Source organism: Zingiber officinale, chromosome 3B (genome assembly GCF_018446385.1).
Source record: "Zingiber officinale cultivar Zhangliang chromosome 3B, Zo_v1.1, whole genome shotgun sequence".
NCBI classification, from domain to species: Eukaryota; Viridiplantae; Streptophyta; class Magnoliopsida; order Zingiberales; family Zingiberaceae; genus Zingiber; species Zingiber officinale.
In genome coordinates, this window is record NC_055991.1 from 46,197,920 (window position 1) to 46,262,156 (window position 64,237).

Consider the following 64,237-nt stretch of genomic DNA (forward strand, 5'->3'; position numbering starts at 1 on the left):
TATCACGTCTCGATCCTACATATGCTATGATACCATGTTTGCAAGACTGATCTATTTTTTCCATTTTTGCCTGTTTGGTTTACCGAACCTTCATTCGGTCGACTGATAAAATTGCTTGATTAGTCAACTAAACCTCTTGTTTAGTCGACCGAACCCTTGTTCAAATGAAGATCTTTGAGTTGTGAATGTGAGGTCGTTGACATAGCCTGATTCCGAGTTGAGTCAAAAGTTATAACCCTTTAAAGTTCAAGGGGTCATATGATCCTACAACACAGAGTTAGATAATAGATATTGATCCTACAAAATAGAGTTAGATAATAGATATTAAATATGCATGAGTATGACAGTTAGGACTGCCTTGATCTCAACTTAGAAACTTCTGTTAGTTTATTCAATTGGATCAGTGACGTAGGATTTGCCCCTTCTAGAACATGATCTCCCCGCCACTCCACTCCAGTTGCTTATCTCAACTTACCTATAAAAAATTGGGTCCTCCAGACTATTTAGACTTTACTGCCAAGAAACTACTAGGACTTTCTTGGTTTTAGTAAACAGCTTGCACACTTAGTCACCCCATCAGATAACAACATGACTTAACCTGAATATTTGACAACATCAAAACTCAGGTTTAATTTTGGTGTGCTTTGCACCAACAAAAGGATGTTGGGCTTCTTGGCCCCCCGCCACGAGCGCTTCCCGATTTACTTTGGTGGCCAGTGGAAAAATTCCATGGGGCAGGACCGGTCACCTCTAGGGCTAGTCAATGAGGCTAACTAGGTTTATCATTTTCACGGTTCGATCACCAACTATGGCGAATTTGTATAAATTTTTCCTCCAACTTTGGCACGCAACCAAAGGATGCCGAGTTTCTTAGTCGCCGGCCATGAGCACCTCCCGATTTACCCTGGTGGTCCGTGGAAAAATTTCGTGAGGCCAATCCCGTCACCCTAAGCTCGACGTTACCTAGTCTGGTTAATCATTTTGCCCCGGGGCTATGGTGCAACGGCAGGGCATCTAGGTTGTCACCTAGGTACCAGCGGTTTGATCCCCAACTATGGCGAATTTATAAGAATTTTTACTCCAAATGGGGCGCACAACCAAAGGATGCTGGGCTTCTGGGCCACTCGCCACAAGTGCTTCCTGATTTATCCTGGTTGCTAGTGAAAAAATTTTGTGGAGCCGGTCCGATCACCCCAGGGCTAGTTTAGTTTATCATAGTCCTCGGGGCTAGGTGCAATAGCAGGCATTCAGGTTGTCACCCAAGTACCCATGATTTAATCTCAAGTTATGATGAATTTATAAGAATTTTTTCTACAAATAAAATGCACAATCAAAAAATACTAGACTTCTCTTCATAGCTGTGTTCATAATAGAGGTAGATTTTGGAGTACAAAAGATAAGAAAACAAAAAAAAAAAGCAAAAAACAATAAAATAAAACTAGACAGATTCTTGTGGATATCTTTATGCTCAAGTAGTTTGATATTTCTACCCTTCATTTAAATGGAGATGATTAATTTGATCCTACAGAAATTTTTTTCTAACCGCCAGGCCATGAGAGACTGCATCACTAGACATTGTTATATAGAAATTGCTCACCTTGGACAAGTCTCCACGGTATGTGTAAATATATATAATTGAAAAAAAAGTCTCCCAGATTATTTATTTATATCAGCTTCAAATCAAACATCGATAGTATTGTTTCACCCAAGGATCAGTTGATTGATTTCACCATCAGTAGTCGATTGTTGCATCAAATCGATAGCGTATCCAAACATTAACTTGCTTTAATCTCATTGAAAATGCTTACTTTAATCTATAAATAGACCACCATAATTATTCATACTGAAAATATATAAAACCATCAACTTGTCATATATAAAGTCTCCAAGGTTATATATATAAATTTGCTATCCTGTTTGAACTATTGGGATGGTTGGACGACTGGGCCACCGAATCACTCATTATATCAGATTTACCTAGTAGGTGAATTGGAAAAAGTCATCTACCTCTAAAATTAGTCAGGCCGAAGGTCTGATATTTGGATTATTAAAAAAATTGATTGTAAGATATTTTTTATAATCAAATTAAATTTCGCTTGTTTGTAGCTATTGGATTCATCATCGACCCCGACGGATCTCTACTGAACCTGTGTGATCGATCCTTGTGAATCACATAATTAAGTGGTTGTTGATGGGATCATCGTAGCAAAAGGGAGTCAATTGGATTGGCGAAAAAAAAATTATGAAACATGCACAAAGATATATATACGTGTTAACTCGTCTCATGCAATGCAAACATTCATTGGCAAAAATAAAAAAGACAAATCATTAAAAAAATCTCTTTTTCATTTATATTAAAATAGCTAGCCTCACATCCCGTCTCTTTTTTTTTTAATACTCTTATTCAACCCTGTTATGGTAACTATAATATTATAATTATTATATAGTTATAGTAATTCAGGATCATAGTTTTTACAAATTGAAATCGTCGATTCAATAGTTCCTGATAGGTTAACTCTTAACATTAATCATCTAAAACGATTACAATTCACGGTTCGTCATGGTTCAAAATTATTATTAACTTAAAAAATATCTAAAATTTATAAATTTATTAAAAAAAATATATAAAGAAGCACTTGTATGACTTAAGTTATCTATGTATCTCCTATGATTTTACAAGTATACTGATCATGAATCATCATCAATAAGAATAGTTTAAAAAAAAACTCTCCTCCTTTCTTCTAATTATCAAAAACATTGATCTAACTGTTATAATTAATTATACTCTTTTCCTCTAGATTTTAAATCAAACTAGTATAAATAAATTATTACAAATTTGAAAGAATTTATTTTTTTACTCCCTTACTTTTCTTTCAACTATTAATTAGTTATTAAATAATTAGCTAACACATAAAAATATCAATTTGTTATAGCCTAATTGGTTAGGTTACTAGGTTTTCCCTTAAAAGACCAAGGTTTAAATCTCGGAACATCCTTTTTTTTAATAAATTTCCATTAAAAAATGAACCGACGGTTAAACATCAGTTAGGCGATTTTATTAGGATGGTTATGATTCCGGCCTAACCCCCTACTAGGTCGGTTACAATTCCAACTATTAATTAGTATTATCAAAGATAAATTATTCATATTGCAGTATACTCCAATAACACTGAATAAGTTTTTTTTTAAAACAAAAATGAATAAAAACATAATAGGACATTGTTTTAATAATAAATAAATAAAAGAAATAGACTTTCATTGATTTCATCAAAAAAAAACGTTTTTTTTGTTTGCTGCCGAACTTCATCTTAGGATGAAGATGCAATTGTCACCAGGAAAGAGCAAGAAGAGCATTGCTAGTTAGTGATTTTTTAAAAAAAGACATCAAGAGGTTATCAACCGTTTAGAAGTTTCCAAACTCTTGTAAAATAAATTTTAAAATTTTAATTTAATTAAACATGACTCTTTAAAAAAAAAAAAAATACACCCCAATGACATAGAAATATTCATACTATAACCGACTCCACCTAAATAAAACTTGATTGTTGTTAACAAGTAAAAAATATATCATTCAAATGATGTTGAATAAAATCATAAAACCATGTTATTCCAAACTGTAGCTATTTTTTATAAGTCCATATGTATAAATTTAATAATAAACATAAATTGTTATTAAAATTAGTAAAAATTTAAAATCCTTTCTATATTCAATTATTAACTATTTTTAGCATAAATATCATTTCATCCCATCAAAGTTGTGGAATCGACTTTGCTACAAAATATGCAGGACCGCACTTGATTCACTTCCCCATTCTTTAAATTCTTCCAATTCAATGAACTAGTGCCCCATAACAGAAAGTGCTCACATGTTTCTTCTCACATATTACTAGTTGGCTGTCTTTAGAGGTTAAAATTGGGACGCATACATTATCACATATGAATATAGTGAATACAACTTGGATGGCAATGTACTCGTCAAGTATCATATTATATGTAAATTCAAAATTAAAGAATCTTGCAAATTATTTCTTGTCCAATCGGGGATGAAAACTAATCAGACAAATTTGAATTTTCATTGAATTATTGAACACGCCGTAAAAAAAATTTTGAAAAAAAAAACATCTCAATATCATTATGACTAATACAAACCTGGCAGTCAAAATCATAATGTTAAGGAGTTGGAAACGCACAAAAGTTATCAAGATCAAATCCAAGCCCCATCTTAAGGTCAAAAGGAAGCATTGCGAAGCATCGCAACTAAATAACAGCATCCATTGTAACAATTCCAAAATATGGTTGCGAGTTGAAGTTTTAAATTTGGACAGGGGGGTGGTGCCACAGGCAGCAAATGCACCGGTTTCACATACCCACACTAATCTGGGATGGCATTGTGAGGAGACCAGGTGAAGAATGTCATCAACTCCCAAATACTGTCAACTAAAGGAGCTGAAGGACTAGTTTAAATTAGACGAATTGATCAACCTCCAAGTTCAAGGCACTGGGTGCCGCCGCCTGCAGTGCCAATTTCAAAAGATTACTACTGGATATAAAATTAGAGATGGTAAATACTTAAATTAATGCTCATGATAAAAAAAAAAAAATTGAAGAATGGGTAGTGAATCATGTGTACATGGATTAAAACGAACAGAACAGCAAGGCATTTGACGAGCAGAAAAATAAAATATGTAACTGACAATGTCATGAGCTGCTCAAGGCAAAATGTATAAATGGGTAAGGGCTGGTAGCTTTGATGCCCTAGGTGCCCACAGTTTGGCAAAAATTTAAATAATATAATACCTTCAACCTTGTACAATAGAATCTCCCAAAGGCACCACAATTTTCTTGTGCCATATAACAAGAGTTTTAAATAAATGCTGCAATTGGAAAACTCTTAGGACATGTCTACTTGAGGAGAGGAGAGAAAAGGACAGAGAGCTGAGGGAGAGAGAAGGGGAAGGGAGAGGAGAGACATTTCCTTTGTTTTCTTACTTGAAAAGAGGAAAGAAAGAAAAAATAAAAAAGAACAGCAAATTACATCTTAATTGTCATTTTCAAGGCAGTGTTAAACTAGTTTTTTCGTAACTTTCCATTTTCCATGTCTTTTTTTGTCTACTTATAGATGGAAACAACAGAGGATAAAAAGATCTTCAGATTGCTCCCTCTTTCCCATTACTTTTTCTTATTTTACCTAAGTAGACGGGAATATAATATAACTACTTTCCCCATCTTTTTCTTCTACTTTCGCTGCCTTCTTCTTAAGTAGACATGGCCTAAATGGAATGCAATATCAAATGAATTCTTACTATCACAACCCGCTTAGATCAGAGAACTAAGCTATTAAGTTATCAACTTTGCCTAAAATGATTAAACTCGAGTTAATAGTAGTTAACTCATCTAAGCTTGTAAAGCTTTTCCAATACTTCGTAAATCAATAAATGGGACTAAGTTGGGGGTGTTACACTTACCATATGATAACAAAAAATTGTTAAAGCATAGATAAGAATAGACCAGAACTAGGCACTTACTGGTACTAGCATGTATATAAATACCATGTCAATAGTAAAAAGATCTACCATAGCAACAAAAAAAAAGTTACCTCTTGGGCCGGACACGATCCTCTTCATAATCCATCATCCCTCCAGGTTCAGAAAAGATCTCTTCGTGGCCTCGTAAGTCCAAGTCGGCCTGCTTAAAGAGTTTGACTTCTGCCACCAAGTAAGATACATCGACGAACATTGCCATATTTCAAATACAATATAGTTTTTTTTAATTTATAATTTTTTATTTTATTATTTTTATTATAGTATAACTGAGCTAGATGAAACAGGTGATACTAGGCAATGCAAATGAAAATTATATATGTTCAATCTAGTTAGTTTGAACATTTACTAAATAATATATAACTATGAATACGTGGGAAAACATTTTTGAATTTATTGTTGAATCATCAAGCTTACCTTGAGGGATTTCTTCACCTCCTCTACCTTGTCCATAATTTCCTTCTTATGTATCTTGTTTGCCTCACTCATTGTGTCAGCCCACTTGATTTTCTCTTGGATCAAGTGGAGCAAACTGTCTGAAGTGCCCAACCTGTAGAATTTGTCAACTGAGTTATGTGTGCTACTGAAAAAATTGGTCAAAATAATCTATAGGCTCATATAGCAGGAAAAAAAAAGTTCCTGCAAAAAGCACAACTAATGTAGGATGTTAACTGAAAACTCTAGATATTCACAAAAAAAAAAAAAAAGTCAACCTGTAAAATGAAATTCTGAATCTAAATGCTACAGTCTGTTAGTGAACTTCAGAATTCAAACCATCTGTAAGTCAAAAGACAATCACAAAGGATGTCATAATGAATTTTACATGTATGATTTGCACTTTCATAAGGAAATACCTACTAATCTCACATAAATTTGTAGTGATCTAAACAAATATAATTTTGCAAGCAAGGAAAAATTGTCCCATAAGGTCATAATCATGGGCTATCCATTTTCATGGTGTCATCCTTCAGGTGGTAAAGGGTGTGGAGTTGAGAGAGGAGATGTTGATACACGATGGACAGCAGTGGCTATTGATCCCAGCAGAATAGTCATTTGTGTTGTCGATCATTCTTATATGTTTCAATGAGTTTATAGAGGTGAAAACATTTCTTTGAAGAACTGCAAGCTGCAATTTTGCATAAGTTGTTGCATTTGTCTGGAATGTTATTTGAAATGCGGAAAATGTGTAAAATAATATTTTGTGCAAGCCAGTCTATTAGGGTCTGTGAAGCTGGATGTGGGTGAACAGCAAGGAGAGAAGCAGAATGCTGTTGCAGCAGGCCAATGAGGGGGAATTTTGAGAAAAATGTAGGCTAATATTGAAAGTTCTTAGCATGCATTAAATCTAGAGAATTTGATGTAGGTTGAGGGGGTTTACATCTATGTTGGGGGAAAAAAAAGGGTTTTTTGCAGTGTGTTGCTGTAGAGGATCAACTATATTCTTTGTTGTTGGGAATTAGGGGACTTTTAAGAGATTCCTTTGGCCTTGTAGAACAGTGGAGTTAAGGAAAAGATGTAGCCTATGGTAAAAATCAGAAGTGAGCAGAACCATTAGGATTAGGATGTTGATCTTGGACATGTTAAAGAGGAAGTTGTTGTTCTTCATTTACTTGTTCAACATTGTAGTTATTATCCAATCATCATTTGTTGATAAAATAAATGTAATTAATCTATCATATGTAACAAAATTCATTAGCTTCTGCTAAAGTGTATATTGATCATTAGTTCAAGCATTGTTACCCCTGATGCCTGACAATGTACATGCAGAAAATGCATGAGATGGAGTTACATGTATTTCTAAATTCATGCTAATTAAATTTGTTGTATTATCATTGCGGAATTGCATAATACAAACAAGTGAATTGCATGTGTGAGGTTGAATTCATACATGTGCTGGTTGGACTTGGTTGTAGCTACAAATGTTGATAAAGGTGAGGAAGAAGTATTGAAAGGGGCAGAAGACAAGGCAAAAGAAGATGAAAGCGAAGGAGAAGACCCCACACTACCTAGGCCAGAGATCAAATCAGCAAAATTGATTCAACGATTCAACTGGTTGAACCAGTTGATCCAACAAATAGCATTATATACATAATTTTGAATCTTTACATGTATCAATTTTTTCTTATATATTGAATAAATATACTAAAATTATGATAAATTGTTTTAGTATGTAAAATACATACATGAAAAAGAATATAAAATGACAACTTAGATATAATAAATAAAATTTATTGTAAACTTAAAAACGATAACATATATATATATATATAATTCAAGATTTACCACTCCAAGGCCCCTAATAAGCAGTTAATAAACTTACTCAAAAAAAAAGGCTTTTTGTGAGCCTCAACGCCATGAACTGCAGTTTCACATGAGCAATCAAATAAGCATACCAACAAGTGATTTGGAATTAAATTCTAAAAATTTGGGTTTCACCATTTATTCTGGTTTTTATAGGATTTAGTTACTCTCAGATTTTTAGGCCAAACTGGGTCAGACTGGCCTCCGGTTCCCAGTTTTAACTGGTTGAACAACCAGTGCAGTCTGATTATGTAAACACTGGTAGCTGGAAGACAACCAGACCTTCCTCCATGGATGTCACTTAGGGTTCCATAATCTTGTTGATCTTTCAACCTCATCAAAGCTATTTGATGCTGTTGAACCTTGCTTGTCCACTTCCAATTTGGTGGTCATTTTGACAGTGTTATGCCTCTACAAAAGAGTGTTTTAATTGTTTTGGGAGATTAAAAAGCAGGTTATTAGTCCATGTTTGAAAGATAAAAAAAACCATGTTGTCTATAATGTCAAATTATCATCAAGAGGTGTGGGCATCGACTACATAGACTTTCACTCCGTAGAACTTTATGCAACAAATCAATTAAATCACTATTTATAACATTAATAAATTTTATTTTTAATTTTCTTTTAACTCTTACACATTTAACTGTAATTGATTCAACTAGTACAACTTTATCTATTGTCGCCTTTAAACAAGTTCATATGATCCATTTTTCTCATTTTATAATCTGTTGAAGCTTGCCCAAAATTTTCCTTAATAGTAGTGTTTTTTAATTTATATCTCCTAGTAACCCTCCACCCACATTTATCTCAGAATGTTCACCTCTGTTATATTATTTTTTTTGCATTTTCTAATTATTGCCCATGACGAACCAGTCATGGTTAGTCCCAATCCCAAATAAAGGAGGGTTGTGTTAGGTTATCAGCCCGCGTTAAAACTATGACAAATGTTTAATGAATGAATTCATTAAACTATTGTGTTAATGCTAGGTTGTTCCCCGGAAGGAATGCATTACAAGGCAGGGTCCGACTGTAACGTCTTAACAAGGACCGCTACATCTCCAGAACTCAGGTGTAGTGCCAAATATGCAAGAGTTTGTGTTGCAGGGTCCGACTGTAACGTATTGGCAAAGACCGCTACATCTTTATGAGAACTTGGGTGTAATGTTAAATAGGCAAGAATTCTCACACCATAAGTTGGATAAGAACAAAAATGATAGAAAAACTAATAGTATAAGATTTGGAACATGGAATATAAGAACCCTCGTAAATCAATAGAGGTAGTGGATACGATGAATATGAGAAGAATTAATATTTTGTATGTACAAGTGACAACATGGGTAGACGAGAAGACAAAGATGATAGAGAACTCGGATTTAAGTTATGGTACACAAGAAAAAGTAAAACAAGAAATGGAGTGGCAAGAAATGAAGTTGCATTATTGTAGATAGTTCGTTAAAGTAGTTAGAAAATGAGATAGAATTATAACCCTTAATATAATAGTGGGGAAATAAACTATGAACACAATTAGCGAATATACACCGTAAGTAGGATTAGATAAAGCTACCTAATCATGATTTTGGGACGACTTAGATGGAGTATTACAAAACATTTTGCCAAATGAAATGATTTTAATAAGAGGTGATCTAAATGGACATGTCGGAGTGAAAAATAAGAAATATAAGAGGGTACATGGGGTTATGGGTTTGAAACGAGAAATGAAGAAGGAAAAACTATATTAGATTTTGCGATAGCATATGATCTTATATTAGCTAATACATTTTTAAGAAAAGAGAAGAACACTTAGTCACGTTCAAAAGTGGGAATAATAAATCGCAAATTGACTTTCTTATAGTTAGAAAAAAACATAGAAAGATTTGTAAAGATTGCAAGATCATCCATGGAGAAAGCTTAACTACCCAACATAGGTTAGTAGTATTAGATATACGTCTCAAACATAGTATCAATAGAAAGAAAATATATACGATTCCTAGAATTAAGTGGTGGAAGTTAAAGAATGGGAAGCAAAATATATTTAAGGAGAAGGTAGGAGTACAAGTATTATGTGAAATAAATGGTGACTCTAATACATGGGATAAGATGGAATCAAAGTTGAAAATAATAGCTAAGAGTATACTCGGTGAGTCAAAAAAACATGCACCACTAAATAAAGAATCTTGGTGGTGGATTGAGAAAGTACAAGAGAAAATGAAAGCAAAATGAATAGTTTATAAGGAATTATATATTTATACGAGAAAAAATTTTAAAAATATATAATAGTAAAGAAAGAGACTAAGAAAGTAGTGAATGAAGCAAATAATAAAACTTTTGAATGATTATATCAAAAATTGGATACAAAAGAAGAGAAAAGAGACATTTATAAAATAGCTAAAGTGAGAGAAAGGAATATAAGAGATCTTATCCAAATAAAATGTATTAAAGATAAATATAATAGGATACTAGTAAACGATGGAGAAATAAAAGAGCGGTGGAAGAGATATTTTCATCTTCTTTCTAATGAAGGTTTAGGTGACCAACTTAACTTAGATAATTTAAATAGGTCAAATGAGTATAGAAATTTAAATTTTTATAGTAAAATTCAAACTTCAGAAATAGAACAAACTTTAAATGAGATGCACAATGAAAAAGTCGTTGGACCAAATGATATTCCGATAGAGGTATGGAAGTGCCTAGGGAAATAAGATATTGAATGGCTTGCAATTATTTAACATGATATTGAAAAAAAAAATATGTGATCAATAAAGATTAAGTACTCTAGTTCTCTTATATAAGAACAAGAAAGGCAAAAAAATGCGCAAACTATAGGGGTATTAAACTAATGAGTCATACCATGAAACTTTGGGAAAAAGTAATAGAAAAATAATTAAGGAGGCCACAGAGACCAAAAATCAATTTGGGTTCACAATAAAAACTATACATCTTAAAATATTAAAAGTAAAAATAAGATCTATACATGGTATTCATTGACTTAGAAAAAATTTATGATAGTCTTATATGAAAAAATCTAGAAAAGAGAGGTGTTAACGTAACATATATTAAACTAATTAAGGATATGTACGAGGATGTAATGACTAGAGTAAAAACTTTAGGTGGAGTAACGAAAGCATTTCCAATAAAGATAGGATTACATCAAAGATCAGCTCTAAATCTCTATCTTTTTTACACCAATTATGGACAAACTCACTACACACATTCAAGACACAGTACCGTAGTGCATATGTTGTTTGCAAATGATATTGTCTTGGTAGATGAAACGCGTGAAGCAGTAAATGCTAAACTAGAATTTAGGCGGAAGACACTAGAAAGAAAATGTTTTAGACTTAGTAAAATAAAGACAAAATATATGAAATTTAAGTTTAGCAATATTAGACATAATGAAACAATTGTTAAGATAGGAGATAACGAGTTGCCCAAAACCGAGAGGTTTAAATATTTAAGATTATTTTTGCAAAGCGATGGAGGGATTGAAAGAGATGTCTTACATAGAATACAAACAGGATATTTAAAATGGAGAAGAGCGTCGGTTGTTTTATGTGACCATAAAGTACCTCTAAAACTTAAAAGAAAGTTCTACAAAATCACAGTTAGACCTGTTATATTATATAGAGTTGAATGTTGGGTTATGACTTGAGCACATGAGCAGAACATGCGAATTGCAGATATGAAAATGTTAAGGTGGATGTGTGGACATATGAGGGTGGATAGCATAAAAAACGAGAGCATTAGAGAAAGTCGGAGTTGCATCTGTTGAGAGAAAACTCCGAGAGACATGTTTAAGATGGTATGGGCATGTACTTAGGCGATCAATAAATGCTCCAATTAGGCGATATGAAACTAAGACGCACACGTATATCAAACGAGTAAGATAAAGACCAAAAAAGACTTGGTTACCAACAATAAAATAAAATAAAATTTATTTAAGTATATATGATGATATAGTAGAAGATAGAGTTCAATGGCGTAAAATGATTCATATAGCCGACCTCACCTAATGGGATATGACTTAGTTGTTGTTGTATTTTCTAATTATCCAATACTCTGACTCATAAAGTGTGGGGTAATGAACCAAAATCGTATAAGTATTCTATTTTAATTTATGAAGCACACACAGTGATTACACTCTAAAAGCTTCATTCCATTTCAAACTTCTCTTTATCCTATTCAAGATATCATCATTAGTATCTCTTTGTTGTAACATATCCAAAATATCTAGAACTCATACTTAAAAAAATTCATATTAATTCATCTTAGGAGTGGATGAACCAGGTCGAACTCAGTGTCTTCCACATCTGTAGTGGATGAACCAACTAGATATATTGATAAAAAAAAAAAGGCAGCCCGGTGCACGAAGTTCCCGCCATGCGGGGTCCCAAGGAAGGATCCATTGTACGCAGCCTTACCTTACTTTTTGCAAGAGGTTGTTTCCAGAATTCGAACCCGTGACCTTTTGGTCACATGGCAACAACTTTACCGTTGCGCCAAGTCTCCCCTTCCAACTAGATATACTGATGCAAAATAGAAATAGAAATTTGTTTTTTGTCTTGGTTTGTGATGATTAATTTTAGTATGATCTTCACTTTAGGAGAGTAAATTTCTTGGTCATTGTTTAATTTTGGGGATGTTAATAAGTTTTGCTATGTTTTGATTTAAATGGTAAAATAATTTTGGTAGGAGTCTAATTATATTGATGTATATTCTAATTTGCATTTGGTTATCTACCTAGTTTGTTTGGGTTGAGATCTATAAAAGAGGTGTATCGTTTATTATTTTCCTAGTATGTTTAGGTTGAGGTGGTATAAATTTTCTATGTGGATCATTCAATTTAATAAATATTCCTCTGAGTTTTTGGTCATTTATCCCTCTATGTTAAATAGTTATCTCTTGTGCCAAGTTAACTTGATCTCAATTCTCAGTTAAGTCTAGGTTCCATTTTAGCATTGCAACATCAAAACATCAAATACATGATAGCAAATGGGATTTGACAATTTGAACTATTAGGTATACATAGGGTCGAATAAGTTCCCTAGTAAATGTTTTAATAATCAATGAGTTAATCTAAGCTTGTGTTTTCTATAGTGGAAAGAAGGGGAGGGGGTCGAATTGATCGAGATCAAGAAAAGGTGGGACCTAACTTTCCATAGTTTCCTATGGGAGAGAGTGGGAAGAAAAAAATTTCTCCACCATTCCTCAAATCTCTTCCACCCATATCAGCCAGAAATGATTGAAGGTATGCCTCGCTGGTACGCCTGACCCCCATGCAAAGGGCCCTCCATGATTTACCTCTCTTCCAGTTCGCATGGGGTGAGACTCCCGGAGTGAGAGTTATCACCTTTTGATGCAGAAATGATTAAAGACAGCTTGCAACAGAGTAAGTACTAAATAAATAAAAAAATAACTCGTTACTATCAAACTATTTTCTTACTGTCAAGAAGAAGAAGAAGAATACATGAATCAAATTCAAGTGTTGTCACGGTAGTGAAATAGTTTCCTTAGTATCAAGGAGAAATCTTTAATAAGAGCATGAAAGGTCACATAGGAAATATGACTATCACGTATGAATATCCCAGTCATTGCCAGTATGACAAAGCAAATAGCATTTTTCCCATAGTCAAAAAATGTATTGTCAAAAAAAACAGAAATTAACAATATATATAATAAATCAAGAAAATTACCAGCTACTTAATGTATGAATCATGTTGTCAAGTTGTTCAGGTCTAAGGTCCCTTCCAGCAGCAAATTGCACCTGTAACACAAGTTTAAAATATTTTGGAAAAAAACTGAGGAAATTGTCTTGGGAAAAAAATCAGTGAAGGAAATGTGTCCAACCTCAAAGCATCGTCGCAGCTGATCAAGTTTTCCCCGAGCAATACCCTGCACCAATCACAACAAAACTAGCATGAGCATATCAATCAACATTAGCATCTTCTAAAGCCTGAATTAACCACAGGGAGTTATGTGTCACCCTCCAACATTCTTGGTAGGTTCCATGAATGGTAAGTTAAAAGTTGTAAGGTTGACCGACATAAATAGCAGTCTCAAGACAAAACGCATGAAGATTTAAACAAATGCCCACAGGATGGTCTAGACTAAAATAAGTAGAAAGTTGGGGAGCATTTTCTCTTAGTAATTAAGAAGGAAAAAAAAGTATGAGGTGTATGTATTTTTATTCAGTCAGCATATTCTGCAAAACTTACCGCATACATGCATTCATTTATAAGGAAGTCTTCTAGCTCCCTCACATTTGAAACATCTAGTTCTTCCATGAGTTGGTCATAAGGTAATACCTGACAAAAACCAAAATAGATCAACAAGTTTATACTGCAATGTGGATATACTAATTGAGGATAACATTGTAATCAAATGTCTGAAGCATAGTTATTTAAGGCATAAGTCGCCCAAAAGCGTATAGGTGTCATGGGGCCTGAGGTGCACAGTGCAAAGTGAGGCGCATGCCTTATCAAAGTAAGATGTTCTGGGTATAAATTTTTATAATTCAAACATATATAAAGAATTTTTGTCAAAATATTTCGCTAATAAAATTATAGACCATAAAATATTAAACAATAATATAAATATAAAATTCACTTGCAAATAAATATAGTATACCCGCAATTCAAATTTTTTAAAAAAACTTCAAATATTTAAATCATCTAAATCTTCATCATCTTCCTTAATCATATTATTATCATTAGCACCAAATGTTTCATATTTGTATAGCTAAATCTTCATTGATTTCTTCAAGATCAATTTCTTCCTCTTTTTCATCGATAAGATTTCTCTCCAACTCCCAAAGCTCGTGCAACTTCACTCCAAATCAAATTGTCGTAATCAAATACTAAATCATTTCCTTCATCAATGTTATCATTCAATCCCCTCATCAACACATTCATTGCTATCGCATATCTCATCCAAAGAAATAGGATCGACAGTGCCACGCATATCATATCAACATCTCAAAATCTTATTATACTTAATAAAATCTAAATCATTTAGTCTTTTTTGCTTTAGCATGTTTTTTCTTTTGGAATGAAGCTTCACACAAAATAAAAAATTATTTTATTTTTATTTTTTATAATAAATTTATTTAACATTTCCTTAAATATTTATACTTACATGTTCAAAAGCACTCTAGTTTCATTCACAAGCATAGAAATAAGTGTCATATGCATGCTACATAATTAATTAAAAGGGTAATTAAAGATATGGACTAGGCTTTAAAAAGTCTTTTTTGGACATAATTTGCATCCGTATGTCTCACTCCAATGAAGTGAGAAAAACCGTGCCTCAAGCACGCCTGTCACCTCTCATAAAGGGCACGCTTAAGGCGCACAGGCGCAATAGGCTCACCTAGCTATGCCTTGCACCTAGGCATAGCCAGATGAGCACCTTTAATAACTATGGCCTAAAGAAATAACATAGTACAAAGGCATGTCTCTAAACCTAGAATGATCAATGTCTTATTCAAATACATGAGAAAAATTGATAAAAGGACTCGAGAATTAAAAAATGTTTAGTCATGAAGCCTTAGAAGCATATAGCACTTGTTACCATGGTTTCAAGTGTCGATTGATATCAGCCATCAATTTGATCATAAATTAATACTAATACCAATACAATGTTAGCAAAGGTAAATTCCATTATACCATCAGTACCACCACAATTTCAATGGTACTTATCAAGATAGGCCTATAACAACTTGTCCAAGCTAGTTTTGTACGATGAGAAGATTCTCTCATGTCCTTCAATTCTACTTGTCAATTGTGGAGGAATAAAAAAACATGATAAAGAGAGAGAAACAAAAAGGGGGAGAACAAACAATAATAAAGAAGAAGGGTGAGTCAATGTCGAAAAAATAAATAAATAAGCATATCTTATACTTGTGTCGCCCTTATTTCCAATTGTACTACTTCAAGTCCTAACTCCTAGTGGTTAACCACAATATACTAGTATGGACATGGAAAACCAGTTAACTAGATGTTCTCGGAAATTATGTAGCTGACCTCACTACATTGCTTGTAATATTTTTAACTTGTTGCTATAAAATTTTAATTTAATTGACTTTTAATTTTAAATACTAGAGATTTATATTTAGACATGAACAAGCTAAATGAAAAGAGAATCATAGAATTAAATCTCATTTAAATTGATGTTGACAAGCTACAAAGCATGTTGACATGTTGAGTGTCAGCGTAATATAATGTTAAAAGCATATCATTCGACCAAGAATCGAAACTACAACAAGATTATACTTCAAACCTTGCTTATCACAACTTAAAATCATTAATGAGAAGGTACAACTCATTAATCAAAGTTATTATTCATTTGCATACCCAATTGAACTCAAAAATTGCTAGAATATACTTAGAGACTTCAAAAAGCAATCACAAGCAGCATGTGACCTGTGAAGGAAACACAGCAAAACATGCAGTACAAACTACAGATGCATGTGCAAATGATAATGTTGTTAAGAAAAATTCAAATCAAATTATATTCATAAACCTGTAGTATAAATACAGAATCCATAATGATTTGTCTACAAATAAGATCAATTTGCTATAAAATTGAGAGTACATGCATAGATTTGTTAAAAATCAGAATTACTAGATTCATTAAAACCTCAAAAATTTGCACTAGATGTATCAATTAACCCCTAGTTAAAAGGGGAAAAAACAAATAGTAGAAAGCAGAGATGCCACCCACAAAGAACTTGTAAGATGAACTAAAGGTGCACTTATGATCATCATATCAAATGGAAGTCGTTGCTCCACTAGAATATATCAAGACAAAAAGATGGTGAATATATATCCACCTTTTCTGTCTCAGCCAAAGTCAATACAGTGAGTTGCTTCAGCTTACGGATTTGATCAGGTAATAGAGTCGGAAGGCAACCAACATTACCTGTAATGATGTCAAGTTAACCAATTTAAGGGCCATTTATATGTTATAAATCAGAGTTATTACAAAAAAAGAAGTATCATTATTGTTTAATCATGTTCACATGTAGAAGAAGACATTCCATTAGAGAGCATATACCATAAGAATGATAACTAGAGGCATACCAGTATAAAGTTCATTTTTTCATTTCAAATGATTAAATGATTCAGGTGTTACAACCAATCTATAAGACTTATTTACACTAACAGTACAGTTGATATGAGGCGGTAGCTTAAACAACTTATATTATTATCACCTAGCATAAAGAAAACTAGAGAAACAACAGTAGATATACTTCTTTTTTTTTGGGGTTTCATTCCAAATTATTAAGTGATCCATGTATCATGGTGGTACAACCAATCAATAACTTATTCTTACTGATGGTACAGTTGATGTGAGGCAGTAGTTTAAACCCCTGAATAAAACCATACTCATGCAATTTATTAATTAGAGATCGAATACATGAATTTTCTTCATTAGGGAGCATTTTATTAACCAGATAGCCAGTGCATAAATAGATAGGATAAACAAGCACAACGAACAATCATAGATCAGAGTAACTACTGTAAGGAATTTATTATTGTTGAATTTTACTGAAAGTTAGCCAGCCTATTTAGAATTAAATCAGGATTTTCCTAAATCTGGATTTTATCCTATAATATGGATTTTCCTATATTGGATAATCTGGAGTTTATCTTATAATCTGAATTTTCCTAATAGGATAATCTGGATTTTTCTGTATTGGATAATCTGAATTTTATCCTATAATCTAGATTTTCCTATATTGGATAATCTAGATTTTATCCTATTCTGGATTTTCCTATATGGGATGCCTTAAGTTTAGGATGATAACTAATGGTAATATCCTTCCTTGTTTTAGGAATTTGTTAGTATGTTCAGCCATGTAAATCATGTATATATTAGGATATATTATTCTCCAATTGAAATAATGATCTTCCTCAAAAATTCTTTATGATATCAAAGTAAGGATCTTTGAAAAACCCTAGCTTCCATTCCTAACCGTCCCCCGTGGTCAAGTACAGCATGGCAACCAAAAAATTCTGCTTTACCTCTTAAAGTATCTTCTCATTCCAATCAAATATCTGCTCTCCCAAATTTTGGGAATTCTAAAACTCTAAAAATACCTCTTCTCATCACCAACATGGTAACATGCATGCACAAGCTAGTAACTCACGTTTTGCATTCTCGATGTGGGGTAAACGTTCAAAACATTGGATTATTGACTAGGGCTGCGGGACCATATGACGGGAGATGAGTCCCTCTTTCATGATAATCAATCATGTCACACCAATCTTACCGTGTGCATTGTTGATGGTTTTCTATTCAAGGTGGCTGGGACTGGATCTATTCAACTCTCACCCAAAATTACTCTCAAAGCCGTACTTCATGTCCCTAAACTTGAGAGCAACTTAATGTCCATTAGTAAGTTGACTCATGATCACAATTGTTCTACTAAATTTCTTCCAAATATGTCTGTTTTTTAGGAATTGGGTTCGAAGAAGAGAATTGGCAGTGTTGACATGTGCTCTGGACTTTATCTCTCCAAGACACCTCAACCTGGAAAACCCTAGTGGTGAGTAGTGATTTTTCAAAGGCTAAATCAGTTTCTTATTCCAGTCCTAAGTGTCTTTAATTCAAATATCAATACAGATAGTGAAGTTATGTTATTGCGCTATCAATTAGGTCATTCAAACTTTATGTATCTTGAAAGGTTGTCCCTCACTTATTCATCAATAAAAGTTCAAAATTATATAAAGTGAGATTTGTCGAGTTGCTAAACACACACATTCTATCTATCCAAATGTGCCCTACTGTCCATCAAAACCATTTGCATTGATTCATAGTGATATTTAGGGACCCTCTCAAATAAAAAAATATTTATGGGGCTTGGTGGTTTGTGACATTTGTGGATGATCATACCGGACTCACTTAGGTTTTCCCTATGAAAGAAAAGTCAGAGGTTGATAGAATATTCAAAGCATTGAATTACATGGTCCAAACACAATTCAATACCAAAATTCAATTTCTGAAGTCGGACAATACCAGGGAGTATTTCAATTCGATTCTAGGTGAATACTTGTCTATGTTGGTGCAAGGAGCACCATAATCGAACCTATGTTTTGATATTGTCAAATGTTCAACTTAAGCCTTATTGTTATCTGATGAATTGATCAAGTGTGCAGGAATCTCAATTTGGAAAGTCCTAGTAGATCAACTAGACCCGATACTATGCAAGGGAAATCTCAGCAAATAATAGAATCAGATAGGAAGTCCAGATGGGTCAAGTGGACCTGACATCTGGCAAGCAGATTCGATAGGTCTAGACCCGATATTGAGTCAAGTGGAAGCCCTAACAGCCGATCCGATGCTAAGCAGTTAAGCTCAAATAGGTCTAGAAGACCCGATGTTTGGCACGTAAGTTAAGATAAACTACTGGAAGTAGTAAAGTGAGGTCGTGTCACATTAGAGGCAAACCTTAGGTATTGATCCAGCTACAGAAACCGACAGAGATTTCTAAGTTGAAATCAAAACAATCATTACTGTCTTATTCATGCATACTATATTAACACTAATCTTACTGTGCAGATTTATATTCTAACTCTGTTTTGCAGGATAATTATTACTAATACTGTTTTTGCAGAAAATGAGGTTTCGTCGACGGAACAAATGTGTTCAGTCGACGGATCAAAGAAACATCAGAATAGTAAAATTTGAATCAGAATAGAATAGAAAAGGAAAAAAGTTGTTCAGTCGACAGATAAAGCCTTATCAGTCGACTGAACACCGTGATCTCCGAGATTGGGCGGATCAAATCTTAGCAAACAAGGAAAGCAAGGTTCAATTGACGGAAAGATCTTGATTCATCCAGCGAGATTTCCAAGATCGAACAGATCAAATCACCACAAAAAGGAAGGAACAGTGGATCCGTCGACGAATAAATGCAACAGTCGATGAATAAGTTAAGTCGACGAAACGAACCCTATAAAAAATAGCCCTCAAGCTCCGAGCTAGATACATCCTCCTGCTTTCAATTTACTATTGCGCTCATTCTCTGCTCGTGCAAGCTGCAACTACTACGATGCCGAGAGGCTTCCGACAACCTGCACTACTTCTTAGATTTATCATTGTCGGTATACTTTACTTTTACTTGCACATTGTACTCTCATTTATAATATCAATTTATCATTTAATGGATTGCCCAACGAAAGCGATCGACGATCGCAGGCCTTAGAGTAGGAGTTGGCTGGGCTCCAAACCAAGTAAAAAAGATACGTGTTTTTTATTTTTATTTTTTACTTTATTCCGCTGCTTACTCTAAGTCTTTACAAAAGATAAGAAATTTTTTTAAAGCCACTAGATCCCCCCCCTCGTTCTTTCACGATCCAACAATTAGTATCAGCGCAGCATTGCTCTGAAAAGACTTAACAGTCTTTCTAGCGATTTTTCTCTTCTTTAGACTAATTTTTTATTTGTTATTATTTTTTTCCCCGCACTACTAGTCCCAAGACGAAGTCTTGGAAATCTTGTTCAATATTTTTTTTATAGTAGAATGGTAAACTCTCACCAAGAAGGTTACAACACCGTTCGTTCACCCCTCTTCAATGTAGAAGATTTTAGCTATGAGAATGGAATACTTTTTGAAGTCCGACATCGACATGTGATTTAGCATTAAAAGGGATACAAACCACCAAACTAAAACGGAGAACCACTAGATCCAGAAGATTGGGATCAAAAAATGAAGAAGAATATTCAGATTGACTTCAAAGCAACGAACACCCTTCAGTATGGTTTAACAAAGGAAGAGCTAAACAGAGTCAACCTCTTCGAAAATGCCAAAGAACTATGGGATCGACTAGTGAAGCTACATGAAGGAACCGACGACTCAAAGGTAACGAAAAGAGATCTTTTAAATCAATTGTTCAATATTAAAATGTTACACAGAGAAACCACAACTCAACTACACGCAAGAATAAAAGACATAATTAACGAACTCCACCTCATCGGCCACCATTTAGAAAACCAAGACATGATAAGGTATACGCTAAACTCCTTCCCTCGAAACGCACGACATCCATGGTAGATGCTTATAAAGTTTCGAAAGATCTTTCTATTATAAAGTTAAATGAATTATTTTATGAATTAGAATCGAATGAGCAAACTAACACTAGCCAGATCAAGAAGAATATAGCCTTGTATGCAGATCCAAACAAGATCAAGGAGGCTAAGTCCAAATCAAAGCCAAAACAAAACAAGAACCTGAGAGCGAGTTAGATTCGGATTCAAACAAGGAAAAAGAAATAGTAAACATGATAAGAAGAATGTTTACTAAAAAGAAGTTGAACAGAAAGAATCCGAAAAAAGTACAAAGCATTTCAACCATATCAAAATCGGATATAATCTACTACGGATGCAATAAGAAGGGTCACTACAAGCACTAGTACCCCCAAACTAAAGGAGAAGACCAAGTTTGCAAGAAGAAGGAAAGCACTCAAGGCAGCGAATCTTCATCGGAGGAGTCGGATATAGAAGAACCAAAGCAATCAAGTCATCTTGCACTTATAGCAATGAACGAAGGATACAAGTCCGAATACGAATCCGCGTCCGAGTCCAATCACAGATCCATATCCGTATCCGTTTCAGAATCACCAAAAGAGAAATTTATTTTCAGAATTATAAATGTAAAAAGTTATTAAATGTTTATTTCAGAAATTGACTAAATCCGAGGCTCAGAATGATTTGCTACTTAAGAAAGTCAACGGAGCAACTCAACTTGAATCCTGAACTGTCCATGTTAAGAGGGAACTTCAACTCAAGTTGCAAAACTTGAAGAAGAAAATTCGAACTTGAAAGGTCAAGTAGAAGGACTCAAGAAAACGTTGGAAAAGTTCAACTTAGGCTCCAAATTTGAATATAATGCTTAGATCTCAACGAGCTATGTACAACAAATCTGGACTTGAGAATGAAGTCAACTCAAACAACAAATTCTATATGTCTCTGTTAAGTTAAAATGTTAGAAACCTAGTCCAAGCATGGATTCCAAAAGCTATTCTAACAAAGCAATTAGAACCAAACCAATACTATGTATCAAAAAATAATATTTTTTACTTAAAACATAAAATCAATATTTCAGGGAGATAGCAAATTAGTTGTCACCTCAATAACTTAACCTATCTGTCTGGGTATTTAGGACCAGCAATATTAGGAAAAATTTGAACTTAGTTCCAAAAGAGACCGGATGATAGAAGGTCAGGGAAACCAAGTCAAAAGCATGTCTAGGAGAATCATACGTGTTCAACTGGTGCATTCAGCTTTGTGAAACTAAGCTACCCCTATCTAATCTAACTAGTTTAATCAAGACTTAGTCTTAAGTTCTTTGGGCAAGATTATTTTGAGAAGTATTCAGAAAATGATCCTAATACTCAAGAAGGTCATATACCTTGTCACTGACTAAAAACTTATTCTTAAGAAGTTGGTTGACCTAATGCTAAGTCGAAGTCAACATCAGTTAAAATTATTCCTTAAAAATTAATTAAAACTAATTAAATGTAAATTAAACAAAACTTAAATTAAAATTAAATTAAACTAAAACTTTAATTAAAATAAGATAAACTTATACTAATTAATCAAAGCAAATAATTAATTATTTCAAAATATGCAATTAATTTTAACTTATTAAAAAGTAAAAGAATAATTAATTATTTTAATTTAACCTTAAAGTTATCTTTCATCAAACCTAATAATTAATTCTAAACCTAATAAAATTATAACCAACTACTTAATTATCAACTTAACTTTATAATGTGAAAATATAATTAAATCAAATCAATTTCTTAATTAAATTAAAACAATTAACAATAAATTAATCCTTAATTAATTAACTCTAAGAAATTTTAATTCTAAACATAATTAATCCAAAAATATCAAATAATAATTCAAAATTAATTCATCAATTAATTACTTTAGTTAAAATTGAATTCCTAACTTAATTCAAAATTAAAATAAATTTAAGTTAAAATGATGACCTTTTTATTAAAATAAGTAATAACTAACAATTATATTAATGAAAATCAAATCAATCTAATCTAATCCGAAACTAACTTTAACTAATTAAACTAAAATCCAAATCTGAAAAATAATTAATTAAATTCAAAAAAATAAAATTATATTTAAATTAATTCATAATTATTAAAACAATTATTCTAATTAATTTGAAATTAATTAATTAGTTTAATTTAACCTTAAAGTTATCTTTCATCAAACCTAATAATTAATTCTAAACCTAATAAAATTATAACCAACTACTTAATTATCAACTTAACTTTATAATGTGAAAATATAATTAAATCAAATCAATTTTTTAATTAAATTAAAACAATTAACAATAAATTAATCCTTAATTAATTCACTCTAAGAAATTTTAATTCTAAACTTAATTAATCCAAAAATATCAAATAATAATTCAAAATTAATTCATCAATTAATTACTTTAGTTAAAATTGAATTCCTAACTTAATTCAAAATTAAAATAAATTTAAGTTAAAATGATGACCTTTTTATTAAAATAAGTAATAACTAACAATTATATTAATGAAAATCAAATCAATCTAATCTAATCCGAAACTAACTTTAACTAATTAAACTAAAATCCAAATCTGAAAAATAATTAATTAAATTCAAAAAAATAAAATTATATTTAAATTAATTCATAATTATTAAAACAATTATTCTAATTAATTTGAAATTAATTAATTAATTAATTATCTTAATTAATTCTAAATTAATTAAACCCAAAGCCAATAATTAATAATCAATTATCTTAATTAATTAAGCAACTTAATCCAATTTAATTAAAATAAGATAAACTTAAACTAATTAATCAAAGCAAATAATTAATTATTTCAAAATATGCAATTAATTTTAACTTATTAAAAAGTAAAAGAATAATTAATTAGTTTAATTTAACCTTAAAGTTATCTTTCATCAAACCTAATAATTAATTCTAAACCTAATAAAATTATAACCAACTACTTAATTATCAACTTAACTTTATAATGTGAAAATATAATTAAATCAAATCAATTTTTTAATTAAATTAAAACAATTAACAATAAATTAATCCTTAATTAATTCACTCTAAGAAATTTTAATTCTAAACTTAATTAATCCAAAAATATCAAATAATAATTCAAAATTAATTCATCAATTAATTACTTTAGTTAAAATTGAATTCCTAACTTAATTCAAAATTAAAATAAATTTAAGTTAAAATGATGACCTTTTTATTAAAATAAGTAATAACTAACAATTATATTAATGAAAATCAAATCAATCTAATCTAATCCGAAACTAACTTTAACTAATTAAACTAAAATCCAAATCTGAAAAATAATTAATTAAATTCAAAAAAATAAAATTATATTTAAATTAATTCATAATTATTAAAACAATTATTCTAATTAATTTGAAATTAATTAATTAATTAATTATCTTAATTAATTCTAAATTAATTAAACCCAAAGCCAATAATTAATAATCAATTATCTTAATTAATTAAGCAACTTAATCCAATATCAATAATTAATCCAAAATTAAATTAAACTTAAATTAAAATTAAAAATTTTAACTTAAACTTAAATTAAAATTTAACTTATAACTCAAACTCAAACTCAATTAACACATAAACTTAAATTAAATGAAATTTAAATTAAATTAAAACTAATTAACTTAAAATTAAGATTAAAATTAAACTTAAATTAAATTTAAGTTTGAAATAAAATTTATCCATCAAACCAAAACTTTGGTCAGACTCCTCCTTTATATGTAGAAACTCTTGCATCAATGGATACTAAACACTGGATGCTTCAAACATATGACTGGAGATAGACAAAAATTCATGAACATAAAGTTCAAAAATCTAGGATGAGTTGCTCGGTAATAGTAGTAAACTTAGTAATTAGAACAGTTGATATTCAGTTAAAATCAAATTTATTAATTAGAAAAGTTTTACTTGTTGAAAATTTTAACTTTAACTTGCTTAGCATTAGTCAACTATATGATCTAATTTTGTAGTTAAGTTTTTATCTTCTATATGCTTTTTAAATCATTCTGAATATTCAAACATAACCCTAAAAGGATTTAGACAAAGCAATATTTATTCAATAAATTTACCTAGGACTTCATTTAAATGTCGTTTGACACAACAAAAAGAAACGTGGTTATGGCATAAGAGATTAGCACACATTCATATAAGAAACATACCAAAAATAAATAAACTTGAATTAGTAAAAGGATTACCTAAACTAGGAGTCATAGATAACAAAATTTGCAATGTATGCCAATAAGAAAAACAAACCAAGTCAACACACAAATCAACTGACCAAAGACGAACTAATACAATACTTGAACTATTACATCTAGACCTGTTTGACTCTTATGATGTCAAATCAATAAATGGAATTATGTATTGCCTAATTATAATCGACGACTATTCCAAATATATTTGGGTAAAAATTTAAACCATAAAAGTGAAACCTTTGAAATATTTAACAATTTTTATAAGCAAATAGAAAATGACCTAAAAATTAAGAAAATTAAAAGTGGCAATGATGGAGAATTTAAAATTTATAATTTTATAAATTTTTGTCTTGAAAATGGATACCACCATGAGTCCTCTTGTCCTAAAACACTCCAACAAAATAGAATAGTAGAAAGAAAAAATAGAACTTTACCAAAGGCAACTAGGTCAATGTTAAATGAATATAATTTACCTAAAAACTTTTGGATTGAAGTCATCAATAAAGCATGTTATATTCAAAATAGGGTAATAATTAACAAAAAAAATAAATTAAGACACCTTATGAAATCTATTTTAATAAGAAATCAAATATAAAATACTTAAGAGTATTTGGTTGTCAAGTACATATTTTAAATACCAAGGACTATTTAGAAATTTTACATTAAAAACTCAACAGGGTATATTTTTGAATTATTCATCATATAGTAGAGCTTACAGGGTCTATAACAAAGTAACACAAAAAATTAAAGAATCAACCAATATCATATTTGATGAAAACTCTCACAAAAATCAAGATCAACATAATATTGAGAAAATAACTTAATTAAACAAAAATAATACAACTCAACAAGATGAAGATACATTAATTCAACAACAAGAAGAAAGTCAAAATATTCAAGAAATAGAACCAAATCCTAGAACATTACATATAAATACATATCATCTAATAGAACAAATCATAGGTGACCCTGAATCAAGAGTTCAAACTTGATCAACATTCAGAAATCTAAGTCAGATAGCCTAAATCTCTAAAATTAAACTTAAAACTATAGATGAAGCATTGTCTGAGCCTGACTGGGTGATTGCAATGCAAGAATAGTTAGCTGAATTTGAAAGAAATAAGGTTTGGGAATTAATACCTCCACCTAAAAACAAATCAATAATAGATATAAAATGGATTTTTCGAAATAAATTAGACGACAAAGATGTAATTATCAGAAACAAAGCACGTTTAGTAACTAAAGGGTTTAGTCAAGTCAAAGGACTAGATTATGCAACATATAAAATATTCAAACTATATCAAATGGATGTAAAATCTATATTTTTAAATGGGTTAATTAAAGAAGAATAAGTTAACCACCAAATTTTGAAGAATTAGAAAATCCAAATCATGTCTACAAACTAAAAAAGGCATTGTATGGGTTAAAACAAGCTCTTAGAGTTTGGTATGAAAGATTATTTTCAAAAGGTTTTAAAGAAGGTCAGATTGACCTAACATTGTTTATAAAAATTCTTGATTCAGACATATTCATAGACCAAATATATGTAAATGATATAGTGTTTGGGTCAACTAATGCTAAATTTTTAAAAGAATTTATAACCTTAATGAAAAATGAATTTAAAATGAGTTTAATAGGGGAATTAAAATTTCTTCTTAGGGTTAAAAATAAAACAAACTAGAGAAGGAAACTATATACACCAAACTAAATATACAAAAGAACTACTTAAGAAATTTGGAATGAAAAATGCAAAAGAATTTAAAACTCCAATGACAACAAACATAATATTAGATAATGATCAAAATGGTAAGGCCATAGATCTAAAGTATTATAGAAGTATGATAGGTAGTTTAAGTAGACTCGATATATTATTTGCAATAAGCATTGCGCTAGATACCAAACTCGCGCTAAAGAATCTCACTTAACACATGTTAAAAGAATTTTTAGGTATCTAAAAAGAACAATTAATGTAGGAATATGGTATCCTAGAACTGTAAGTTTTGAATTAGTTGGTTATTCTAACTCAGATTATGTCATATGTAAACTAGATAGACAAAGTACAAGTAGAGGTTGTCAATTACTAGGATCCTCATTAGTAAGCTGGTTTAGTAGAAAACAACATGGTGTTGCACTATCAACTACTGAAGTCGAATACATAGCTATGGGAGAATGTGTTGTCCAACTATTATGGATATCCCATACCTTAAAAGATTTTATATTAGACTATAAAAATGTTAAAACATTTATTGATAATATCAATAAATCTTACTAAAAATCTAATATATCACTCTAAAATAAAACATATAGAAGTTAAACATTATTTTGTTAGGGATCATATTACAAAAGAAAATATTGAACTTAACTACATTGAATTTAAGTCAAACTTAGCAAACATATTTACCAAGACTTTACCTGAATTAGAATTGAATAAGGCGACAATTAGGTATGTGCTTTGTAGAATAAGTATTTATTTTTGTGTTTTTTTTTGTAACTAATAGTTTTCAAAAACTTATTTTTATTTTATATCCATGATTTACAAAAATTTAGGTTTTCCAATATCAAGATGGAATTAGCCTAGGCAATACCGTAGTGATCCAATAGCTTTAGGAAGCCAACATCTCACAAACACACTAGGATCCCTTGTTTGTGTATTGTAAAACATAGAACGGTGGGAGATGCTTAGGCGTTAGCCTAGATTTCATATGGTTTTATCAATGCATTGATATAAATCTGGACTTTAAACATACATTGATCAAATTGGGTGTTCTTGCTTAGTAAAAACTAATTGGAATCCAAACACTCAATTTGACTAACTTTAGTTAAATAAGCTGATATCTTATGATAAATAGCTAAAAGCTAAAGTTGGATATTTCAAAATAAGGATTTTTTTTTCTAGTTGTTTCATCTATACATACTTGGACTTTAGGATATTTTTAATTTAAGGGGAGCATTAACATCGATCTTGGAAGAATTTTTTTTTCAAAATCTATTTCAAAATTTTTCTTTAGAAATTTCAAAACATATTTTCAAAATTTTCCTTAGAAATTTCAAAACTTATTAGAAATTTCAAAATCTACTTTCCTTAAAAACTTCAAAAGTTAGAAATTTCAAAATTTTCTTTTATTTTTGAAATTTATCATACACTTATTTTCTAAGGAAATTTGTGAACATATTTATCTTATACAATATTCAAAATTTATTTTTGGTTCAAAATTTCTACTAAGAAAATCCTTAGAAAACTTTTCAAAATTTAACACTTATCGTTATGAGTTTTTCAAAACTTATTTCAAAATTTTTTCTTTGATAATTTTTAAAATAATTTTTAGATTTTTTTTAGGCTTTCAAAGATCTTTTTAAAATGAATTTCAATATTGTTTTTCAAATACTTATATCTTAGATATTTTTCAAATCTTAGTACCATCTTCAGTGTTTTCAAATTTTATCAAAACTCTAATCTTAATTGATGCTTGTGTTGTAACCCTAATTTTTGATGTATATCAAAGGGGAGAGAGGTTAAATTTAGGGAGAGCTTATCCAAAGGGGGAGAAAGTTAACTATCATGTTTTAACTTATTTAAACCAAGTTGTCAAACATCAAAAAGAGGGAGATTGTTGGTACAGGGAACACCATAATCGAACCTATGTTTTGATATTGTCAAAGATTCAAGTTAAGTTTTATTGTTATCGGATGAATTAATCAAGTGTGCAGGAAGCTCAACTTGAAAAGTCCTAGTAGATCAGCTGGACCCGATACTAGGCACGGAAAGTCTCAGCAGATCGTGGAACCAGGCAAGAAGCCCAGATGAGTCAAGTGGACCTGACATTTGGCAAGCAGACTCGATAGGTCTGGAAGACCCGATATCGAGCCAAATAGAAGCTCTGACAGCTGATCCGATGCTGAGCGATTAAGTCCAAACAAGTCTGGAAGACCTGATATTTAGCAAGTAAGTTTAGGTAAACTACGGGAAGTGGTGAAGTGAGGTTGTGTCCCATTAGGGGCAAACATTAGGTACTGATCCAACTAAAGAAATCGACAAATGTTTCTAAGTTGAGATCAAGACAGTCACATTCATGCATACTATATTCACTAATCTTGCTCTACAGATTTATGTTCTAACTCTGTTTTGCAGGGTAATTATTACTAACACTGTCTTTGCAGAAAATGAGGTTCGAAGAACCATCAGAACAGTGAAATTCGAAACAGAACAGAAAAGGGAACAAATTGTTCAGTCGACGGACAAAGCCCTATCAACTGAACACCTTGATCTCAGGTATTGGGCAAATCATATCTGAGCAAACGGGGGGAAAGCAAGGTTTAGTCGACGGAAAGATCTTGATCCGTCGACAAAACAGCGAGATTTCCAAAATTGAACAGATCGGATAAAAAGGAAGATCCGTCAACCAATAGATGGATCAGTCGATGAATAGGTTAAGTTGACGGAATAAGCCCTATAAAAAATAGCCCTCGAGCTCCGAGCCAGATACAACGCGCTATTCTCTGCTCGTGCAAGCTGCAACTACTACGGCGCCGAGAGGCTTTCGACAACCTACGCTACTTCTTAGATTCATCGTTGTCGATATGCACATTGTACTCTCATTTGTAATATCAGTTTATCATTTAGTAGATTGCCCAATGAAAGTGATCGACTCCAAACCAAGTAAAAAAGAAACGTGTTCTTTATTTTTATTTTTACTTTATTCTGCTACTTATGTAAGTGTTTATAAAAAATAAGAAAAGTTTTTAAAGTTACGAGATTCAACCCCCCCCCCCTCTCTTGTTCTTTCACGATCCAACAGTCTAGACAAGGAATTTTCCAAAATAAGTTTATGTATCAATACAGCCCAACAAAATGGAGTGGCTAAGAGGAAATATTGTCATTCGTTGGAAATAGCTTGATCTCTTATGTTTTCTACTGGTGTTCCAAAATATCTTTGGGGAAGTCATTCTTACTTCTACATATCTCATAAATCAGATGTCATATCGTATCCTAAAATTTGAAACGCCACATCAAGCCCTCATTAAAGTTTTTCCTCATGCTAGGGTTCTTTCAGAGCCTCTGATCTTCCTTTCAAAAATTTTGAGTGTTTTGCATTTGTTCATGTATACCCTCAAAATAGGAGTACACTTGATCCAAGATCCACAATGTGTCTTCATAGTTTACTTCACAAATAAAAAAAGCATACAAGTGTTTTTGTCTTAATACGTGAAAAATATTTGAAACAATGGATGTGACATTCTTTGAACAAAATCCTTATTTCTCCAAACTTGAAATTTAGGAGGAGAATCAAAGAGAAATTCAGCTTTGGAGTTGGGATTCCTTACTGTTAAAACAAAGTCCAGTCCGTGAACCTGATCCAAAAAATTTGTCACTAAGTCCAATCTGTGAACTTGATCCAAAAAATTTATCACTAAGTCCAATCGGTGAACCTGATCTTACTTCATATAAATCTTTATATAAACCTCACCACCTGATCTTACTTCATCTAAATCTCTATCTAAACCTCACCAGTTCTCAACTAAAATTCCTCCATCAAGTCTATCCAATCCGCCGCTGTCAGGTATTTACCAGGAAGAAAAAGTAAACTCGGGAGATTGAGAATGTAGCACATCTCACACCTGTCCAAGAACCTGCACTAGATTCAATTACTGTGGAAACTAGCACAGGAGGTGAGAATGAACTAGAACAAAAAAGGATCGGAGGAAATTCAAGTCGAAGATAATTTGGAATTACCTATTGCCTTGAGAAAGATACTTGAACCTGATCAAAACTTTATGTCATATGCAGGTTTTCTCAGTCTCATTGAGCATTTATTTCAAGGACAGATAATGTTTAAATTCCAGCAAATATTCAAGAGGCTCTAAGTCAACCGAGTTGGAAACAAATTGTTCAAGAGGAGATTATGATCTTGGAGAAAAATGAACATGGATTATTACTAAACTCCCACCAGGAAAGAAAATTGTGAGGTGTAAATGGCTCTTTACCATGAAATATAAGGCAGATTGGAGCATTGATAGGCTCAAGGCCCAATTAGTAGCAAGGGGCTTTACTCAATCCTATGGTGTTGATCACCGAAATACCTTTGCTCCTATTGTGAAGCTCAACACCATTCCAATACTCCTCTCATTAGCAGCAAACTTGGATTGGTCATAGCCACTTTTCATCAACTTGATATAAAGAATGCCTTAATGAAGATCTTGAAGAGGAAGTCTATATGGAAATTCCTTCGAGTCTACAAATAATCAACTGCAACAATAAGGTGTGCAAGTTATTAAAATATTTGTATGGACTTAAACAATTTCCACATGGTTTGGCAAATTGTCACAATCAGTAAAAGAAATGTATCTGTTCAGTGTCAAGCTGATCATACTCTCTTTATGAAGTGCTCTCCTGAAAATAAACTAGTCATCCTCATTGTATACATACATGCAAGAACCCCTATGGAACCTACTAAGAAGTTAGGGAATGAAGAGGAAGGAGTTTCAGTAGACAAAGGAAGATATCAACTCCTAGTGGGAAGGCTCATTTATCTATCCCATACTCGACCTTACATTGATTTTGCAACTGAGTGTCGTAAGTCAGTTTATGAACCATCCACAGAGGAGCACATGGAAGTTGTGTACCGAATTCTCAAGTATCTAAAGATGACTCGTGGAAAAGAGTTACTATTCATGAAGAATGAATGTAGATATAAGTCTAATAGTCCGGTGCAGACTGGGCAAAAAGCCAGGAGGTCACTAGGGGATTTGCTTGTTCATCTGGGGTAACCTTGTAACATGGAGAAGTAAGAAACAGTGAAACAGTGCCTAGGTTGAATTAAGAACCTTATCCATAGCCATTTGTGAAGGAATATGGATCAAGCGAGTTATGGTCAAGTTGGAGATAGAGTTTGAGAAATCGATGAAGCTAAAGTGTGATAATCAGGCTACTATTAGCATCACAAAGGATCCACTTCATTGTGACAGAACAAAACATGTGAAGATTGATCGACATTTCATAGTTGAGAAGATTGAGAACTCGAAAGTGAAGTTGATCTACACTCCTACATGAGAGCAACTCGTAGACATCTTAACAAAGGTGCTGCTAAGACCTAACTTTGAGGAACTATGTAACAAGTTGAAATATGTACAACCGGACTTGAGGGGGAGTGTTGAATTTCCCTCAAAGTTAGCTTATTTAGAATTAAATCTGAATTTTATCCTATAATCTAGATTTTCCATTATTGGATAATTTGGATTTTCCTATATTGGATAACCTGGATTTTCCTATATTGGATAATCCTATAATCTGGATTTTCCTATATTAGATAATCTACATGGGATCAGGAAAAGAAAACAAACAATGAACTTCTTCAATTAATTTATGTCACAAATAGTTGTTGGATTCACCTATCTCATGCGCTCACTCACAGTTATCTAAACCAGAATCAGTAGCAAGATGAGATGGTCAGAAATCTAAATATTGGTCATATCAAAGTGGTAAAATTGGTGGCATTGTAATTCATAGGAAAAATAATAAAGATATTGTATGATTTCAGCAATCTCTTGGTCAAGAAATGTAGCAAGAAAAGGAAAAAAATAGATATAACTGTCACTATAAATTTGCATTGCACTCTCTAATAAACATTCTAGCTTACCAGAAACACGTCAAAAGCATAATAGGTAAGAAAGCAAAACAAAATTTGCATATGGAAGTCCTCTCCTTTCCATTGTCTACCTCTTAGCCCTTATAAAAATCTCCAAGTCATCATATGGGAATGGCACTTTCTGACAATAAGCTAACCACAACCAGACAATGTGATGATCTCTAAGCACTGACTGATCCCTCATAGCTCATACCATGTAGCACAATCCCAAGAAGAAAGGAGTTTGGAATGATCCAAGGATGACGCAAGGAGTTGATACATCCCATTATTTTTGGTGGATTAGCAAAGTGTTTAGTCTGCAAACGTCATTGTGTGTGTAGACTACCAATTCCACATATTTGAACCTCCTAAACCTCCTTCCAATTCATAAAATAAAATAAAATAAAAAATAAAATAGATTACTTTAGCTAGGTTTAGCACTACATTTGCATTTTAAGTGTTGTTAGGTAAAAGTTGTTTCGTACAGTTGTTTAGTGTTTGGTAATCTACATCTTAAGATTGTTTTGTAAAGTAATTTGAATCCTATAAAAGTGTACTTAGAAAGCATTTTTCAGTTTAAAATAAAAATTAGAATGAAATAGAATTATTAATTAATGTTTGAAATAAATTATACATATTCTCATCGCAATTTTTAAAATCTTAACATGCAATTTAGTGTAATATGTTATCTGTTATTTAAAATATAAATATCTCAGTGATTAAATTATTAATTTTCATTTTATTTATAAAACAATTATTAGATGTTTCTATATTTATCATTAAATAATAAAGGATATTAATTCTCTGCTTGTGTTATATTGTTTCTAGTACTATTATCTGTCAAAGACTATTAAGTTTCTATTTTTCATATAATATAACAGAAAATGGCTATTGAATAAACCATAATTTTTATAAATTTGTATTATTTTAATATTTTATAAAGTTTTGACAATTAAATAATCATCAAGGAAGTAATTAATTAGTTAAAAAATACTTTGATATTTAATATTAATGTGCACAATATATTAATATTTCTACAATTTATCAAAAAATATTATAATAATTTTAAATGTATTCAAAAAATTTATTGAGAAAACAGCTTATGGAGTGGGCTCTTCCACCCACATTGGGAAAATGAACTTAGGAATGCAGTGGTTTGAGTGCAAAAGACGGAAAAAATAACTTACACATAATTTTATCAAACAATAAAGTTTACTCCCAAAGTGTTGTAGCCCTTGAGAGCCCTTTGGTAAGGCATTCCAAAACCCAGTGTTCATTGACAAGTCTCCTTCAATTGGTATGGTTAACAGGCCACTCCCAGACAACTATAGCAAAAGTGGTTGGGTAATTAATTTTGAAGAATTGTGCTCCGCGAGTCCCAAAATCAAAAGGGGAAAATTCACGAATAATTTTTAAAAAAGAAACCTCAATATGAGACCCACTTTCATATTTAAACTTTTAAAATCCATGTCAGCTGAGAAACCCACTTAACTCCATGTTACAATCCTCACATTTGACAGATTTATGCATCCCAAATTTATACATCCAACACAATATCGATGGTATGATCAAAAGTGATCAAGTCTAAACCTTTTTATTGCAATCTCCATGGCAAATCCTACTCTATGGAGCCTTCAGAATTGAAGTCGAATTTGATCAAGAAAAAGGGGCATTAAGTACAAATTTAAGCTTTGCCTTACACTTGCTGCCAAAGCCATTGCCTTTGACTCTCAAGTTCACAAGCCAACAAATGTTCCTTATGATAATCGAAGATCAAAGGCATTGCCACTACTCTTGTATGTCTTGTGAGAACAAAGCAAATTGAGATTGAGATTGAGCATCATTTCATTTGTGAAAAGGTGCTAGATGGTATCATTCAAATGACGGAAGTGAGATAATGTTACAAATTTTTTCATGATGTCTCTCCAAAGGATCTTTTGAAGCATTTAGAGTCAAACTTAGACTTGTCTCCAAAAAATCACTTTAAGGGGAGTGTTAAATTATCATACTAAATTTTTGATAAACATTTGATTCTTTTAGGCATTAATTATGTCTCTATGATAGATTAAGGCAATGTCTCTTAGTAAATAGGAATCTACTCAAAGAGCCATGTCTGCTCTAGGAGTCATGTCAAGGGAGACTTGTATCTATAAATAGGAAAAGTTGCTAGGTCATTTGGTATCCAAGTTCTACGAGTGTACAATTTCCAGTATTCCACTCTAATGATACTTTGTAAATTTTTTCATAAAAGGTGAGTGAAAGTTTTATCTTTTCACTTGTTCTTTTGATAGTTCTTAAAGAAGGTTGATGTAGAAAATTACTAAAACGGACAACTTAAAAATAAACTATGTGATAAACAATTTCTATTTCTAGCAGCTTGGTTTATGGCAAACTGATTGCCTATTAAATCTAATTACAGTTTTAAAAATACTTAAATATAACTAAGTACAAATATGATTATTTGCTGACCATTAGTACATAAAAGAGTAGCTACTCTCCATCTGTTAAGGCCAAACAATCAGCAATATAAAACAAATAATCATTTATAAAAGATATTGAGGAAAATGGTTAACACAGTTAATGGTTCGAAACTTTGGGATGCCAAAAAACCAAGTTTAAAAGCATCACCTTGTCATGGAATTCATTTCATAAGCCCATCAATCCATTAGAAAAACACCGGACAAGAAAAGGAAAAAAATTGAAATAAGAAGATGCAGAAGAAGAACGTTCAAGCTAATTCTTACGCTTGTAATCACTCCATGTGCCATAGGAAAACAAGCGCAGCACATCAAGAGACGACGAGTACTGCGTTCCTTTCAGCTGCACGACAGATAAATAGTCTAAAAGGTGGAGCAAACGAAAACGAAAACAAAAATTTACATGAAAAATATAGAAGAAAGGGGAGGATAGAAGAGCACTTTGGCGAGGTTGGGGACGGAGAGAATTTCGGAGAAGGCGAAGAGAGAGGGGTGAGCGGTGGCCTCGAGGATGAGGGCGGCGAGGTTGGAAGCGGACGCATCTTCGCCGGCGGCTTGCTTCACGAAGTGATCAATGAGCTCCGATTGCTTGCGTTCGATATCCATCGTCCCCCTCGGGGGATCTCTCGATCGGCTCGAAGTGTAGGGTTTGTTTGATTTGCCAGGTACCCACTTTTTATAATATTTGAACCGACCCAAATATACATATTCGTTTTAATGTTAGAAAAGTGAAAGTAAACAAATGGATTAAAATGATTTTAGTATGTACGAAAGACTGATCTTAATTGAAAGTTTCATACGAGTTTATATTCCGAATCATAATTTGGAAATATTATGAATATTATTAGATAAGAAATTCTTTTTTACGACCTAGTCTGTATTAAACACATTATATTATATATTTTTTAAAAATTTTCAATGAACTCTGGTCTATAATTACTTCCGTACTTATTATACTAAAATATACTAAAATATATTGATATTATTGATATATTAAAAATTTTAATACGGTAATATATTATATTAAATTTTTTATATCAATATTTGTTTAAAATAAGGATGGTCATAAGATATTTGCTTCTTTACGATAAAGTGTCAAGTCCAACCAAATATCTCTTAGTTATGTGATTATCCTAAAGGTACGTTTGGTTTAAATTATCACATATAATCTTAGTTATCAGGTAATCACATAACCTTGGTTATGAGGAATGAAATATAACCTAATGTTGTTTGATTTAATTTAGGTAATGCAATAAAACTTTGTTTGTTTGGATATTTTAGTATATAACCTAGTATGATATTTTACCATATTATCCTTAGTTTAATAAAGTATGATATTTTATCATATTATCCTTAGTTTTAATAATAATATTATTAATATTAATAATGATATATATAAATAAAATTGGATAATATTTTAATTGTTTATTATTATTTTAGGAAATTTTTAGATAATTTAATTAGATTTCAATTAAATCTATTCAATTTATCTGAATTTAATAAGGTTTTAATTAAAATAACAAAGTTAAAAACAAATCCTTGTATCTCCCTCTTCCTCGCGTCGCTGCTTTCTCTCTCACGCACCTACTCCTGCTTCCGCCGCCGGCTTCGGCTCCTGCCGCCTGCCGCCACCCCCCTTGTATCTCCCTCTTCCTCGCGTCGCTGCTTTCTCTCTCACGCACCTACTCCTGCTTCCGCCGCCGGCTTCGGCTCCTGCCGCCTGCCGCCACCCCCCTCGTCCGCCCCTTGCTGCCACCTCCGGCCGCCATGCCTGCTCTCCCTCTCACGCCGCCGCTCACGCTCCCGCCGCCCCCTCGCACCGCCTGCTCTCCCTCTCACGTCGCCGCTCACGCTCCCGCCGCCTGCCGCCACCCCCCTCTCCTACCCCCTGCTGCCACCTCCGGCATGCCTGCTCGCACCGCCTGCTCTCCCTTTCACGCCGCCGCTCACGCTCCCGCCACCCGCTCACGCTCCCGCCGCTCCCACCCCTGCTGCCACCTCCGGCCGTCATGCCCGCTCGCACCACCTGCTCAGCTCCCACCGCCCGCTCCTGCTCCACCTCCTCAACACTGCCTCGCTGTTGATATGAGACCGCCCAGATCGACGACCTCGGCTCGCTCCGATCAAAGGTTAATTTGGGAATATTTTTTGCTTAACCTCAGGAATCGGCAAAAACCAAGGCAGATGGAGGTTTTTTGATTCCTGGTGATATGCCCAAATTGATGACGTTTGATGACGTGTAGGAATTGAGAAAAACTTCGGAATTTAAAAAAACCTTGAACCAAACATGGTTATCATGGATAACCGTATACAGATAACCAAGGTTATCCATGATAACCCTGAACCAAACACGCCCTTACATGTATTCCTTAAGGACTAACTTTATATTTAAGGGCAGAGCCACATGTAGAATTACTCGGGCCATAGCCCGAGGGCCTTATGACTTTGAAAAGAGGCAGAAATGAAAATTGTAAAAAATAGAGTACGAAAATTTGTTAATCATGTGGATTTAGCCCGAGGGCTTCTCAAAACCTTATATTTTCTATTAGCCAGGGTAGATCAACCTGTGTAAATTAGTTCTTCTAGTTTCGTTATTATTTCCATTGAAATATCAAAACTCGCTCCTTCCAGCATTTGTTAGTTTACCAACATGGTTTTGTGTGTCATCTCACCAGCCTTCACCAACTTGTTATTTCACCTCCTTTATAGGGTAATTGTATGATTGTCATCCTCCAAGAGATGCACGCTCTATGTGTTGGTGCAATCGACCTCCAAGGTTTTAATGTCCGATAAATATATTTAAGTATGTTTAATGGAGTTTGATCATGGGAAGTTCTAGTTATGGCTAGGCAAGGGTGGGAAGTCAACCAAGTGACTAGTCCTAACTGCGGTTAGGCAAGGGAAGTCTCAATTGTAGGCTAGGCAAGGAAATCTTGGTATATCGTAGAAGCCAGGTGGATTCAATAAATCTAGAGGATCTGATCCCTGGGTAGTCGAGTACTGAGACAAGGGAAATCTCGGTAGATCATGGAAGTCAGGTGGATAGGTCTGGAGGACCTGATCCCTGGATAGCCGAATAGTGAGTCCTGGTGAGTGAAACTAGGTGGAGAAAACTCTAAAGGGTGGTAACCTTAGGTTCTGGTGAGTGAAGCCAGATGGTGAAAATCCTAAGGGAAGATAACCTTAGGTAGCGAGAAGTCTTGGAGGAGTGAACTCCAAGCAAGGTTGATCGGATAGTTTTCGGTCGACCGAACCAGCGGATCTTGGTGATTCTAAGTTTAGTTTTACCATAGCATTCTGTATTACTATTATTGCTGCTGGCTAATATAGTATTACAGGAAATGCCTTAGTAGATCAGGTGATCAGACACTAAGCAGAGAAAGTCCAAACAAGTCTGGAGGACCAATGTTTGGCAGGTAAGTCGAGGTAAGCAACTGGAGGATCGGTCGACCGAACTAGAGGATCGGTCGACCGAACAATCAATCATTAAATGCACAGTGATATAGTGCATGAGAAGGGGGGCAGGCGGATGACGTGGCCAAAAGTCAAGCATATGGAATGGTCAGAAGTCTAGCCCCTGTGGAGGTCAGAAGTCAAACTTGCATGGCCATGGTCAGAAGTCAAGCTTGCGTGGCCATGGTCAGAGTCTTAGCAGACGGGGCAGTCAAAGGATAGGATCGCAAGTTAGACAAGATCCAACCTGGATAGCAATCAAGGGCAAGGCCCACAGGTCAAGTACAGCTAAGGACTGGGCCCACAGGTCAGGCAAAGGCGTGGAAGGAAGGGCCTCTGGCGCAATACAGACCTGACGTACAGGTCGGGACATACAAGCCATGGATAACAGAGGACAGAAGCAGGTCGGAATACAGACCTGCCGTACAGGTCGGGACGTACAAGCCATGGATAACAGAGGACAGAAGCAGGTCGGAATACAGACCTGGCGTACAAGCCGGGACGTACAAGCCATAGATAACAGCAGACAGAAGTAGGTCATACAAGCCATGGATAACAACAGACAGAAGTAGGTCGGAATACAGACCTTGCGTACAGGCCGGGATGTACAAGTCATGGATAACAGAGGACAGAAGCAGGTCGGAATAAAGACCTGACGTACAAGTCGGGACATACGAGCCATGGATAAGAGAGGACAGAAGCAAGTCGGAATACAGACCTGACTTACAGGTTAGGAGGTACAAATCATGGATTGCGGAGGGCCGAAGCAGGTTGGTATATAGACCTGACATATGCGTACCGAGGATACAGGTCGGGACTTACATCCTCACGACATGGGATAAAGGGATCAAAGAGTACAGGTCGGAACTCAAGATTAGCGGAAGCAGACCGACGCACACAGGTCAGGATTTATAGCCTTAAAGCTCAGGATACTTGGATCGAAAAACGTACAGGTCGGGATGTGTTAGCCAAGGATACGGGTCAGGATTTATATCCTCATGGTCCAAGATAAGCAAAGTTAGAGGCAGGCATACAGGTCGGGTTAGATGAAGTCAGACGTACAACTTGGGAGTAGAGATAAACAGAACCGAACTAAGGTATATAGGGCGCGACACGAAATGTCAATAAGAGGCAAGACCGGTCGGGGTCTGCAATATGAGATGCATAGGACAAAGTTAGAAGCACAGGTCTGGAGGCGATATCAGATCGGGGTTAGCAAGATATCAGAACGGGGTTAGCAATCATGAGCAGAGGATACCAGGCACTACATGACAAGCAAGCAAGGGAATCATAACTATCTGACAGAGAATAATCAGAGTATCAGGGAATATGCTAGCAGTTGGGGCTCATTACCCCTTTGGTTTTACCGCCTGCCTATGAGAAGGTGTCGCGTGTCATTCACGGCCAGACAAAGCTTGACAACCGACATTCCCTGACATCCGTCAGACCCAGAAACATCCGTTACAGTATAAAAAGGGATGCTTTGTCACTTATGCAGATACGCTCACTTGTCATTTCTTACTGGTCTTTACTTTTCGTCCTTTCTCTGTGCTTCTGGGGAAAAAGTACTTGACTTGAGCGTCGGAGGGCCTGACCCAGGGACTTTTTCCTTGGTTTATGGTCTTTAACGACTCGTGGGCTCGTCTGAGTGTGCACAGGGTCCTCGCGTCATCATCCTGATCATTCTCCTTCGTCATCCGCCCATGTGAACCCTTCTAGAGAGCGCTAGATAGACCGGACTCCGCAGCGACTTTTCGTCAACCCCCAGTACATCGAGGCCAGCCTTCATCCGACTCAGCTTCCGGACGGGATCAAATTTGGCGCCGTCTGTGAGAGCATAACCACCTGTTCCAAAACGTGAAGATGGAGGAGTCGAGCCGCATCAACGTCACCATGATTGCAGGAGAATATGAGCTCTTCAAGGAGGCCAAGAGGCGAGCGACCTCTGAGAAACAAGCAACCGTCTCGCGACCGCGCCAAGCTCCTGAAGCCTCCAAGGAACCCATCCCTGTTTCAGATCGAGACTCTAAGAGAAAACAGCCCGAGGGGTTTCCCCAGGTTCCTTATCGCGAGCCTGACCTGGGGTATTATCAGCCAGGGCTCCTTGGCCCCAGCCTTAAGAAAGAACAGCCTCAAGTCTCTATGGCGGAGAGTTCCCTACCCAGAGACTTGAGGAAAGGGAAGACTCTCATCATACCAGAAGTGTTCCCAAAAGATCCGGATGAGAAAGTACCCTTCTCTGCTAGGATTTTGAACAAAAAATTACCTAAGGGCTACAGGGCCCCGTCGATCGGGGAATATGACGGGAGCAAAGACCCGAAGGATCATCTACGTAAGTTTAAGAATGCAGCTCTGTTGCATCAATATAGTGATGATGTCAAGTGTCGAGTTTTCTTAAATACTTTATCTGGTTTGACACTAAAGTGGTTTGATGGGCTACCACAAGGATCCATCACATGCTTCTTGGATTTCAAGATGGCCTTCCTTCGTCATTTCGCTAGCAGCAAAAAATATCAAAAGACAGATTATTGCCTTTTCGCTCTTAAGCAAGGGCCGATCGAACCTTTAAGAAGTTACATCAACCGCTTCAACTAAGTGGCCCAGGATATCCCCACAGTCACTTCAGAGATTCTGATGAGTGCTTTCTCCCATGGATTAGGAGAGGGAGAATTCTTTAGAGATCTCATCAAGATTCCCGCTCGGAATTTTGATGAGATGGTGAAAAAAGCCGCTTGCTATATCAAGGTGGAAGAAGCACAGGCGACCCTAAGGAAAGCCGAGAGACCACCTCCATCTGTCAATAAGCCGGAAAGAAGGATACCTCAACCACCCCCTCAACCTCTTCCACGCGCTAGAGAAGCCAGGCCTACCTTCCAGCCCGGTCCGGAGGTTAGACCGACCCCTCGAGTCGCAGCTGTGCACGCTCCTCTATCTGGACCGTGAAACACTCGGTATTGCACCTATCATCGATCTCGTACTCATGACATTAATCATTGTTTTCAGTTCGCTCGGGATTCTAAGCGGACTGCCGAGTTAGGCTTACCCCCGCCCGAGTTAGCCCCTCAAGTGCTCAAGATGATAGAAGAGCAGCGAGCCGCGGCTGGACAGGCCGGACAACCTCGCCCCGACCTAGCCGAACCCAGTACTCATCAACCTGGTCGGGGGGGAGCCAGAGGTAGTACGGGAGGCCGAGAATAGAGGCAACGCCGTCGTTCGAGAGATTTTCATGATCTCTGGAGGGCCAACCGATGGAGATTCGGGGAGAGCGCGCAAGTCTTATGTGCGTCGCTTGGAGGTCCATACTATTGGATGCAGCCAGGAGCAGGCTTCAGGCCCCGTCATCAGCTTCAGGCCGGCAGACCTAGAAGGTCTGAAGCTGCCTCATGACGATGCCCTTATCATCAAGGCCATTATTACCAATAACCGAGTGGCCCGGGTTTTTGTTGACACCGGGAGCTCGGTTAATATTTTGTTCAGAACTGCATTTGAGGAAATGCAGATCGATGCCACTGAACTCTAGCCCGTGGCCACCTCTCTATACAGCTTTACAGGCAATGAAGTGAAGCCCATGGGTCAGATCAAGCTGGTCATATCTTTGGGCACCGAGCCATTGGTGTGCACTAGGAGGAGCATTTTTATAGTGGTTGATTCTTCCTCCTCTTATAACGTCATCCTGAGAAGGCCCGCCCTGCATGAATTTAGGGCTGCTGTTTCTACCTTCCATCAAAAAATTAAATTTTCCGTTGGCGAGCAGGTCGGGGAAGTTAAGGGAGAACAGAAAGTCTCTTGGATATGCTATGTTGATATGGTCCGGGTAAAGGCTCGTAAGAATCAAAGGATGCAAGATGGTGGAGTTCATGCCGTCCAGGAAGAGCCTTTGCCTATGGCTGAAGAACTCATCCCCTGGGAGGAGGTACAACTATATGCTGAATGCCCTGAAAGTCTAACTCGCATGGCCAGCGATCTACCTCCTCCTCTCAAGGAAGAATTAGTCCAATGCTTGATCCGTAACCGGGATGTCTTCGCCTGGTCTACAGAGGAGTTACCTAGGGTCAAGCCTGAAGTAGCAGAGCACAAGTTACATCTACTACTGGACTCCCGACCGGTCAAACAGAAGAAGAGGAACTTCTCGGCCGACTAGAACAAAATAATCAGAGCCGAGGTGGATCAGCTCAGGAAGGCAGGCCACGTTCGAAAAGTGCAGTTCCCATCCTGGCTCTCTAATGTGGTCTTAGTAAAGAAGCCCAACAATAAGTGGAGAGTATGCATAGACTTCCGAGATCTCAATTGAGCTAGTCCCAAGGATTACTATCCTCTGCCCCGGATCGATCAGATGGTGGACTCAACCGTCGGTTGCGAGAGGATCTGTATGCTGGATGTCTACCAGGGGTATCATCAGATCCCCTTAGCGGTGGAGGACCAAGAAAAGGTTAGCTTCATTACGACTAATGGTACCTTCTGTTATACTGTCATGCCCTTCGGTCTCAGGAATGCAGGAGCCACATACCAAAGGATGATGGATAAGATCTTCCGGGAGTAGATCGGTTGCAACGTGGAGGTTTATGTGGATGGTATACTCATTAAATCCCCTCTAGCGGTGAATCTGATCATGGATATAGAAGAAACCTGCAGGACTTTCCGGCAATACGGGCTGAAGCTAAACCCATTGAAATGCTTGTTTGGAGCTAAAGGATGAAAGTTCTTGGGCTACCTAGTTACCGAGCGAGGGATAGAAGCTAATCCAGAAATAGTTCGGGCACTACTCGATATGCAAGTTCCCCAGAATTTGAAGAAACGCAGAAGCTGGTCGGCAGAATAACAACCCTGTCAAGGTTCATTTCCAGATCTGCAGACCGGGCTGCTCTTTTCTTCAAAGTACTTGGAAAGGCCTCCAAGTTCCAGTGGGACGAAGAATGTACTCGAGCTTTTGAAGAGCTAAAAAAGTATCTGGAGGCTTTGCCGTCCTTATTCAAGTCGGTCATCGGAGAACCATTGTGGGTTTACTTGTCTGCCACCCCTGAGGCCGGGGGGAGGGGGGCGGTACTTGTTAAAGAACATGATAATGTACAACGACCAGTGTATTTCTTCAGCCACCTATTGAAAGGGGCTGAGTCTCGATATACAACCCTGGAAAAATTGGTTTATGGATTGCTTCTCATGGCTCGGCGGTTAAGACCATACTTCCTGGCACACCCTATCACAGTACTGACTAATAGCACTATGGGCAAAGCTCTGACTAATGTGGAGGTGGCAGGTCGGCTTATCAAGTGGGCAACTGAGCTAGGAGAATACGATATACAGTACCAGCCATGCACAACTATCAAAACACAGGCCTTGGCAGACTTTTTAACAGAAATCCATCAGACTAACCTTGAGGAAACTTGGAAGATCTATGTAGATGGGTCAGCAACTCACCAAGGAAGCGGGGTCGGGGTTCTATTGATATCTCCCCAAGGGGATATACTTCAGTTGGCTATCCAATTAAATTTCTGAGCCACTAATAATGAAGCAAAATACGAGGCTTTATTGGCATGTATGCAGGTAGCTCGACACGTAAGGGCTACCCGGGTAATCATTTACTCAAATTCCCAGCTAGTAACTCAGCAAGTGACCGGCAACTTTGTGGTAAATTGTGATAAGTTACAACTATACCGGTAAGCGTATGAGAAGATGAAAGAAGAATTTACGAAAGTTACCGTTGTTGGTGCGGTTAGCACTAATGATCTAACTCAGGTTTTGATGAATGACAAATCAGGTTAAGTTAGGTTTGTCGTGATCTAACACTCTGACCGAGTGTGCAGGATAAGTCCAGACAGGCCGACGGGCTGACCGGATGTCTTGCACGAAGTCCAAGCGGGTCGACGGGCTGACCGAACGCTTGGCGAGAAGTCCAGCTAGGTCGACGGGCTGACCGGATAGCTGACGAGAAGTCAAGCTAGGTCGACGGGCTGACCGGATAACTGGCGAGAAGTCCAGACGGGTCGAAGGGCTGACCGGACGTCTGGCAGGTGAGTAAAGGTAAGTCACTGGAAGAGAGTGACTGTGAGGACGCGTTCCCGGGAAGGGAACATTAGGCGTCGATCCGGCTTAGATCCATTTCAGATATCTAAGTCGAGATCGTGACTAGATTTCGGTCTCAGAAAGACGGAATCTAAGTCATACTATTTTTGTCAAACTATAAACTGAACTAACACTCTGTTTTGCAGGTTATAAATTATATATTTGCCTCGAACTAACCTTGTCTTGTAGGAAAAGAAGTCTTCTGGAGAAAGGAGGTCCGGGCGCCCGGAAGGGATCCCAGCCCCTGGGAGGTAACTTTTATCCAAACGCATCGTCGCCACGTGGAGCTCACTGGTTGGACCTGCCACGTCCCACTAGGGCGCCCGGAAGGGATCCGGGGTGCCCCGAGATTCATATAAAAGAAGGGGCAGGGGTGGAGCTTCAACAACAACTCAGAACTCTCTGCTCTACTGTGCTCCTGCGACGCCTTGAGGCTACTCCGACAAAGCGTTGTCTTCAGTTTACTTCTTTTCAGTTTGTTGGTATTATTTTTTTATTAGCATTCCTATAATTCTTAATTGTAACACTCTTCGAATTGCTAGTGAATTACCCAACGAAAGCACCCTTCTGTGCGGGCCTTGGAGTAAGAGTCGTCAAAGGCTCCGAACCAAGTAAAATTTGTTCTTGTGTTAGCATTGCATTGTCTTAATTTTTTCGCTGCGTTTAACTCTCTTATCGATGAACGTTTTTCGATATTCAGCCCCTCTATCGAACGTCTACGATCCAACAAGTGGTATCAGAGCAGGTACCGCTCTGATTTGGTGCAACCACCAATCATGCAAAGGGGTGTTTTTTAAAGAAAAATTTAGATATCGTTTGTCTTTAAAATAAAACCTTACGCCTTTCGTTTTTTTCCCTCTAAAACTGTTTTTGAAAAATACATCATCATCTTTTCACCATTGTTGAGTATTGACAAAATATTATATTTTCAAAATTTTGAAATAATATTTTTTTATCAATATTTTTATTAATATTTTATTATTTTTCTCGAAATTAGTGCAATACTACATTTTTTTCTTCCTGCACTGCTAATCCAAGACCAAGTCTTGGCACCACTTTTTAAGTTTTCCATCTTCAGCATTGAATGACTCTTCTAGAAGGACGGAACCCTCACGAACCACCACCATATGATCAAGATTTCAATTACTGGAAGCGATTAATGGAATGCTTCTTAGGAAACTTAGATTTTGATTATGTACTAATATTGAGAAAACCCTCTCAGGACTCGGAACTGAATAAAAATGTAAGTAAAATTATTTGTAGTGTTTTACCTAACAATGTTTTATGCAGACTAGAAAAGAGCAAGAATGCATGTCAGCTTTGGACCCAGTTGATCAAGCTTCACGAGAAGCCGTTGGAGTCAGATGATCAAGTCAAAATTGAATCCGAACTTGAGTTAGATCCAACGGAGAAGCCTGCTGAATTAGGGGTTACGCTCAAGGTTAGTAATATTTACCAAAACACCCCTGCTAGTAGTAGTTTAAAATATGTGCATGTTAATTTGAATATGTCTGAAAGTATATGTGAAAATAGTGTACATGACAATACTTGCAAAAATACCTCTAGGATATTTTCTGATAAAACAAATATAATTAATTCAGAAAATACAGAAAATACCCCTAGGATATTTTCTGATAAAACGAATATAATTAATTTAGAAAATACAGAAAATATGAAAATAATTAATAAATCTAAAAATTTGAATTTAAACCTAAACAAATTTGAAAATTCAAACAAAAAAGATGACAAGGTCAATATTGATCAAGATAAAATTAATAAATTATTTAATCTAGACAATATTAATCTAGAAAGTCTTATTCAAACTCGAGATAATCTAATTAACAAAAAATTAAATATTAAAGATAAAACTTATCTAATAAATTTCACTAATTTTATCAACATTAAAGGTAAAGAAAATATAAGGATACACTCAAACACTCTGATAAAATTAAAAATAAATTTAAAATTAAATGTTAAAAATAACATATTAAACAAAGATAATCTGGAAAATTTAAAATTAACCGTTAATAAAAGATTAAAAGATAAACCTTTAAAGAAATATAATTTAATTAATTCAAATTTAAAAATTAATAAAAACTCAATCATTAACTATAATCCATTAAATAAAGACAATTCAATTAACTTAATAAAAATAAAATTGAAAGAAAATTCAAATATTAAATACACTCTCTTAAAGAAGGATAATTTGACCAATTTAATTAATTCAAAATTAAAAACTTAAATCTAAATTACAAATTAAACATTAAATCTTAACTAAAACTAAAAAATCTTAAAAGGAAAATCAATAATTTAGGGGGAGGCTCCAGAATAGCTGACACCTCCAAAATAATCTACCCGGCAGGGTAATCAAAACTAATCTACCCGACAAGTGTAACCGAAACCAACCTACCTGGCAGGGTAATTAGGACTAGAATAAAGGGTTCAAGTTTAACTTGAAAAATGGTACTAGTGAAATTTTGGATGATAGTACGTTAGGGAAGCTTAGTCTATGCATGTCTAGGAAGATATGGCTTCGACTTGGTGCATTTGGCTAAGTGGAACTGACCGAAGCTACCATTTATGGATCTTAACTAGTTAGACCAAGGTTTTATACTAAGTCTAGTGGATAGGACTATTTGGAAAACCTTGAAGGCATGGTTACTTTAATGATGTCCAAGTGACTCACCATAGCCCAGAAGTTTATCCAGAGAATGACTATTTGTTGATGTTGGTAAAAAAATTTTGTACAAGTGTCGAACCTTTCCTTAAATAACTTATTGTGTTCTTTAGAAGTTAAATTAGGAATCGCAGACGGAACTTAACATCATTGATTCCAAATTTAACTTATATGTTCTTAATGGTTTAGATTTGAATCGCAAGCGGAACTTAACACTATTGATTCAAATCTACCTAAGTTATTAATTTCATAAATATTAATTTCTAAAATTGGCTTCCAGGACTGCATGGCGAGGCACATGGCCTTCTTGGATATGGGAGCAACCACCACCGCCTAGGCAAAGCCTTTTAAGGAAAACTAATATTTCTTTCCTTAAATAACTCTAGGTTAACCAAAAAGAACAATCGAATCACAAATTCGAAAAAGAAGAAAACACAAACTAAAAAAAAAACTATTTCGAAAACTCTAGAATCATATGCCTCTTGTGTTTGGTATTTTCATAAATAACTATACAAAGAAAACTAGTATGATGCGGAAAACAATTACTATATCTTTCTTTGTAAGCAAAATAACCTCTTGATCTTCTACCGTATTTCTCTTCTTATCTCGGACGTTGTGTGGGCAACGATCTTCTGAGACGAGAACCACCAAGCTCCTTCTTCTCCAAGCTAGATTCGGCCACCATTAATTCTCCATGAGAAATAAAGGTCCGGCCACCCCCACCAAGCTCCAAGGGATGCTAGAAACGAAGCCTTCTTTCTCTCCTTCTTCTCCTAACTAGAATCGGCCACCATGGACTTCGCTTAAGTTGATGTCACCGGCCACAAAGGAGGAAGAGAAAAGAAAGAGAAGAGGAGACCCTAGGGCCGGCCACACCAAGGAGGAAAAGAGAGGAAGAAAAGAATAGAATCGTTCCCCATGAAGGCATTTCTACCTCCTCTTTTATATTCCTTGGTCTTGGCAAATAAGGAAATTTTAACGAAAACTTCCTTAATTCCTTTGCCATGAAAAAGAAAAAAATATTTAATTAAAAATAATTTTCTTTTCTTAATATCAATGGTCGGCCACTTATTTCTCCAAAACAAGGAGAGTTTTAATTAAAACAAAAATTAAAACTTCCTAATTTTTTCCGAAAATTTATAAAAAATTTCTCCAATAATTTTTCCCTTCATGGTGGGTTATAAAAAGGAAATTTTATAAATTAAAAATTTTCTTTTAAACATGTGGATAATTTCCAAAAAGGAAAGTTATCTCTAAAAATTAAAATCTCTTCTACAAATAAGGAAAGATATCAAATCTTTTCTTAATCTTTTGTAGAAACTAATAAAAGAGAATATTTAATTTTTAAAACTCTCTTTTAAATTATGATCATGGTTAAAAAGAAAAGTTTTCTCAAAATTAAAATCTCCTTTTTAATCTACAAATAAGAAAAGATTTCAAATCTTTTCTTAATCTTTTGTAGAAAGTTATAAAAGGAAAATTTTAAATTTTAAACTCTCTTTTATAACCATGATATCCACATAAGAAATAATTTTAATAAAAATCCTTTTTAATATTCTAGTGGCCGGCCACCAACTTGGCTCATCCACTTGGTCTTGGTCGGCCCTAGCTTGGCCGGCCCCATTAGGATGGGTAATGATCCGGTGGTCAAGGAAGAGGACCTCATTGCGAGGGGTCAACGCCACGTAGAGATCAAAGGGTCGGGGGGTCCACCGGAGAAGGGTGAGCCGACCGGACTTGGGAGAAAAGGATAGACCGATCGGCCGACCGATGAGCATCCAACAGTAAAAGGTGCCCTGACAGGGGTCGGGGTTCCGACGCTCAGTTGAAACAATAGCTAAGAGCCGAGCGGAAGGCCTAAGAGAAGGTGACATACTGCTAACAGTCCTTACGTAGCACCCGCCCGGAAGTCTCCCCAGCATATCAATGCAAACGACAGGCGGGACGTGATGGGCGTGCCGCCCGGCCGGCGCAGGGGATGAGGGTCGTCCGGACGACGCTCTTCGTCCAACCGGCCGGCCGGACGGACGTCCCGGCCGGTGGTGGGTAAAGAAGGATAGGAACATCTTCTGACAGCCGTCAAGTCCTATGGCTAGGCCATACTCCAAGTCTGACAACGAGGGGTTCTGTTATCCCATCAAGGACATACTCGGACTGTAGCAGTATGGCGTCAGGTAAGCTTTCTGATAGACACATACCGAGGCATGGGCTGCGGACACGCATGCGCCTCGGTGGACGAGCAGGAGCTCTTTCGCCGCTCTATATAAAGAGCCGCATACTTCGCCGGAGGTACGCGTTCAACACCTCTGGAGCCACTTTCTTCACTGTTTGCTTGCCTGACTTGAGCGTCGGAGGGTCGCCGTTGGGAACCCCTTCCCGGCCCGACTTCTGTGCAGATTCGCCGGAGTTTCGTGCAACCAGTCGAAGATCCACGTCAGCAGCCGGGAGTGCCACGTGCTCAGCGTCCGTTGATTCAGCGTTCGGACAGGATCAATTTGGCGCCATCTGTGGGAACGCACCTGCATCCGAACGGAAACGATGGACGAGGCTGGACAACAACACACGGTGACGCTCTCCACGGAGGAACTCGACGCTCTGATCAAGTTGAGGGCCGCCAAACTTGTGGAGCAAAAACAGAAAGCATCAGTCGAGCTGCTGAAGCAACAAACAACGTCAGCATCAGGTGGCCGAGCAGAGGCAATTATCCCCGAGCGGAGGCAATGATCCCCGAGCGGACGCCTCCCCCGAGACAATGATCTAACCAGCATTCAAGGGGGAGCACCGCCGAGCAGATGAAGATTGATTGGGACTTGGATCAACCATGAAACGCAAATCATCTCCAGCCGTACCGAGCTGGGTGAGAGGTGCGCTGATGTAATTTTATATATGTTTTGGTCGCCTATGTCCTTGTAATGCAGGAAGCAGAAATAATTAAAGGATGGCAAATAGCTTCGCCGAACAGCAGTGTCAAAATTAGCCTTAATGGCCGTCGAGCTCCGACGTTAAATATCGAGAGACGAGCCGGCGTCTATAAACGTCCGAGCGGAAGACCGTCGAGCTCCGACGTTAAATATCGAGAGACAAGCCGGCGTCTATAAACGTCCGAGCGGAAGACTATCGAGCTCCGACGTTAAATATCGAGAGACAAGCCGGCGTCTATAAACGTCCGTAGAAGACCGTCGAGCTCTGACGTTAAATATCGAGAGACGAGCCGGCGTCTATAAACGTCCGAGCGGAAGACCGTCGAGCTCCGATGTTAAATATCAAGAGACAAGCCGGCGTCTATAAACGTCCGAGAGGAAGACCGTCGAGCTCCGACGTTAAATATCGAGAGACGAGCCGGCGTCTATAAACGTCCGAGCGGAAGACCGTCGAAAGACGACTCGGCGTTTATAAACCCACCGATCGGACAGTAGTCAAGTTCCGACGGTAAAATTCGACGGGTGACCGAAGCCTATAGGGCCGCCGGATGGATGGTTTTCTGCGTAGCCCTCGGTCGGACCCGACGTAATAGCGTAAGGTCGAGCGGCTCCTTTATAAAATGTACTTGGGGCATAAAAAGCTCAAGACCAAGGCGAAAAACAAAAATCGAACGCAGGAAGAATGGGCAAATAACAAGACACAGTTCATTCACGCTGACCGGCGGATAGACAAAATTTCTAAAGTTTGCCCCGACCGGCACGGATACAGAAAAATTACAAAATAGCCTCACAGACAGATTCTTAGTCATCAAAATTAAAAAGATGGTCAGGGATGGAGCCCATCATGGTCGCCAGGTCTTCGGCAGGGACGGACAGATCGGCAGGAGCATGACCTTTGTTCTTCATGTATTCCACCGCCACTTTGATTGCCTCCTCAAAAGTCAAGGAGAGCTTGTCGGTAAATTTCTCGCCAAACTCGTCCGAGAGGACGAAGGCTTTGCGTACCTCCGCCGATCGACCGGGCTCTCCATCTTGGTAATCCTTGAGAGCGGTCTGGGAAGCATCCAGGGCAGCCTGAAGATCTTGCAAGGCTCCTTCTGCTTTGGTCCGATCGGCGGAGCGACCCTCCCGCTCGGCAGTTAGTGAGGCGTCTAGCTCCTTCACCCATTGTTCTAGCCCCAGGTTCTCCACCTTCATCAAGTCCATATCATCAATGGCCTTGAGCTTCCGAGCGGTCGCGGTCTTTACTTCTTTATCCCGCTGCTTGACTAAGGCTTCGAGGCGGGCAACCTCGCTTGTCAATCCGGAAGTCTTACCCCGCTCAGCTTCCAGCAACCTTTTGGCCTTCTCCAGAGCGGCCGTCGATTGTCTGATGTCCCCCGCAGCCTTGAGCTTCTTCAGTTCATCCTCCAGTTCGGCCAGGCGATTGCTTATGGCAATCTGCTCCACCCAGTTCTGCGAACGAATATGAGCAGGTTAGAAGCTCGAGCCGAAATAACCAACAAAGCAAGACAACATACCCCGGTCGCCTGTTGTAGATTGCTGTCGCCGAGCTGACCAGGAGTCATCATGGCGATCCGAAGACGAGCATCCTCCCAAGCTTTGGCGAGGGGACCCGTGAGTGTGATTTGCTGCTCGGGGACGATAGGCCGATCAGCGGCTGCCATGTATTCTTCAGACGGGAGGCGCAAGACGGTCTTTATCAATTTCGGACCACTCGGATCACCTTTAGAAGCAGTAGCCTTGCCGGACGGCTCACCGGCGGAGGAGGAAGGACGGTCACCCAATCGCTTAATACGTCGCAGCGTTCTTGGAGGACTGGAGGGCGGCACCTCAGAGGTTGCCCTTGGAGAGCCGAGCGGCGTCAGGGTACTCTCGATAGAAACCGTCCCGGACAACACTGGAGCTTCGTCGCCCCGCTCGGATTGCGGTTCATCGGATGGAATCGGTTGAGAGGTTGCCTCCGGCTGTTTGCGCTTCCGAGTTGCCAGAGGAACGTCGTCGGCCGAACGACCCTCTACCTCGACTTGAGCGGAGGGTTCTATGTCGCCCGCAGCCTCGTCGTGAGAGGCAGGAGCGGCTAGGGCTTCGGGGACATCCTGAGTCCCCTCACCTTCTTCGCCGACCGGATCCGCTGGAGCAAGGCCCCGATCGGCGATCTCCTTGTTCTTGGCTGCCTCGATCTCGGCGGCTCGCAGTTTCAGTCGCTCGGTAGCCTTGGCGCGCCACATAACTTCAGCTGCAGAAGCAAAAAATAAATCAGTTAGAACAAAATAAACGGGATGATAAGGGAACTTACTCATGTTGCAGGGCAGATCGGCTGGGGTAGAAGACAAGCCGAATATGTGCATTACTCCCGGAAGGAGCAGCTTGTCAATATGATAACGCTAACCAACCAGCCGTTCGGCTGCATGAAGGTAGGCCGCGTCGCCTCTAAATTTGCCGAGCTCCGGTTGCGCTGGCATCGCCGTCTGCCACTTGGTACGGAAGGTTGGCGGCTCGGGAAAACGTACATAGAAAAAATGCTCCTTCCAATGTTTGTTGGAGCTCGGCATGTGATCGAAGAGGATGAAACCTATCCTAGACTAGAAAACAAAGGTGCCCCACTCGGCTTACTTGGGATAAAAAAAGTAGTGGAAAATTTTAGGGTCGAGGGGGATGTCGTTCAGTTTAAAGAGAACTATCACCCCGCTCAGCAGCCTAATGGAATTAGGGACTACCTGGCCGAGCGAAATGTGAAAATAATTGCAGACTTGTAAGAAGAACTTATGGGGTGGAAAGCGTAGCCCGGCCAAAAATTGGTCTCGGAAGAAAAGAACAGTGCCGGGCGGCGGTTCATGTGGTCGGTCGGTGGGGTTAGCTACTACAATGTGGTGGTCGAGCGGCAGATTATAGGTTCGAGTGAGGCGCAAAGCGTCCTCCTCGTCGAACCGACTTTCCATGGTCGAATACCAAAGACCAGGAGCACCGCCGATCGGCTGTGAGGTACTGGTCATGGTATAGGGCCGGGAATAAACGCGGAATGGATAGAAAAAGAAATAAAACTAGGGAAGATGGAAAGATGATGAAAAAGATACCTAATAGAGAAAAAAAAGAGGCAGCAAGGGAAAGGAAGGCTTACGGGCAAAGGAGATGATCGAAAGGAGTTGTGGAGTCGTCGGAGAGCTGAAACGCAAGGTCGCCGGCGAAAAGAGGAGCAGCGGGATGTCTGGAAACGAGGAGGTCGAAATGCAGTGAAGAGCAGGGGTCGGGAGCTTTATAAGGGCGGCAGAGATCAATTTCCACCGTCCGATCCAGGTCGACGATAACGAGGTCATCATCCAGCCGTTCCTTTCAAACGGCGGCTGTCCCATCGGATGAGATGCCACCGCCATACCCTGACAAGAGAAAGGCAGCCACGTGTCAACGAGTTACGGGTTAATGCACGTGGTTAACAGAAGCTTCGGCATAAATTCCAAGGCACGGGCGAGATATCGCCGAACGGCTGAGCATCCATTAGCTAGTCCGAGCGGACTAAGGTATCGGTCGTCACTCGATCAGGTCGGCAATCCAGTCAGTCAGACTTTGCCTCCTTCGACTAGACTTGAGGGGAAGGCAAGTGATCCGGTGGTCAAGGAAGAGGACCCCATTGCGAGGGGTCAACGCCACGTGGAGATCAAAGGGCCGGGGGGGTCCACCGGAGAAGGGTGAGCCGACCGGACTTGGGAGAAAAGGATAGACCGATCGGCCTACCGATGAGCATCCAACAGTAAAAGGTGCTCTGACAGGGGTCGGGGTTCCGACGCTCAGTTGAAACAATCGCTAAGAGCCGAGCGGAAGGCCTAAGAGAAGGTGACATACTGCTAACAGTCCTTACGTAGCACCCGCCCGGAACTCTCCCCAGCATATCAATGCAAACGACAGGCGGGACGTGATGGGCGTGCCGCCCGACCGGCGCAGGGGATGAGGGTCGTCCGGACGACGCTCTTCGTCCAGCCGGCCGGACGGACGTCCCGGCCGGTGGTGGGTAAAGAAGGACAGGAACATCTTCTGACAGTCGTCAAGTCCTATGGCTAGGCCATACTCCAAGTCTGACAACGAGGGGTTCTGTTATCCCATCAAGGACATACTCGGATTGTAGCAGTATGGCGTCAGGTAAGCTTTCTGGCAGACACATACCGAGGCATGGGCTGCGGACACGCATGCGCCTCGGTGGACGAGCAGGAGCTCTTTCGCCGCTCTATATAAAGAGCCACATACTTCGCCGGAGGTACGCGTTCAACACCTCTGGAGCCACTTTCTTCACTATTTGCTTGCCTGACTTGAGCGTCGGAGGGTCGCCGTCGGGAACCCCTTCCCGGCCCGACTTCTGTGCAGGTTCGTCGGAGGTTCGTGCAACCAGTCGAAGATCCACGTCAGCAGCCGGGAGCGCCACATGCCCAGCGTCCGTTGATTCAGCGTTCGAACAGGATCAGGTAAGAAGGTGGGTATGTGGTGGGTATAAATCTCTATATACAAGAGGCTACGATAGGGACCGAGAGGAGAAATTGATTTTGGTTTCCCGATGAAATTAAGCTTTCCGTGTTCGCCCCGAACACACAACTTAACTTCGTCAATAATAATTCATACCACTAAAGATTTATTATTGAACTACCACATCAATCCCAAATTATATTTTTGGGCTCCTTTTTATTATGAGTGTGTTAGTCTCCCTGTGTTTAAGATGTTGAATGTCCACTAATTAAATGAGTTACGGACAACTCATTTAATTAATATCTTAGTCCAAGAGTAGTACCACTCAACCTTATCGTCATGTCGGACTAAGTCCACCTGCAGGGTTTAACATGACAATCTTTATGAGCTCCTCTTGAGGACATTATCAACCTAGATTACTAGGACACAGCTTCCTTCTATAATCAACAAGTCACACTATAAGTAACATCATTTCCCAACTTATCGGGCATTTTGATTTATCGAGCTAAATCTCACCCTTTGATAAGTCAAAGAAATCAATATTAAATATATGTGCTTGTTATTATATTAGGATTAAGAGCACACACTTCCATAATAACTAAGGTTTAGTTCTTTTATTAAATCAGTATAAAAAGAACTTACCTTAAATGGTCATACTCAATACACTTAGAGTGTACTAGTGTAATCTATTAGTCAAGATAAACTAATACTTAATTACACTACGACTATTCCAATAGTTTGTTCCTTTCCATCTTAGTCGTAAGCTACTGTTTATAATTTATAAAGAACCGATAACACGATCTTCTGTGTGTGACACCACACACTATGTTATCTACAATATAAATTAATTGAACATCTACATTTGGTATATATAAATGTAGACACTTGACCAATGTGATTCTTATAAATGTTTATACAAAAGGTAGGCTTTTAGTATACACTCCAACAGTTGAACCCAAAGCTAAACCTGAATCTAACACAAGATAAAAACAAACCCTAAAATTGAATCTAATTCATCTTACAAAATAATAGGATTTCCTGATTGAATACATAGATCAGGTGAGATGACTAAGGACATTAAAATTTAAATTAAATTAAACTTAATTTTTAACTTAAAAATTATTTTAAAATTTTAATTTATTTTTTTTAACTTAAACTTAATTTTTTTAACTCAAAAAAAAATTATTTTAAACTTAAAATTTTCTTTTAAAAAATTATTTTAAAAATTAAATTTAATTTTTTTTAACTTAAACTTAATTTTTTTAACTTAAAAAAATTATTTTAAAAATTAAACTTAATTTTTTGTTTTAACTCAAAAAAAAATTATTTTAAACCTAAAATTTTCTTTTAAAAAATTATTTTAAAAATTAAATTTAAATTTTTTTTTAACTTAAACTTATTTTTTTTAACTCAAAAAAATTATTTTAAAAATTAAACTTAAAATTTTCTTTTAAAAAATTATTTTAAAAATTAAATTAATTTTTTTTTTAACTTAAACTTATTTTTTTAACTCATAAAAATTATTTAAAAAATTAAATTAATTTTTTTTAACTTAAACTTAATTTTTTTTAGCTAAAAAAAATTATTTTAAAAATTAAACTTAAAATTTTCTTTTAAAAAAAGTATTTTAAAAATTAAATTTAATTTTTTTTTACTTAAACTTAATTTTTTTTTAACTTAAACTTAATTTTTTTAACTCAAAAAGAATTATTTTAAAAATTAAACTTAAATTTTTTTCTTAAAAATTATTTTAAAACTTAAACTTAAATTTTTTTTACGTAAAAGAAATTATTTTGAAACTTAAACTTAAATATCTTTTAATTTAAAAATTATTTTAAATTAAACTAATTTTTTTTAAATCATCTTCAAAAAAAAAGAAAAACGGAGTCAGAAATTAGGGGCGGGCGGGGCGCCTAGAAGGGATCCGGGTGCCCCGCCCCACTTGACCCCGGGCGCCCGGAATAGGTCCGGGCGCCCGGAGTCCCCTATATATAGGGGGCAGGGGCGCCCCCCACACTTGCACCTCCTCTTCCAAGCTTTCATTCAAGCTTCTTCCATGCTTTACTACGAAAGCATTCAAAATTAAAATTTTCCTTGTTCTACGGTTAATACGCGGTCACGAATCAACCGAGGTCGTCAGTTCTAAAAATATTTTAGCAATGACTCCTCGGTAAAATTCTTTTCTTCTATTTAAAATTTTAGAATATTGTTGCATGTTTGTTTTCTTTAATTAGTATAATCTTGTTTTATAATTTAGGAAACATTCTAAATTTGGTGCTGGACCCTCTACTCCCAGTGTTGACCCTAGGTTTCCCACTGATGAGCTTAGGATTAAGTTTGAGTCAACTATCTACATGGCCATTAGGACCAAATGTATAGATAGAGCGTTCTTTTTACGCTCTTGCATTCCAGCTATAGAGGCTATAAACCACTATAATCTTCAGAACCTTGTTGAATGTACAAGCCCAGTAAACATAAGTTTGTGTGCATAATTTTATAACAACCTAGTGAAAGTAGACGATTTTACCTATACTACTAGGGCAGCTGGGACTGATATCACGCTGTCCCCTACTACCATCCGTGACTTTTTGGAGTTACGGGAGTCTACCTGTCTTTTTCAGTGCTATCCTTTCAGAGAGCTACCCTTTGGAGATCCTTACTCGCATATTACTCTTGATACGATTTATTCGTATTTTTTTAGGGGCGAGCGAGTACCCACAGTGACCCAGTTTAGGTCAGTTACCCTTCGAGTCCAGGACTACGCCCTTTATAGGGTCTTAGTTTTTTGCATTCTACCACTGAGCACTCGCGACATCGCGATGATGCGCCCATTCCATTCTTTTCTCCTCTATGCCCTGTGTCATAGGCTAGATATTGACATTAGCCTACATATCTTTTCCACCATTATTTACTCGGCTGGATATGTGACGAGTGTGCGAGTTTATATGCCCTACTGTCACATTCTGACAACATATATGTCCTCTTTGGACATTGATGTCACCAGAGGTGACATTCGCTATATGACCGAGTTTGACGTTATAGGAGCTAGGAACTTTTCCCTAGCTAATATTCATATAGATGGTGAGGGTATCATGACTTGGCAGAGGGGGGCACAGCACCAGCCTGACCCAGATGCACAGCAGGAGGAGGCAGATGAGTTTTTTCTCTCACTGTTTCCTGACGAGGCCGCTCCTGCCCCAGCGCTAGCTCGAGCCCCACGTCCCGCTCCTCGCACTCTAGCCGATCGAGTATCCGGACTAGAGAGAGCTATGTCGAGCCTCCAGCAGGAGTCCTCCGAGTTTCACCGAGATATACGGCGAGAGGTCTCCGATCTCCGACGAGAGGTGCGGCAGGAGGTCTCCGATTTACGGCGAGATGTGCGACAGGAGATCTCCGACCTACGACGAGACCTACGAGAGGACGACTGGACTCGTCACACTGAGCTATTAGCACTGCTTCGGTCGTTGGGTTCCGGACCACCTCCGTCATCATCTTAGTAGTCGTGATTGTTACATAGCACTGTTATGACACTATTACAGCTTTTGTAGTACATATTATTCTATTGATTTTCATTTCAGATCTGATTGGTTATACTCTAATTTAATAGATTAGGATTTTTTAAAATTCAAAAACTATTTTCAAAAACAATTATTTTAAAATTCTAGGTTAAATTTGTTTCATTTTTTCAAAACCTTCCTACTTTTAGAATTTCAAAACAATTTTAGCCCTAGACTAGAAAAAATCCCCTTAGAAATCATGTTCCCCTAGGACAAGTATTTGAGCACCTCACCAACACCCTAGGTTTACCTTGCTTGTGATTGACAAACATAGAAAGGGTGAGATGTATAGGCCAATTGCCTGGACTTAAGATGCTTATGTCAGTGCATCAATATAAGTTTGGGCGTTAAATACAAAACATACATTGATCAAGCTAAGTTACTCAGTTAAGTCAACCGCTAACTGATTACAATGAACTTAACTTGACTAACCAAGTGAAAGCTAATATCTTCTGATAGTCAGTAAGTACCTAATTCGTTAGACAACTATTTTAGATGTCAAGTTTAGGGGGAGGATTAAATCAACACTTAACACCAAAATTATTTTCTCCACCTTAAACATAATATCTTTTCTAAGTTTTTTTTCCAGTTTTGAGATTAAATTTCGGTTTTCAAATTTAAAGTTTTTACAAACTTAGTCATCCTTAAAAAGTAGATTTTTTTCAAACTTAGTTTAATTTTGAAAAGTAAATATCTTTTAAAACTCAGCTTTGAAATCTTTGATCTTTCAGGTTTGAAAAGTGTTTCAAAATTAAACTTATGTTTAGAAATTTTCTTGATAAATCTAGTTTTGAAAACTTAGCCTTAAAATTTTGATTTTGAAAACTTATGTTTGAAAAATACTTCAAAATTGAAACATATTTTGAAAACTTGATCCTAAAATTTGAAACTTATACACTTAATTAGCTTTTCAAATTTCTGATTAGAAAATTCTCTTTGAGTTTGCAAAGTCATTTTTGAAAATTAAATTAATTTTACAAAAATGATCTTTAAAAATTAACTACTCTTTCAAAACTTAGCTATTTTCAAAAGCTAAAGCTAATGTTTTAAATAAATCTTCAAAAGTTTAAACTCCCCCAAGTTAACTTGACATCATTCCTTACATTTTTTTATGTATTCTGTATTTTTGAATGTTTAACTTATGTCCTTGTTTGATGAATGCCAAAGGGGGAGGGATAGGTGGTTAAGTTAGAGAAACAAAATGTCAAAGTTAAAAACTAACTTAAACTTCATGCTAGAACAAAATGTCAAAGTTAAAGCTAATGTATTTTTACTCGCATATTTTTTTACTAACTTAACCAGGTTGTCATTCCATCAAAAAGGGAGAGATTGTTGGTGCGGTTAGCACTAACGGTCTAACTCAGGTTTTGATGAATGATAAATCAGGCTAAGTTAGGTTTGCCGTGATCTAACACTCTGACCGAGTGTGCAGGATAAGTCCAGATAGGTCGACAGGCTGACCGGATGTCTAACACGAAGTCCAAGCGGGTCGACGGGCTAACCAAACGCTTGGCGAGAAGTCCAGCTAGGTCGACGGGCTGACCGGATAGCTGGCGAGAAGTCCAGACGGGTCGAATGACTGACCGAACGTCTGGCAGGTGAGTAAAGGTAAGTCACTGGAAGGGAGTGACTGTGAGGACGCGTTCCCGGGAAGAGAACATTAGGCGTCGATCCGGCTTAGATCCATTTCGGATATCTAAGTCAAGATCGTGACTAGATTCCGGTCTCGGAAAGACGGAATCTAAGTCATACTATTTTTGTCAAACTATAAACTGAACTAACACTCTGTTTTGCAGGTTATAAATTATATATTTGCCTCGGACTAACCTTGTCTTGCAGGAGAAGAAGTCTTCTGGAGAAAGGAGGTCCGGGCGCCCGGGAGGCAACTTTTATCCAAACGCGTCGTTGCAAGGGATCCGGGGCGCCCCGAGCTTCATATAAAAGAAGGGGCAGGGGTGGAGCTTCAACAATAACTCAGAACTCTCTACTCTACTGTGCTCCTGCGACTCCTTGAGGCTACTCCGACAAAGCGCTGTCTTCAGTTTACTTCTTTTCAGTTTGTCGGTATTATTTTTTTATTAGCATTCCTATAATTCTTAATTGTAACACTCTTCGAATTGCTAGTGAATTGCCCAACGAAAGTACCCTTGTGTGCGGGCCTTGGAGTAGGAGTTGCCAAAGGCTCCGAACCAAGTAAAATTGGTTCTTGTGTTAGCATTGCATTGTCTTAATTTTTTCGCTGTGTTTAACTCTCTTATCGACGAACATTTTTCGATATTCACCCCCCTCTATCGAACGTCTACGATCCAACAACCGTGACTAAAATCCCCAGGGTAGAGAATGAGAAAGCTGACGAGCTGGTAAAGATGGCTAGCTCCTTAACTACTTGGGTGTTGGACAGGTCAACAACGCAAACTTTCCTTATAGCTCAGATAGATCTGCAGAATAATAGGGAATCAACCATTGATTGGCGGGCACCCTTGATCAGTTATCTTCTGCAAGGTGCCTTACCAACTTACCCAGAAGAATCATGGCTGATCAGGAAACAAGCTCATGCCTATGTCATGATAGGGGATCAACTGTACAAGAGGTCCTTCTCTAGGCCCTTACTCAAATGCCTGGGTATAAAAGAGGCGGATCAGGTTTTACGAGAAATACATCTGGGATGCTGTGGTAGTCATGTGAGAGGTCGGACATTATCTCGCAAGGTACTCCTGACCGGGTATTTTTGGTCTACTTTACAGAGGGATGCTCAAAAGCTGGTGAATACCTGCTTGTCCTGCCAAAAATATCAGAATTTGACACACCGACCAACAGCTTTGCTGAGAACATTTGTAGTCTCATATCCCTTTGATCAATGGGGCATGGATATTGTGGGACCATTTCCAATGGCCCCGGGTTAGAAATGCTTCTTACTGGTAGCGGTGGATTATTTCTCTAAGTGGGTGGAAGCAGTGGCCCTGGCTAGGATCACAGAAGATGCTGTCATCCAGTTTCTATGGAAGAATATTCTTTGCAGGTTCGACATTCCACACAAATTGGTATCAGATAATGGGAGGCAATTTCAAGGACAAAAAATCCAGGCCTTGTAAAATACCGGAAATAGACAAATATTAATAAGGGAATTTTCCGAAATTTTTGGAAATTTTTCGGGAATTTTTCGGATCCCGCACGGACGAGTTGACGGGGATAAAAACAGGGTCCGAAAAAGCCTGTTTAGGCTACCCATTTAAGTGAGGAAAAGATTTATTTAATTAATTCTTTTTTCCTTTTTCTTATTTGCTTTCCTTCCCTCGCCGTTTCCCTCTTCCCCGAGCCCTTCTCTCGCGCCGACGCCTACCCTAACCGCCCATGGCGGTTTTACTCCTCCCCCTCGGCAACTTCTTCCCTCCTGCGACTCCACAGCCCGAGCGCCGGCCACTGCGTGCCCTGGCCTCAGCCCGCGACACCCATCTCCTCGGGTCGCCACCGCTGGTGTTTGCCGAACCACCGCCGATTCGACCGAGCCCTGGTGTTTCCTGTGCGTGCCACTGCCGAGTGTGAGTTGCTTCTCCCCTCTGTTCTCAGCGTCTCACCACCGTGTCTCTACTCGGATTGGTTCGGACAGGAGCAAGGAGCACGGAGCCGAAGTCTCCTCTGCCGTCGCCCAGAGAAGTGCCGGCCACCAGATCTGACCCAGCGTGCCCTTTTCTTCTGCCCTAGGTGTCACCCTCTTCTGATCTCTGCGTGCCAACACCAAAGCCGCCGCAACCCTCTTCTTCTCCCGAATTGACCTCCTGCCCTAACATCGACTGTCTTCTCTCGGCCTTCTTCCGATCCGGAGGATTGTTTTTGTGCCGGCACAGAGCCTCCACAGCATCGAAGAGGGCAGCAGCTTCGCACAACTCCGGCTGTAACTTCTAGCAGTACCTTCTTCGACTGAGTGTCAACAAGGGTGTCTCTGGATTGGGGTAAGATGAGTTTTGGAATTATGTTGATTAGAGGTTGTTAGGTAGGTTATTGCTTGATTTGTGATCCCCACTTAACGATATCAATTTGATCTGATCTGTAGGGAAAGATTTCAGCAAGGTTGTGCTGTGAATATTTAATTAAAGCTGTGAGGTGAAGTAGGATTTGTTGTGGGGTTGTTACGTGAGTTTCCAGCAGCTACTTCTTCCCACAACGACCAGCGGAGAAATCACTATATCTAGGTGAGTTTTGGATTGAAATAAATACATTGTTATTAGTATAAATATGGATTACATGATTAGTAGGATTATGTAGATTGGATTAGCTTTAGATTTTTAATCTAATGTTATGATTAGGGTTAAGGTAAATTAACCCTAGTTAATTGTTGGATTTATGTTAGTTTCTCGTGGATTTGATTTAGCTATTTTATCTATATGAAATTAGCTAAACCGGGAAACTATAAATATTACAGGACCTTGACGCGAGACGAGTATCTCGGAGTCAGATTGGACCTTTCTATTTTCGGAGACGGGTACTTTTGACTTTTTGTCTTTGATATGCCTAGTAATGAAATTAACATATTGCATCAATTGTGTTTCTTATCTATTTCGGTTAATCACTACCCAAATCTTGGTACGTGCTTGATTGATTGATTGATTTGCATCCCATGTATACTTTACCTGTTTATACATGCTTATAGGGGGTAGTGATATACCATGCTTCACCATGTTCAGGACTTAGGTTTTTTATACCTTCTGTGTACCTTTGATTCGATATGATTCGTTGACCTAGGGTGCACTTTTCTATATATATGGATTAGGTCAGTATATGGTTATTGCCATGCATCATTTGCATGATTGCATGCTGTGCGATTGTTGAGCACATCGCCAGTTACATGGATCTGCACACACCACCACTCATGGGTTAGTGGTCGATTCAGGCTGAGTGTGTTGCAGCAGGGACTCTGTTAGGCACCGTTGGTCTGCTCATGGGTAGTGTGACACAACGTGTTATCCGGCAGGGATTCCTCCCCGTCTTTGAGTACCGGGAGTTGAGAGCATTGCGCTCCCCCATCTATGATTTGGGGTAGGAGGATAGGTGTACTCCGACATCCGTCCACTCGGTCACTCATCGGGAGTAGTGATGACAGAGTGGGTTGTCACAACCCTATCCACTCGGCCTCACTATGTGTGTGAGATGATCGATGGCGTCGGTGACCAGGGCGCATCATTGGCATCATATGCATGATGCATTTATTGCTTGTGTTTGTGCATTTATATGCTTTATATTGTTTGGATACCTATGTTTGACATGCATACAGGATTTCCTTATCCCTCGGACTGTTTGACCTTATACTCAAGACCTGGTTAGTACAGCATTCTCCTGTTTACTTCAGATGCATTTTTATCTTTCTTATCAGGAGACTGTACGCATGATTAGTGCTAGGTGTTGTTTCTTTACTTTGCATATCAACTGTACCTGCTGAGTGTTGGACTCACCCCGCCTCCATTGTTGATATTTTCAGGTTGATACTGTCAGGAGGGAGTTCCAGTCGTTAGTCCTCACTGCACGTAGTGCTGGTCCTGCAGACCTCCAGGATATGTTTGGTTTTCTTTGGTTTCTTTCTGTTCTAGACTGTTTGAACTCGTTATGTTCTGGATTTATTTGCTTATGGACATGATATAGATTTTATTATATTGATGGATTTGGATTTGGTTTTTTATTCTACTACATGCCTGCCTGGATGGCAGAAGAGGTGAGTTCGTCGGTTTTGAGCTTTACGAGTGTAGTTGAGTAGGGTGGTTTTTGAGTCAGAGTATTATTACTGCGATATATAAACTGCGTGGTGATTGGTTTTTATTATTGTTATGATTCCAGTCGCATGTGGCTGAGTATTTAGTGCTTGTAGAAAATTTTTGATTGTCCGCCGTACAGGGGAGATGCTGCCGAAATTTTCTCGG

General features: G+C 37.1%; 2 protein-coding genes across 5 annotated transcripts; one reads left to right on the plus strand and one right to left on the minus strand.

The window, feature by feature from the left end:
* Window positions 1-4,051: 4,051 nt before the first annotated feature.
* On the minus strand, window positions 4,052-35,872 carry LOC122056459 (COP9 signalosome complex subunit 7-like). Of its 4 annotated transcripts, none has more exons than XM_042618422.1 (9): window positions 35,650-35,872; window positions 35,476-35,551; window positions 16,669-16,757; window positions 14,054-14,143; window positions 13,686-13,730; window positions 13,532-13,602; window positions 5,958-6,090; window positions 5,597-5,685; window positions 4,052-4,512 (listed from the first exon to the last, which is right to left on the minus strand). In XM_042618422.1, exons 1-9 carry the CDS (start codon window positions 35,812-35,814, stop codon window positions 4,491-4,493), a joined length of 780 nt encoding a protein of 259 aa, XP_042474356.1. In that variant the 5' UTR covers window positions 35,815-35,872; the 3' UTR covers window positions 4,052-4,490. The 4 variants fall into 4 exon arrangements, with proteins under 4 accessions (XP_042474356.1, XP_042474355.1, XP_042474358.1 ...); XM_042618421.1 differs by having other exon boundaries at window positions 5,597-5,688; XM_042618424.1 differs by having other exon boundaries at window positions 5,597-5,702.
* Window positions 35,873-36,975: 1,103 nt separating this feature from the next.
* Window positions 36,976-37,407, plus strand: LOC122054857 (WAS/WASL-interacting protein family member 3-like). Its single transcript, XM_042616281.1, has one exon. The coding sequence runs from the start codon at window positions 36,976-36,978 to the stop codon at window positions 37,405-37,407; it is 432 nt and encodes a 143-aa protein (XP_042472215.1).
* The last annotated feature ends 26,830 nt before the right edge of the window (window positions 37,408-64,237 follow it).

Excerpts from the sequence above, each read along its gene's own strand:
- LOC122056459 (XM_042618421.1), bottom strand. The coding sequence starts at position 35,814 with ATGGATATCGAACGCAAGCAATCGGAGCTCATTGATCACTTCGTGAAG. Across the intron at positions 13,731-14,053 it reads TAAATGAATGCATGTATGCG|GGTATTGCTCGGGGAAAACT; the intron begins GTAAGTTTTGCA and ends TGATTGGTGCAG. Across the intron at positions 6,091-13,531 it reads ATTCATACATTAAGTAGCTG|GTTGGGCACTTCAGACAGTT; the intron begins GTAATTTTCTTG and ends CAAATTCTACAG.
- LOC122054857 (XM_042616281.1), top strand. The coding sequence starts at position 36,976 with ATGCCTGCTCTCCCTCTCACGCCGCCGCTCACGCTCCCGCCGCCCCCT.